The sequence below is a fragment of the Neomonachus schauinslandi genome, chromosome 11 (genome assembly GCF_002201575.2).
Source record: "Neomonachus schauinslandi chromosome 11, ASM220157v2, whole genome shotgun sequence".
NCBI classification, from domain to species: Eukaryota; Metazoa; Chordata; class Mammalia; order Carnivora; family Phocidae; genus Neomonachus; species Neomonachus schauinslandi.
Window position 1 is genome coordinate 56,140,597 of NC_058413.1, and position 70,212 is coordinate 56,210,808.

A 70,212-nucleotide genomic window follows, 5' to 3' on the forward strand; every position below is an offset into this window, starting at 1 on the left:
ACCTGGCTCAGCGCGGCCGCTGCTCCTCTCCTGCGCAGCCCCGGCACATCTTGCGCAAACCTGCCCCCCCCACGGCCCCACCCCGCGCCAGACCCCGGGGTCACGGCCCGCGGAGGCCCACGGCTGCTCCACTGCCCCACGGGAACCCGACCCGCGAGGGGGCGGCTCGGGCTCCAATTTAAATACCTCTCCCGCCGACCCGCCCCACCACGCCCCCCCCCCCTCGGCCAAGCTGCGGGGTCCTAGCGCCCGGCCGGCGCGCCCCCGCGTGACTCGGTTTCTCCGGAACGCGCGAGGGGTTGAAGCATCTTTCCGCGGGAACCCCGGCTGGGAAGGGGCGGGGTGGCAGGGGGCGGGATGAAAGGGCCGGGAGGGAGGGGGGTCGCTAAGGAAGCGCGGGGCGGGCGAGGCCGCCCGGACCGCCGCACGTGCAGCTCGTGGCCCCGCGGGGTCCGGAGGGGCGGGAGGGGGGCGGGGGGAGCTCTAGGAGCCCGCAGGTCCGCAGAGGAAATCCGGCCTGGCCCCGTTTTCCCGTTGCCGGCGCCGCCGCACTTAGGGTGAGCAAACAGGAGAGGTGACGGCGGGGCTGAGCGCGGAAGGAAATGACCCTTCTCTGGCCCTGGGGCGTCCACAGAGGGGGTTCCCCACACCGCGGCCATCCCCTCTGACGAGTCCAGGCAGGTCCCTTCCCCTCTCTGATTGTGCTCTCTCCTATCCGCGCTGCCCTTCCTCCTTCATCTCCCGGACCCTTAGGCAGTCCTGTGAAATGGTACCATCAAAGTCCCCAGTTTTCAGATGGAGAAAGTGAGGCTAGGGATGGGACAGCGAATATCAATAAAAACCAGTTGTCTGGGACTAGTAAGGTCCCCATTTATATTTAGGGAAACTGAGTCTCAGAAAGGTTACACGGCACATCCAAAGTCGCACAGCCTGTAAGAGCGGGTATTTGAGCCCAGTCTGTCCACAAAGCTAAGTCCAGGCCGATCTGGATGCTCTTTTCAGGCACCATCTTGCTTAGGTAGGTTTAAAGTGTCGAGGGAAAGTAGTATGGTGGTATTCTTGTCTTTTGCATTAGAGTTGAGGCACATCTTCCCCCAAAGCCACCCCCTCTCCCAGATGCCTTGGCCCTCCCAAATCACAGGTACTCTGCCCTGCTAGGTGTTGATCCGAGGGTGGGGGTACCTGGGATAGAAAGGTCATGGCCATCCTCTGGGCCCTGGTTCCAAGGATAGAATGTTTCCCTTCCCAGCCCTGACAGTGACACGGGGTGCCCCATTTTACAGATGGGAAAGTGACCCCCCAAAGCCTCATGGTAAATCAGGGTAAAGCTGGGCTTAGAAGCTGGGATCCCTGAATCCCTAGGTGGCTGCCATCTTTACTTCCTCCCATCTGGCTCACGTTGGGGACAGGCCTGCACAGGTGGGGACAGTCCAGAGAGGATAAAGTGTGATAGCAAGGGGCCCAGGGCCTAACCTAGCCTCAGCGGAGGAGATCAGGGAAGTCTTCCCTAAGGAGGGGCCTGAACTGCAATGAAGGTGTGGGTAGGAAAGGGTGCAGAATAGGGAAGGATGTCCAAACCTCCCTCGTCCCTCTCAGCCACTGGAGGCCTCAGATTTATGCTCATGGAGGTCCCAGCTGGTCACCCCAACCCTCTCTCTGGACCCTAGAGCTCTTCTGGTCGAATAGAACCTCTGTTTCCCTGCCTCTAAAGTGAAGAAGATAGCAGCTACTTCTTGAGGTTGGTGGAAGCCAGCAGAGTACAGGGAAGCCAGCCTGGGGCCTGGACCCAGCGGATGTTAGGTAACTTGTTGCTGTTTTTATTGGTGATACCTCTGCTGTAGCCTGCTGGCTTCCTTGTCCAGATCCTTGTGCAAGGGGCCAGATGTCCAGAAAGTGCTGCACAGCGTCTCTGCAGCATGGGCAGAGCACGGCTGCGCCAGAGGCAGGCATCTCCCGCGGTCTCCCGTGCGACCTGCTCCCGCCACATCCAGGCCCAGGCCGGCTGAGGGCCGGCTCATCTTTCCCTGAGCTGCTGCCAAGCAGAATCACTGGGCTGGCACAGAGCTTTGGCTGGTCTGGGGGTAGGGCAGGGCTGGAGCTGTGACGGGCTGGGGGACAGCGGTCTGCCTCCCACATACCCCCAAAGGCTGTGGTTGTGGTTAGTTAGTTCATGGAGTTCCACCTCACTCGGTGTCCGGATGGGGCTCCCCAAGATTTGGAGATAGATGGGCAACCAAGTGTGGCTACCTGCTGTGGGTGCCCCTGGGGACGGGGGACTAAAAGCCAAGAACACCACGTGCTCAGCACCCCTTCCTTCGTCCTTTCACTTCTTCAGCACTCATGTTGCTGTGTGACTTTTGGCAAGTTGCTTAATCTTTCTGACCTCAGTTGGAGGATCTGCAAAATGAGGCTAATAATATCATCTGACGTCGTGGCTTGCTGTAAAGAATCAAATGCAACCGTGTGTGTAAGGTACCTGGGCAGAGGCCTGGCCTGTGGTACTTGCTCAGTAAACATGACCTCCCTTCCCTGATGGGCCCCAGAAACCTGAGGAATAGAAGCATCCGGGACCTACCCTTGTGGAGCTCCCAGACCAGATGGGAGGCAGATGAGAACATAGGATGATTGAGTCCAGAGGCCTCGAAGGCCGAGTCCAGGAGTCTGAGCTTGATCTGAAGGAGGGGGAGAGGTTGGAACTGAGCAGGGTCAGGGTTGCCTGGCAGCCATGTGGAGGGGGGGGGCGGTGGCTTTCTTTAAAAGGCCACCAAGGCCAGCTTGCCATCCAGTGTTGATTAGTCCCAGCTCGCGCACCTCCAGGAATAGGGAGTTCCATCAATGGGCAGCTCCGTCTGGACTGTGTTGGTATTTTTGTGAAAATGCTTCCATTCCCTCATCCCTCTGTCAGTGAAGATAGTAGATGCGTCTTTTCCTGTGTCCTTAGGACTACCACCTTTAACTGAGAAGACCCTCTCAGGCACCAAGTTGGGCTCAAGGCTCCCTGGGAGGGCTTTACCTCAGGCCAAGATGAAACCCAAAAGTCTCAAGTAAGAGTGAGTGGCCCCTGAGACCACACAGGATGGCCCAGGAAGGCAGTGATGTGCACATCCTGTGTGACCTTGGGCAAGTCTCTAAACCCCTGGGCCTTGCTGTCCCCATGTAACTGTAAAACTGAAGTGGAAAGGACCATGGCACCTTGGGCCCTCAACTTGGTTTCCACTGCTCTTTGCTGAACCCCCACTGTGGGCCAGTCTTTCATCTCATGTGGCAAATCAGGATAAAAACAACCACAAAGAGCCTTTCAGTTAGGTGTCTTTATTATCAATTACTGACTAGGCAACAGGTTCAGCGAGGTTAAGTAACTGGCCTGAGTCACACAGCTTTGGAGTCAGGAATTGAACCCCGGTCTCTGTACTCCCAGGCCAGATCTCAGTGCAAGGACATGGCCGTCCTCACTCCCTGCCCCTGCCTAGCGCCTCTGTGGGCCCCTGGGAGTCAGGAAGTCCCTTATCAGCCCCTCCTGGGGCCCTGCCTTCTGGGGCAGAACCCTGGGTTCCCCAGTTCTTTTACCGCCAACCCCCCCTTTGCTTCCTAGGGCAACTGGGTTCAGACCGTGCCAGCTGTGGGCCAAGTCCTGGAGTCACGGTAGGAGAGGAAAGCAAATGTTGCTGGATGTCAGCTGTAGGGAGTTTGTGAGCCAAAAGCCCACGTTGGGTGCTTGGGAAATAAGCACTTATAAAGGGGCAAGAGGTGTGTCCCTTGCTCTGAGAAATAGCTGATGTGTTAAATGGGAGTAATGAGGGCTTGCAAGACCAGGCCCGGGGCTATGTACTACACTGGAACTGTCTCCTCCTCACGGCCATCCGATGAGGTGGGGACTGTTGTTGCCCCCTCTCACAAAAGAAAGACCGAGACTCAGAGGGATGGAGTGACTTGCCCATAGTCACATGACAGAAAAGGGCACAGCAACCATTTCCATCTGAGTCCTCAGACTCCAAGGCCCTCACGCATGGCCAGGGACTAGCTTGGTAAGTTTTCTGTTCTCAGTGGGGGCCCGAGCACTACGAGAGACCAATGCAGGGGAAGGCGAGGCCCTGTGTACCCCTCCTCAGCCACACAGGAGGCTCCGGGCTCTGAGCCTGGTCATCGAGAACTGGTTCTGAGGAGTCTGCAGGCTCCGGGAGGCCCCAGGGGAGAGGGGGGATGGTAGATGAGAAAAGTCGAGACTGGGCGAAACACGCAGGCAGGATCAGAAGCGTCTCCAGAGCTTGACTGGGCTGCGCCGTGGACCATGAAACCACAGGTCTCTGCAGCACCCAGGCTGCTGGGAACTTGAAGGTTTGCCCCTTTGAGCCACATAACTTTCTCTTCCATTTTAACCATTTGAAGGTTGAACCCCATGTAACCTTTGCTGATCCAGAGTTATTGGTAGGGCTTGGGTTATAGTCGTAAGGAGTCACGTCAAGAGCGAAGCCCAGGGGGACACAGCAGGCACATGAGTGCCCCTGAGGACAGCGTGAAGTAGAGGCCGGGCGGCCGAGCTGGCCCGCCTCGAGCACGTCATTCTCTCCTGATAGTCTCAGTTTCTCATCTGTGTACTTGGGACCGTCATTCTGCCACCTCACCGTTGAGGTGTTGAGATGATACTGTGGAAAGCCGAGTGGAGTACGGGTTGTTGGGTCAGTATCATTATTGATGTCGTCTTGCTCACCTGAGAGGCTGTGACTCTCCGGTTGACTGAAGGGACCTGTTGTTGACAGATAAAGCACCCAGTGATAGGAGACCATGACTGGGAGCGGCTGAGGTAGAGGGACCCAAGTGCTATAGGTGCAGTGGGCCCAGGGCTGAGGTGGGCCCTGGGCTCCTCAGACAAGGCCCGGCTCCCGTGAGGGGAAGGGCTGTGGCCCAGGGAAGGCATCCCATGGTGGGCGTACCCTGCATCCAGGGTTTCCCTGGAGGTCCCTTCCGAAAGTCAGGTTCCCCGCTGTGCTGAGCTCCCAGCAGGCTCTGGGCTCCTGTCTTCCCCTGGGAACGGGGTCAAAGCCCCAAGCTTCCAGAAACTGGCTCGCACGTACTCAGGTGACCCCCACAGATAAAGATCACCTCCTGAAGTTTCAGAGAATCCTGCTCGCCCCTTCTACTTCCACTCCAAGAAAAGAGCAGACGCAAGGCCCCAAGAGGGTGCTGAGGCGGTGATTCCCCTCCCCCACCCTACTTTCTTTGACTTGCCCCACATGAGGTACTCCGGGGTTCACAGCACAAGCTCTTCAGAGGCCTCGCCTAGCTCCTCTCAAATTGTGCAGACGATCAGAATCCCGGAGGGCTTGATAAAACAGACTGCCGGGTACCCTTGAGGCTCTGGTTCAGTAGGTCCCAGGTGGGGCCCAGAAGCTTCAGCTCGTGCAAACCCCCGGTGGCGCTGGTGCTGCCCGTCGGCAGGCCGCTTGTGGAGAAGCGCCGCACCTGTGAGGGTGAGGGGCGGCCTTCATCCTCTGTGAGACGGAGGTGACCACAGCCCCTCCTCACGGAGCTGCCCAGATGAAGGCAGGGAATGGGAAGCTATGGCTACCAGGATTATGAGTCTTTCTCACCATGAGTGAAATTCTGAGACCAGCGTGAGGTGTCTGTATACTTTCCAGCTGGGAAGGGGATGGGCTGGCCCAGGCAGCTTTCGTGTTGTAACCCGTTTTATCCTACAACACCCAGTGAGGTAAATATTATTGTATTATTAGTATTGTTGTTGTTATTATTACCGTCATTTCCTCCATTTTATATAGATGATATACGAGGAAACCCAGAGAGGTTAAGTGATTAACTCAAGCTTGCACAGCCAGTACGGATGAGTCCAAGCAGCAGGGCTCCATCCCCGACCCATTTAACACTCTAACGTGTTGTCATTGGTTGGAACATTAATTAGCCAAAAGAGCACTTGTTCTAAACCTCTTTAAATTTACCACAGTGCCCCTTGTGTGTAACGTTGTATTTTCTGCCCTCTTGGGTGGGAGGAGGAGTGTCCTGAGGAGGGCAAAGCCGAGGGAGAGAAGCAGCCCAGATAGCAGAGGGCGCCCACACCGGTGTGCTGCCCACTGCTGTGTGACTTTGGGCCGGTGGCCTCACCTCTCTGAACACATTCCGTCTCTGTGAAGTGGAGCAGTGATGGACAACTAGGGCTGTTTGAAGAGTGAGCTCCTTTGTGTCAGTGCCTGCCTGCCCGTGGCATTCATCCAGTCGATGGCACTGCTTATGATTTCTGGCTGGTTATTGTTTGCTTTTTTTTTTTCTTTGGCAGCAGTTCTATCTTCTTCATGCTGGTTTCGTTCGGGGAAGGAGTGAAGTGATTTGTGAAGTTTGCCCTGGCTGTGCTTGGAAGGTGTGGGGAGGGGGCCTGTCTAACGTGTATCTGTGGCTGCCCCCAGGGGCAATGAGAGTGGGCAGCGTTCCCACTCTGCAGGGGGACAGGTGGGGCCTCTGGAGCATGGGCCAGGGGGCGGAGGGCTGGGCACAGCCAGCTCTTACTGGGACCATCTTCTTTGGCACAGGCCACTGTGACCCCTTCCTGTCCTACCACACTGCCTTCCTCATGACCAGAAGGCCTTTCTAGAATACCTCAAGTACTGGACTTGGAGGGAAATCTGAGGCTGGAGGGGGGCAGTACTAGCTCATGTCACACAACCCAGAGATGGCAGAGAGGAAGCCAGAACTCTGGCCCTCTCTGCAGTGTTGGGCTGTCCCGCCTCCCCCTGTGACATCCCCTCACACCCACAGGCTCCCCCCATAGACACAGTGCACCTGCAAAAGCATACGCCCCGCCCCCCCCCCACGGCCTTCGTATATCCCCTCACAGACCATACAGGACACACAGGGCCCCAGCTCATGAAAACAACACGCGTCACCCTTACACAAACATTACCCACAGGTACACACTGCCCACAGACGTTGCAAACATTCCAGAGAGACACCCTCGAAAGTCACATGGTCACAACACACAGATACACACCCCCTCACAATTCAGCTCTCGTGTTAACACTACACAGGCAGCACGCATCCCAAACATACGCCTTGAGCATACATGATGAGCACACAGTATATATATATCTCCTCTGCAAACACCAGTCACAAACGTACCACATACGTTGCCCACAAACACACTCCTATCCCATATACACGGCAAAGACTTAAAATCCCCAGGCTCCCAGACCCAGCGCACATGTGCACATGCGTATGGGAACTAGGCTGTGAGCTCACATTGCTTGTGACTCCGATTTTCTCCAAAGTGGGTCACACGCGAGTCAAGTGGCCGATTTCCTGGGGTGTGAAAGGGAAGAAGGGAAAGGACACAGCTTGACAGACAGCCGTGGCCTCCCAGGGAGCCTGTGCTTCATCCCAGTGGGGTGCTGGGAGCTCAGGAGTCTGGGAGCTTAGAAGCCGGGCTGGGGCTGCAGGAGGCAGAGGGCTGGATCCTGTCTCCTAAGCATTGGCTGCCTGGCCCTGTCCCCAAAAAGCCAGCCCCTCTCACTAGGTCTGGAAGCTTGGGAATGGGTATTCAGCCTTACAGACTGCTGTTCTCTGGCCTCTTCTGGGCTGTGTGACTTCTGCCTGCTTGCTCTCCTTCTCCTCTGTATGCTGGCAGCAGGAGACCTGGGTTTGAGGCCTGATCCAGACCCCCGAAACCGCCCTCCCCGCTGCTCGCATCAGGGCCCACCGGGCGTCCTGGGGGCCGGGCTCTGCTTCCCTCTGGCAGAGGCCATCTCTCAGGAGACCTGGGCAGCCCCTCTCCCTGCAGCCTCTCCCCTCAGCGTGGACACTCCCCTATCTCCCAAACCCCTCCCAGGCTGACCCACGTCCCCTCCAGCTACTGCCCCGTCCTTTTGTCTCCAGGCGAGACCTGCCCTTGCTGTATCCATTCCCCCTTTGCCCCCCCCACATGTCTCCCTTCTTCCTCCACTTGTCTCCAGCCTCCTCAGTCCAACCAGCTCATCGCCAGCTCCCTTGGTCCCTTGGTCACTTGGCTGCTTCACAGCTGCCCACTCCCTCCTTCCCGAATCGCCCTCTACCCTTGGCAGCCACCCTGTGACGCCCTGTCCTGGCTCCAATGTCACCTCTCTAGCACCTCCTCCCGGACCCTTCTCTGGCCCCTCCTCTTCTTCCTCCTCCTCCTCCTCCATCCGCTCTTTAAATGTGGAAGCTCCTGGGTCTCCCTCTGCCTTCGGCCTGGCTTGTTTCTCTCCTCGCCCTCCCTCCAGGAGACCTTCCTGCCCCGGGGTCTCCCTTTCCTGTTCATCCATCCAGCCATTCATCCTCCACGTGGCGGCCAGATGGAGTCTCTCCAAAACACAGATTTGACCAGGTCACTCCCAGCTTAAAACACTTTGATGGCCCTGGGGGTCCAAGCCCATGTCACATTTCCCATTTTCCTGTCTCTTTCACTACTCACAGGGACCAGATTCCGTATCACGCACCCACATACATCCTCCAGAGGCTCCTTTCCTGCTGTCGCCCAACTGTGCTCAGTGATCTCTGCCACACTCCCGCTCTCCCTGCCCCCCACTCTCTCCTGATCTTCCCACTGCCACCTCCCCCTTCTGTCTCTGTGCCACTCTATGTTTAGAGTCGCCAGAGAACCACCCTCCCTAGGGTTGCCTGCCTTGAAGACATCTTGCCCAGTGCCTGGAAGGCCCCGCAAAGGCTTCTGGATGGCCAGAGTCCATTGGTGCCCTCGCTATTTCGTTCTCCCGCCGCCCCACTACACCGCAGACACAGACTTTGACCTCTGTCCGCAACACACTCCGATGTCTGCCCACTCAGCATCTCCATCTGCCATCCGGACACCTGGCTGCTGGTCTTGGCTTCACCCGGGGCCCAGCCTCACCTTCCTGCTCCTCTGGACCTCACCCCAGAGCTCACCCCATTTCCTTTGGCTGGTCCCACCCTGTCACTGGCGGTTGAGGCCATCACTGTGGCCGCGTCAGCTTTTTCCATGTAGTGTGTAGCCGTGGCCAACAGGGCAGGTAGGATGGCGCACGCAGTGGGGGCTTTGGAGTCGAGGTCTGGCTCTGCCGTTGGCTTCCTGGGTAACCTTGGACTGAGTCTCAAGAGCTTCATCAAAAATAAGGGGAGAATAATGTCTACGTGGCATGATCGTGGTGAGGCTTAAAGCCCAGGTATTCCGTCCATATCGGTTCCTTCTTTTCAGTGGGATGAAGACCCTCCTATGGGCTCCCCACAGGCAGGTGAGCCTGATTCGGCCCTTTAAAAGGCTCCTAGGGGGGCGCCTGGGTGGCTCAGTTGGTTAAGCGACTGCCTTCGGCTCGGGTCATGATCCTGGAGTCCCAGGATCGAGTCCCGCATCGGGCTCCCTGCTCGGCAGGGAGTCTGCTTCTCCCTCTGACCCTCCCCCATCTCATGTGCTCTCTCTCATTCTCTCTCTCTCAAAAAAATAAATAAAATCTTTAAAATAAATAAATAAATAAATAAGTAAAAGGCTCCTAGGCCTTTGATCAATTTTATAATTGCTCTTCGGGTAGCTACCAATGAAGCAGGATGCGGAGGCTGGGTGCTGGTTGCTTTGGAACCCTAGGGTGCTTGGGAGGCAAGGGGGGCATGGGGGAAAGGAGGGGCGGTGGCTCTGAGAGGGAGGGGGCTGGAGGGAGACCTGAGGGGCTGGGAGGGGTCCACGAAGCCCAACTGTATGACGCAGTGATGTGATCGCTTCTCTGGCTCCTGGGAGATCTCCAGCAAACTCTCCACTTCTCACGATGCACTGGGAAGTTGGGTCTTGTTTTAGGGCTAAGTCAAAGTGCTGCTTGTGGGCTCCAAGTGGACACAGAGGGAAAACACAGACTGCCCCCACAGCCTATCTTTCCCCATCAGGGCCATGCACCTGATGCAAATTGGGAGATGGGCCAAGTGGATATTGTGATGTTCCTCAAGCTAGGATTTGGGATTTGGACACCACGGTCACCTAGCCTCCAGGCCACTGAGTCCAGATATTAGGAGGTTATTAAAACTACTAATAAGAATGCCTCATAATAGCAATCCTCTAGGTTGAAACTGAGGGTCTGAGCAATTTGAGAGGACAAGGTGGGGCTAGGCAAGGAAAGGGCTGGGCGCCAGAGGAGTCAGTGGGAAGGATCCATTGGCAGGAGCTCCCTGGTGAAGAGCTCTGGCCATCAGCAGTGGGAACATGCTATGTAGGAAGGTGACACGGCAAGGTCCATGCTGCAGGTAGACCGGGAATGGCGTGGGCCAATAGGGAATGGAGGCAGGAGAGTGGCCCTGAGGTCGATGCCATCACCGAGTACCTCAATAGTGGGGTCTGGACAAAGGCAGAGGCCGGTGTAGTGGGTGGGACAGACTTGGGATTGATGGTGGGGATGGGGGTTGGGGAGAGAGTCATGGGAACGACAGGGGAGGGAGGGTGATCACTCCTGCTTCTGACCAGGTGACCAGGCAGAGCACAGTCAGGTGATCTGTGCCTTACTGGGGTGATGCCCAGCAGGCAGCCAGATGTTGGGCCTGGAGCCCAGAAGGAGATCTAAGTCAGCAATGGAAGAGAACTGCCAACAAGAGCTTCATTCTCCTGCCCACGCATGGGGACCACTACACCTGCCTCCCAGGGGAAGGTATGGGGGCCATGTGAACGTCAGCTAGGTGTTATTCAATAGGAGTGCAAATGTCTGGAGACTGGACAAAACTCTGATTAAGCCAACTTGGACCAGGCTTTTTAGATGGGGAAAGGACACTGAGACCTGCTGTCCTCTCACTGTTCCTCACTCATCAGAGAGAGCCCCCAGCAGGACTCCTCTGTGAGGTGGGGCCCCACCTCCTTTTCTGGCTGGACAGTCAGCCCCTGGAGCCTGGGGCTGGGGAGGGGCAGGGAATCCTGGGGTGGCCCGAGGGGCTCCTGCTTCTCTCTGGAACAGCTTGCCTGCCCCCTAGTGGACTTTTGAAGAGTCTCAAGGACACCCTGAAACTGGAAAGGGACCTTGAAGATTCAGTCCACCCTGTCCACATCCCAGTAGGGAGACTGAAGCTCCCAGCAGGAATGGCTTATGCGAGTGCAGGGCTGGAGCTGGGACGAGAGGGGCATGGCTGACCCTCCGGAAAGAGCCCAGGCTTTGACGTCCCGCAGCCCCAGGTGAACACAGTGGCCGTGGGGATGATGACACCCCCTGCCTAGGGCTACAAGACCAGCTCTCTGACACAACACACACACCGCATGTTCAGTAACGTGTGGCCCTTTCGTCCTGCTCTACGTCACTTCACCCCCCTAGAAGAGCGTAGACTCAGTTCAAACAGTCTTTGAGCAAACCTGGATCTTCGTGCAGGTGGATTTCCTCAAAGTGAGGTTCACCTGCCACCATAGCGGCCTCCTCTACCTCCCCTGCCCTATTATAGTTCTTCTCCTACTGGGGTCACAGAAAGAGGGCTTAGACACAGCCCTGCCATTAGGAAGCCCCCAGTCTGCAGGGACAGGGAGGGACAGGGGGGCTGGGGGACTGGGGGCCAGAGGAGGTGCCCCTCCTGCAGTATGCAGGGGTGAAGCAAGGATTTCAGGGAAGGCTTCCTGGAGGAGGCAGCAGGGGAACAGAGGTATGGAGGGTGAGGAGGAGTTGCCCAGAAGGGGTGGGAAGCAAGGGGCTAGGGAAGACTACCCACGCTAGTGCAGGGGTGGAGGTGAGAGCATCTATAGCCGCCGGAGGGGTGGTGGTGAGGAGAGACAGGGCAGCCAAGGGAAGCCATGGGCTGACACACTGCCCATACCTGGCGTGCAGGGTCCCAGCTAAGCATTTGACTAAGCAAGCCCAACACAGAGAAGAGCAGAGAAGAAACTAGGCAGGAGAGTTCAGGAACTGGCATTGCAGAGGGGAGACTGTTCGCTGGAAGACTCTGGGCTAGCTAGTTCTTTAGTCTGTTAGTTCATCCATTCAGTTTCCCACTGCACACCTCCTCCTGGGCATTGGGCTAAAGGAATGAACTAGATACAGCTCCTGCCATCCAGTGAGGGTCAGGCATGCAATTACTGATTCCATATAGGGGGCGGTTTGAGAAAGGGTTTCAGGAAGAGGTAGTTTCTAGGTGGGCTTTGAATGATGTTTGGGAGTCCGCCAAATCTGGAAAAAGGGATAAAGATGTGTAGGTAGAGAAACGGCAAGACTAAGATGTGGCATCATTCGGGGCTTGGGGGAGAGCAGTCTGTCATGGCCAGAACATTGAGTGGAAGGGGGCAGATGGGGTGAAGCCAGCTTGAGTAGAAGAAGGCCAGCCTAGAGCATTTGGCTTTCCCAGGGAGTCCGTCCTAAACTGTGCCTGCCTGAAGAACCATACACCAAATGCTTCCAGATCACCAGGCCCAGCAACGACCTTCTGTCTGCCATCATGAGTACTCCACTCCTTAGAGGTGCCAAGAATGTTCTGTTGCTGGAAACCAACCAAGGGACAGGAGGATGGCACCAGGCTAATGGCAAAGGTGGAGGACTTCACAGGGACCAGCTAGCACTGACTCACCATGAAAGTCATGACTTGGGGCCCCATCTCTGGGGTTCTACCAGGGCAGATGCAAGGAAGCCCCATGCAAATGCCAAGCTGGCTCCTCATGAGAGGAGTGTGAGCTCCTCAAAGCCTCAGCCTCAGCAGGAAGGTTCTGTCCTCACCCGCCATTCACAGAAAAGCTGGGTGCCCCCTGCGGCTGCCCCCTCTCGAGGTTTCCAGGGACCACTGCTATTTCTCTGCGCCTTTGTCACACTGTGTAACCACCTCCTATCAGAAGACAGAGGCATGGACAATCACTTCACCCCTCTGAGCCTCTGTCTCCTCATCCAGAAAATGGGCAATTAACTTCTGTCTTGGTGAGTGTTGTGGTTGAGACAATGTACATGGAAGCTCCAGGCACAGGGCTGGTAGTGGTACGTGCGCAACAGGTAAGCCTTAATGTCTCCCAGCATGGAGGAAACGAGCCCAGCCCCGGGGCAGAGGCACAATCCAGGAGTAAGGCGGGCGCTGGCCTTTGTCCTCAGCAATGGCGTCCCCAGCTGATGAGGGAAGGTTGGGGAAAGGCGAGTACCCCCGGGCGGGCACTGCATCTATTCATACGCAGTGTGTCAGCCTTGGAGACCGAGTTGCCTCCTGGAGTCCCCAGGTTCTGCCCTGGAGGGTCTGAGAGGGACCTCTGAGAACAGAGCTGCCTCAGCCCTTCTCAACATGGGCAGCTCAGAGGGTGGCCGGAAGGACAAGGCCTGCTCTCCCCGCACCACCATTCCGGAGGGCCCGAGAGCAAGGAGACCCATGGCTGGATCCAGGCACAGTCTGACACCAACCCACACACAGACACGGCGTGCACTTGGACACACACCCTCAATGCACGAATATATGGAGATCTGGTGCTGCTCCCAGACGCACACGCACGTGGACGCATGACATACACAGCTGAAGCAGTACATGTGCAGACCCCCGAGGCCCACAGATGTACAAATGCACACGTGTGTCTGCATAAATGCACATCTGCGTGCCCTGACAACACGCACACGTTCACAGATGAGCACACGCGTGCAGACGCGGCACTCGCCTGCTCGGCGCCCTTTCACCCCCGACATCCACATAATGTACACAGAGCCACGCAGGGCTGTTCACACATGGGTGCGCCCCAGGTGACGGCGTGTGTTCACAGCTATTGCCACCTTTGACCCAACGGCAGCCCCGTAAGGCAGGCAGGGCAGGGGCCTGGTCCCTGCTGTACGGTGAGGAGCCCAGAGCACCGAGAGCCTGGGGTCTGGGATGCCACTGGAAAGCTGGCTCTTGCTTGGACTTCTGGTCTCCTGGGTCTGCCCACCACCCTGGTCTCCATTTCCTCCATGGGTGCTCACCGAGACTCACTGTGCACAAAGCCTCACGCCCAGAGGAACCTCGAAGTCACCCACATCCCTTCTACAGATGAGGAGAGAAAATCCACAAGCAGAACAGAGTTCAGTGGAGGAACCAGGGCCACGCTGCTGTCCCCGCCACCCCCTTGGCTACACCACAGTCACAGATGTGGGCACACGCAAAGCCGTGGCGTGTCCCACTCCCGGGCGCGTGCGGCTCCTTGCTCCTCAACACCTCTGCAGGTAGGGTCCCCCTCTCAGCCTCGTGTGCTGTGTCCCCAGAGCTCTCTCACAAGGCAGCTGAGGGCGACCGGCCCCGTTCTGCATTTCCAGAAACTCGGGAGTAAAAGGGTTAGGCCCAAAGTCATGCAAGGTCAGGAACGGCAGTGGCGTCCCCCAAAGCTGAGTCTAGCACTTTCCACCACACAGCTGTTCGTGGCTCCGTACACACATCATCCGTGAGCCTCTCCCATTTCCTCTCTCATGTTCCAGTGCAGGCGCGCGTACATACACACACGCACGCACGCACACGCACGCATGCATACACACACGCACACACACGCACGCATACGCACACGCACACACAGACACGCACGCATACACACGCACGCACGCACGCATACACGTGCACACACGCACGCATGCACACACACGCAGCCTAGCTTCTGCGAGCGCACCCCCCACCGGAACATTTTTCCAACGACCCCCAGCTCCATGTAGTGCCAGCTCTGTTTCCCAAGGGGTCTTTTGAAGAAGGACAAGTTTGTTTAGGGCTGAACCTGCCCCCTGGCCCCTGGCCCTCTGCCCTTAGTCAGGGAAATGAATTCCACCTGCTTCTGTCTGCCTGCTCTGAAACCAGCCCGGGGGCTTTGGTGAGCACTCTTTGATGTCAGAAGCCAATCTAATGAGTGGGTTGTGGATTTGTTTGCTTTCTTTTTTTTTTTTGGTAAGACAGAAGTCTCACTTTCCTAAGAACTAAGGAATTATCACTCCACTGCCCTTCCTTCTCCTGAGATTCTGGGAGCCCGCGACCTGGACTCCCCGCACGGTGCTCACAGATACCCAGAAGGTGAGGCTGGTTAGGGAAGGAGGCAGCATACTTAGAGTGTTTCAGGAACAGGGCTTACATGGGCTTCGTCAACACCCATTTTAGAAATGACAAACAGTCTCGGAGACGTGAGGTGATGTCAGGAGGTAGTCCCTCTATGTCGGGGGCCCTCGTCTGCCTGGCTCTAGCTCCTGGTCCCCATCGTGCTTTTCCCTTTGACAGCTGTGCCACCTGCCTCTGGGCCCAGGCACTTCAGCTATACAGTGGGAACAGTGTTCTGGATGTGAGGAATAATAAGCTCTATGATAACAAGCTCTCAGAGTCCAAACGATTTGTCAGGAACAAAGCACTGCGTGAAAGGGAGGGAATATTTCTATTTTTATTGTTTTTGTGTCAAGCGGCAAGTTTACCCACAGGATTCATACTGGAATGCATCAATTAATATCGCTCTAGGGCACTTAGTAATGAGTATCCCGTTGGCTGCCAGGTTGCTCAGCAAGGGAATTCTTTGTGGGGACTGGAGCAAGGAGAGGGTTTGGGAATATCTAGGCACGAGACTTTCGGGGCTGGCACAGGCCCCTGCTCCCCTCGGTCCCCCTTCTCAGGGCCCAGCGAAGGCCCTCCCCGAGCTCCCAGGCCTGGCCAAGCTCTGGCGCGCTTTGGCAAATGCCACCCTGATTTCTTGGTTGATGAGGTCCTGCCAGGGATCCCTAGGGGCAAAGGAGAAACAAGAATAATAAGACCATCACCCAGAAGAACAGGGGTGGGCATTTTGAGCCCCCAAATGCTTGCAAAGAGCCCCTCTGCTTCTTGGGCTTCTCCTGCTCCCCGCAGCAAACCCACCATGGGCATCCTCAGACCAGGCTCAGAGAGGGGAAGTGTGGTAGACTCGTGTGCATGCGGGGCTTCGTGTCCAGCAGCCTCCCAGGAGGTGGGGAGCTGGCCCCATCCCCTGCTCCAGATGGTTGCTAGGACGCCAGAATGCCGTGGGTTGAGGGGCTCTGTGACTCTTGGGGTACCAGGCATATCTGGCATAGGGACCTTGGACCCCCACCCTGCACACACTTTCATTTTCTTACTTGCTTCCCTTATGTGCCTGGAGGAGGGTAGGTTAGGGTTATGACCTTTGCGTGGAGAAGAGAGCAAGGATCTGGGTGACAGCCAGGGCCTCACATCAACCTGGCAGGGGACACTTTTGAGCCTGGTTGGCAGGGATAGAGGGAAGACAAGGGACCATTCTGCAGAGTGTTTCTGTGACATGAGAAGGAAGGCACTTCTGCGGGCCCTTCTGTTGTGGCTACACCAAGACATGGGAGGGGGCCTTGTGTCCCCTTCCCCTGATCTTCACCAGCTTCCCCAAACACCCCCAAATAGATAAAGATAAATAACTTCTACAGGTATGGCAAATACAGCAAGTGAGGATAAAAGCATCTTTAGAAAACTTGACTTTAAAAAAAAATTCATGTTAGAGCATATAGTTCAAGTAAAAATTTGGTAACTGCCTTACAGACAACTCCAAGCCAAGTCCCCCTAAGCCCTTCCTGCAGAGATTCCGTGTGTGTGTGTGTGCGTATGTGTGTGTGTCTGTTGGTCTGTCTGTGATCTCATCTCCAAGCACGAAGAGGGCATGTGGTGGCGTTTCCATGTGTGCGTGTATCTGATGCCTACGACAGATGTAATGTGGGTGTGCACACGTGTAGGCACACTTACGTTTGTGGGTCCTGTGTGTCTCCGTGCTAGGTCTGAGCCTATTCTCCCCCGCCTGCCCGAAGGCCTGGGACACTCCCAAGTCAGGTGGAACTCCCTGGGACTCATCTTAGCTCCCTTCCCTCCCTGAGCCAAGAAGATGAAAACGTTTCTAGCACTTTCTAAAGTTTCCATCGGGGAGTGGAAAAGTCATCAGCTGACGAGCTCAGGATGACAAATGGTTGCCAGACCTGCTATTCCCGCTCCTAGATTGGGGTGGGCCAGGGCCTGATGGGAGCCAGCGGGAGCTTCAGAGCTCCCCTTCCCTGGGCTCCTGGCACTGAAAGCCCTGCGGTGCATCCGCCGCAGGCCAGATCTCCTGGTGCTTATGTAAGCAGGGGAAAGTTCCATAAAGGAATCAAAAAGAAGTGTCAGGAAGCGGCAAGTGCTATGGGGGTGCAATACTGGGAGATGGGAAGGAGGTGGCAGCAGGGTTTCCTTTAGCGCATGACAGCTGAACTGCCTGCCTGCTGAACGAGCGGTGTCAGAGCTGAGGACTGCAGGATAGCAAGGGAATGGGCCAGGGCACTGGGATAGCAGGTGCAAAGGCCCTGAATTAGAAAGACGTTCAGGGTGTATTAAGGTAACAGCAAGGAGGTCCCGAGCAGGTGGTGTGCAGTGGAAGGTGGCCAGAGAGCCCAGGCCAGGGGCAGGCCCAGGCCCAGAGAAGCGGGCCTCCAGGGTAGCAGGAAAGAGGTTGGTCTTGAGGCTCAGAGCAGTAGAGAGACCCAGAGGGTATTAACCGGGGGACTTTCCTTTGGATCCTGTTCATGTTGTACTTAAGACCTTGCTCGAGGGGCGCCTGGGTGGCTCAGTCGTTAACCGTCTGCCTTCGGCTCAGGTCATGCTCCCAGGGTCCTGGGATCGAGCCCCACATCGGGCTCCCTGCTCAGCGGGAAGCCTGCTTCTCCCTCTCCCACTCCCCCTGCTTGTGTTCCCTCTCTCGCTGTGTCTCTCTCTGTCAAATAAATACATAAAATCTTTAAAGAAAAAAAAAAAAAAGACGTCACTCAGGCTGCCAGGTGGTGGGTGGAGAGGCACAGTGGATGGGGGAGTGGTGAGCCGCCCCTGCCCCGAGCAGGAGACAGGTGCTCAGGTGGAGCCCTCGGGTGGGGGTGTGGTGGAGGCAGAGCCCCGGGGACTCCAGGACGGCGTCCTCCACCTTTCAGATGGAGGATTGCAAGGCCACCCACGAGGAGAGAGCTCTGGAGGTGGGCCAGGCTGCCAGGTGGGGCTCCCAAAAAGATCTGTTGAGGGACAGCGAGCGCTCCACAGCCCAGAGCTCCGGAGGAGGGGTCAGGCTGAGGCCCTTGATAGATGTCAGCAGCGTCTGGGTGGGAAGGGAACCCCCGCATTTCGGGGTCTGGGAGAGGCACGGGGCTGGCTGGCGGGGAGCCTGAGGAGGGTGAGTTGGAGAGGAAGGAGCCCAGCTGGGAGGCCTGGGGCATATTTCTGGGAAGAGGGAGGGCAAAGGGGAAATGCTGCCGAGCTGTGGGTCAGGTTGAGAACATAAAACTGGCCCGCAGATCTAGTGACATGGATGGAGGTCACCGGTGACCTTCACAGAGTCTTCTGGGTGCGTGGGGGTGAAAGTCAGACTGCGGGGGCTGGGCAGGGAGTGGTGGGTGAGGAAGTGAGGTCACCATCAGCAGACAGGCCTTCTGAGAAGTGCGGCTCCCGGCGGGGGCGGGACCTGGAAGGCTGTAGGGCGGAGGAGGCCTGCTCTGTAAGACCCAAGAGAGGCGGGCTGGAGCAGAGCACCTTGATGGACAAGGAAAGGACACGAAGGGCCACAGCTGTTCTCCTGCGGATGGGTGAGCCAGGGTGCCGTGGCACACCGTGTTCCTCACCCCACGCTGCTGCCCAGCAAACTGTCCACACAGACACTGTCTGCGAAGTGGAAGGACCCTGGGCTGCGTGGAGGCCTTTCTGTGAGCAGAAGCTGCTTCTGCACCCACGAGGCTGGGGTGGCCTTATAAAAAGGGTGCCCCTGTGTGTCCTGCACCCTGGTGGGCACACCAGTGTGGGCCCACCCGCCCCCACCCGCCCCCACCCGCCCCCACCCCTGCCCTGCTGTGCTGGACCCTGCTCTGTGTCAAGGGGAGGACACTCGAGATGGCCTTGGGGCACTCTGACAGCAGGGGCAGAGGAAACGGCCTCCATGAGCAGCTCCCTGCCCGTAGCCCCGGCCCCGCCAGCCAGGCCCCTTGGGCTGCTTCAGTGCTGGGCATCCCACACACTTCTTGTCTTTGAGAGGTGGGGGCAGTCTTGGGTGCAGGGCCGTCCTGGAAGAGTGGAGGGGAGCCAGTCGGAAGTTCTGATGACAGAAAACCCTAGTGGGGCTCAGCCCCCACATCTGCAGTGGGCCCGTGGGCCCCAGGACCTTCTCATTTCTAGGAAACTGTCATTTTCAGCCATTGGCAGCACCCGGCCGCCCTGCCCTGGGCCCTCTGTGGATTGGCTCCTGCCCGAGAAGAACACGTCGCAGTAAAACAGCTCCCCCGCCACCCCGCCCTTACTGCCCTCAGGGAAGGACACAGGGTCACACAGGACGGAGGACAAAGGGAAGAGCCTAAGTGCCAGGCAGGCACAAGCTCTCTGAGGATCTGCCTCATTTGGCCCCTGACATGTGCGTGTCCTTTGATCTATAAATTCCTCATTTGCAGAAAGAGTCTGAACCGGGACAAACACCCAGTCACTTTTTACCAGCGCGTCACCGGGACCCGGCTCAGAGTGGGCAGACTGCGCGTGCGCAGCACCAGGAGCCAGGTGGAGCTCCCCGCGGCGCAGCCCCGTGTTGCGATCCGGATGCTGTCGCGAGGGATGTGTGTTTCCGAAGTGCTCTGACCCGAATGGAGAGCACAGATCAGAATGAGAGACCAGCCAGGCAGCGTGACCGCATCCACAACCAACGCGTCAGCAACAGGCTGTCTCTCAACAGTGGGAAGAGGTGACTATTTAATCGCTAAAGAATTGTGTATTTTCCAAGTTTTCCACATTGGGCAGGTGATAATCTTATAATCAGAAAAAGAACAAACCAAACTTCAAACAAAAAAGGCTGAGCTTTGGGGGAAATTCCTCTTACTCACCCAGGTTTGATGTCCAGAGGTGTGGGGAGGGACCCACGGAAGCCTGCCTTCCCCACCAGCCAGTAGGTCTCCTCTACACCCTTCCCCTGGAGGAGAGAGGAAAGGGGATTGAGCACAGCTTCTCAGGCAGAGAGCAAGGCGGGAGGAAAGGGCACAGTTCCGAACAGCTCCGTGCAGAGCAGCCTGGAGCCGGGAGCCAGACTGTTTGGGTCCAAATCCTGGCTCCATCACTGGTTAGCTGTGTGACTTTGGCCAACTTACTTCACCTCTCTGTTCCTCAGTACCTCATGAGTTGCTGTGAGGATTACATGCATTAATATTTATCTCTTAGAGATGTAACTGAATAATAAATCGTGAATTCTATGACCAGCAGATCTGGAATGCTAAGATCCCAAGATGCTATGATCTGTGATTTTCCCAAACTGTCGAAGGACCCCATTGCCTGAGATGGGGGTACGGCTGCCTGGAACTTAGGAGTAGAGGGGGCATTAGGGTCACTGGGGCCAGGGCTGGCTGGCCTATGGATTTGGCCACAGATGGGTATTGCCCCGTGGAGCCCCCAGGCCATCCTGAAGAACTGTGGTTGGTGTGCTGGCCCCGCTCCCCTCTCTGCATTCCCCTCTGGCATCAGAATCCTCTGTTCCTCAGGACATCTCATGCCTACTCCCCCAAACAAGACTTATTCTGGCTCACTCTCCCATAACCTCCATAGTAAAGGTTTCCACATATGCCAGTGCTCACAGGCTGTGTGACTGTGGACAAGTTGCTGCTCCTCTCTGAGCTGTACCCTCCTGCTCTGACATTTCACAGTGTAATGAGGTGAGTTCCACCAAGCACACAATTTCTAGGGCCTGGTCATAGTTCTGGGCCTTTAAATGTCTGGGCTGCTCCGGTCTTAACCACCAGGCCTGTCTGTACCTGAGGAATGGGGGGGAATGAGAGGAAGTGCGATAGGAAGAAAAGTCACTCACTCACGGGAACACTGAACCATTACCTTTATTGAATGTTAACATTTCAAAAAAGAATGCAGAGGTGCTCATGGGCAGGTATCACCCAGTGTCACCCCTGCAGCAGCAGAAGGAGGTCGTGGGAGCGGTGGGTGCACAGAGAAGGTATGGTAGCTACCACTGGGGAAAGGGAAGATGGGTGTTCACAGGGGCGCCTGGGGGGCTCAGTCGTTAAGGGTCTGCCTTCGGCTCGGGTCATGCTCCCGGGGTCCTGGGATCGAGCCCCGCATGGGGCTCCCTGCTCAGCGGGAAGCCTGCTTCTCCCTCTCCCACTCGCCCTGCTTGTGCTCCCTCTCTCGCTGTGTCTCTGTCAAATAAATAAATAAAATCTTAAAAAAAAAAAAAAAGATGGGTGTTCCTGGGTCAGGGCAGGCTTCTGTGAGAGGTGAGACCTGCTCTAGGGTTCTGAGGGATGAGTAGGAACCCGACAATGTTATGAGAAAGCACAGGCTTTAGAGACATCAGATCTGGGATACAAGCTAATGTGACTTTGAATGAATCACTTTGCCTAATTTCATTTCCTCAACTATAAAATGGGGACATTGAGCCTTCTTTCATGATTGCTGTGGCAATAAATATGTTAATGTTGGGCACCAGCCTACTGCCCGGGTATGTTATCAGTAGAAGTAACTTCTCGACCCTGGCCCTTCTTCCTATGAGGAGTCAATGAGGGAGTGGTTCCCAGGAAGAAGTGTTATTTTTAGAATTTGGGGAATGATGAGGACAGGTGATCAGGTCCATCCTCGACTACAGACAGAGTATTTCCTTCTCTATCAGTCAAATGAGTAAGAATCTCTCCAGCTGCCCACAGAAATTGGATTTGGGGCGGGGGGGCATTTTTCCATCAGTTCCAGGAAAGAAACTTCCCCTACCTTTAGCTCTGTCTGGCCTCTGATGTCGATTCTGTAGCCTTCATCCAGGCTGAGCAGTGTCTGGACTGTGCTTCTGCTGACATGAATTCTGTATGCTGACAAGAAATGTAGCAATCAAGTCACCACCTGGTGGCAGCATACCTGGTGTTTAGTAATATCATTAAGACCTGTAACAGCCCCAGTGCCAGCCAGTAATGCACACAATTCTGATTCCTACAACACCCTCACCTGACCTTCCTGTCCCTCTGGTAGACTTGGTCACTAAAATAGAGGCCTCAAGGAAAAGCAGATTCCATAGATTGAGTGTTCAGAGGAACTCAAGATGAAGTCAGAACACGTAGGAACATAATTTTCATTTATAGGGAAGTCTATGAAGGCTGAGTCAGAGCAGATAAGCTGTTATTTTTCTTTTAAGAGCAAGACTCCCCACTAGGGCCAGCACATCTAGTCATGCAGGATATGTACCAAACAACATTAGGGAGCACACGACTTCCATAGCCAGAAGCAGAGGTCCTAGGACTCCAACTTTTACACCTGCTCTAACCAAGCCATCAGAGTGGCCTCTGCTGCCAGCAAGGGCCTAAAATGGCATTAAAAACTTGAGAGGGGTCTCCTCGTCATAAAGATGTGGAAACCAAGGCCTAGAGGAAGAGTATTTTGCTCGAGGACACCAAGCAAGCCAGTGGCAGACAGGGCTAGGACCCAGGCCTCCTGCCTCTCAAGTCATTGTCTTCTCCCATGAGATCATCACAAAAGCCCCATGGAAAGTTAGAAGAACCAGTGACATACATTATCTCCATGTAGTTGTTTTACTGACAACTAAGGTACACTGCCACCAGGTGGTGGTTTGGTTACTAAGCACTGTTTCAACTAGCCAGCTTGCCGGGGTCATTGAGAGTCCTCACCCAGGCAAGATAGAAATATAAGACACTCACGCAGCCCTGTGGACTCCATCCGGGATGCAGTGTTAACAGTATCGCCGAAGAGGCAGTACCTGGGCATGGTGAGACCGACGACCCCTGCCACGCAGGGCCCTGAAACTCAGATGTGCCCAGTGAGTTCCAGGGGGTCCTGGACCCAAGAGAGGTTCCCATGGCAGTCTTGCCCTTTCCCATGCCGCCCCCACCCCTGCTGTCTCTACCCCACCTCCTGGGCTCCAGCTGGGGGTGAAGATGAAGCTATATGGAGTCTCCAACAGTACCCAGAGAAGAGATGATATCTGTGCCAGGCTCTGGGCCGGGGGTAGGGGGACACAGATAAATCAGAGCCAGTTTTTGCTCTTGGGGAGCTCCCAGCCTCGTGGTGGGGGGGCATGTAAGCTGTGATCAATGTTGTCAGATGGAAGCATCAGAGCTGTGCCAGCCCAGAGATGGGGGTCTGACCCAGCCCAGAGGACTTTCTGGAGGAGGTGGTGCATGAGCTGTGTCTTGGAGGATGAAAGAATGAGTGGGCAGGGAATGGCAGGAGCCCAGAGGCAGCGAGCCCACCTGTCTGTGGGAAGCAGCAAGCAGCTGAGCGTGGTTGGAGTGGCAAGGGGGGAAGTGATGGGAGATGAGGTTGGATGGAATAGCAAGGGCCTGGGAGGTTGTGGGGGGGGCCAGGAATTTGGATTTTATCCTACAGGGGAAACCATGGAGGGAGGAAGGGGTGGGGCCCTGAGAAGCATGTATTAGAGACCCCTCGGTCTCTCCTAGACCCATCCCAGCAACATTTCTTTGTTGGCATAACCACAGAAGGTCTCTGTCCTGCCTCTTCCATCAGACTATCAGCTCCCCGGCACAGCCTCAGACGATTCTGACAGAGGCTGAGACAAAACATGTGCGTGTATGTATATATATGAATGAAACTGAGCATCACAGATTCTTTGACTTATAACATCTCAGAACCTTCAAATAATAGAAAAAGAGGAATGTCAAATTTTCTATCGTAGAGCTTTAGAATCTCAGAATGCCAGAAGCACACCATTGGGGTTGCCCCAGCCCAAGTCGGTCTGGCCCGTCGCCCCCATGGCCCCCAGTTTGTACCTGAGTGCAGGCCAGCACGGATGTAAATGGGCACGTCGGGCGCATGCTTCATCCGGAAGCCCCTCAGAGAGCTGAGGATGTCCAGGGCCACGTCGGCCATCTCAGCCGCGTGCCGGCTCCCGTTGCGCCGGGGCAGCCCCGAGGCCACCATGTAGGCATCCCCGATGGTCTCCACCTAGAAGCCACAGCCTTCACACTCCGTGCAGGAGCACGCCCTCGCTGGACCGCCCCAGCTCCCACACAAGGCCCTTCTGGGGAGCCCTGAGCCGCCCCTCAAGTCTCTGGCCCACAGTGCCGTCCCTATCGGGTCTCCCGCCCCAGGTGCGCTAGCGACAGTTTGATCTGCACACTTCAGATCGCCTTGGTCTGAAGTGGAGCGGACCGTGCCTATCTGGTCTCTTCCCGCCCCAGGCCGTGACCTGGCAGCAAGACCTGGGCACCCCGTCTGCACAACGCCACAGTGACAGATCAGGCCTTCATCTGGAGAGGAGCACGTGCATATTGGATATGCATATATACCCCCTGGGGGGGGGGGCATTTGTAAGTAAGTACACCTAGTATGCCTTCCAAGGTGTACTAGACAAAATGTAGGTTTGGGAATCATATAAACGTGGGTTCAATCCCTGGCTCTGCCATTTACCTTGGGCAGACCACTTCACTTCTGCGAGCCTCAGTTTCCTCTTAGGTGGACTGCACATTAAAGATAAAGTATTGAAAGAACTAGGCTTTGGTTATCAGAAGGGAGGTGGCTGGGGGGGGTGGGTGAAACAGGTGATGGGGGTTAAGGAGGGCACTTGTGATGAGCACCGGGTGTTGTACGGAAGTGTTGACTTACTAAATTCTACACCTGAAGCTAATATTACACTGTATGTTACCTAAAAAAAAGTTTTTTAAAAGACTTTATTTAGGGGCGCCTGGGTGGCTCAGTGGTTAAGCGTCTGCTTTCGGCTCAGGTCATGGTCCCGGGGTCCTGGGATCGAGCCCCGCATCGGGCTCCCTGCTCCGCGGGAAGCCTGCTTCTCCCTCTCCCACTCCCCCTGCTTGTGTTCCCTCTCTCTCTGTGTCTCTCTCTGTTGAATAAATAAATAAAATCTTTAAAAAAAAAAAAAGACTTTATTTACTTATCTGAGAGAGAGCATGAGCAGGGGTGGGGCAGAGGGAGAAGCAGACTCCCCGCTCAGCAGGGAGCCCGATGCGGGGCTCGATCCCAGGACCCCGGGACCATGACCTGAGCCGAAGGCAGACGCTTAATGCCTAAGCTACCCAGGCACCCCCCCAAAATTTTTTTTAAAGGAACTAGGCTCATTATAGTCGCTCAATGGATGGAGACTTCTGTCACCACCACCATCAGCAGCATCATCATTTCCTTGGCTGATGGTGTCGGAGATGAAAAAATCCCAGAATCTCAGAACTCAGAGGGACTTTAAAGGCCTCCCATCTGCCTCCTCAGTGGCTGGCCTGGCCTGCTTGCATCTGTTAATAGGAAAGTCCCCCCTTCTAGAGGTGGCTGCTTCTTCCTCTAGGTAACTCTGGTTTGGACCCAGATGTGTACTGTGGCTTTCTCTGCCACCGGCCAGGCCAGCCAAGGTGAAGAAGGTGACGCTACCTCACCACCCCCCCAAGTCTTTCCCTCTCCAGGCTCAAGAGCCCAGTTCCTGCGCTGCATCTCCGGCAGCCAGCAAATACCTCCTGGACTTGGGGAGCAGAGCTGTCCTTCTGGCGCCGCACATCTGCTCTCCCTCAGCACCCGGTGGGCAATAATAATTATAATAATAATACATCCCCTGCCCAAAGGGGGCATTGTAATTCAATAAACCTCTCCCACATTTGCTGTGGACTGTGCCCTACTCCCTATGCCCCCCAAACCTCTCCCCCACCCAGGCTATCTATCTCTACCCCAGCACCAGGCAGTGATCTGCCCTAATCATGCCACATTCTGTTTAGATAATTTGCTCCCAGTGGGCTGGCAGTCAGGAACTCCCATGACTTACAGAATTTCCTGACTAATTCCTAGCCGTTGCTCCTGGTGCCCTGTGCTTCCGCCAACGGGAACCTTTCTGCCATCCGCAGAGACACTCAGTGCTTGCTTGATGGCCTGGCCCCTCTGCCTCAAATGCTCTCTCTCGGTCCCTGTCTGCTGAGATTCAAGCCCTCCATCAGCCCAGCTCCCACTTCATCGAGTCCATAAAATCTTCCAGGTCACCAGATGCTTCCCTCCTCGGGGCTGTGAGCTCCCCCTCCTTCTCCATCACCTGCTCTTGTCCACCCAGCGCTGGTGGGCTGGCGGTGAATGTGGCAGGGGTCAGGGACATGGCTAGTCCCCTCTGTGTACATTTTCCACAGAGGAGAAAGACCTCCCACCCCCGTGCCCCAGGAGGGAAAAATAGGAGTGAGGCCCAGCTTTCCCTCTGCCCACCCACTTCTTCCCCACAGGAGGAAGAACCCGTGATCTGCCTGGCAAGGTTGGAAGGACTAAATGCTTAAGAACTTGGATAGCAGCTATTACATGCCAGACGCTGTTCTAAACCCTTCACAAATATCAATGCATTAGACCTTCGCAAGAATCCTACAACTCACAGGGGGACAGCGGGCCAGAGAATTAAGTCACTTGCCAACGTCACACAGTGCAGATCTGAACTTGGTCAGTCCAGCGCCAGAGCCCGTATGCTGTGCTGCCTCTTGATACACAAGGCTTGGTTCCGATCCCTCTCTGTTTTGGGGGGCGTGCCTGCTGTGTGGGGTTTCCCTCTGCTACTGCCCTGCACGTGGTCAGCACGTGGTCAGCATGTGCGTGTCGGCCCCGCCTCCCGGAGGCAGCCCCGGAGACCTACAGCGCGCTGGCCCCGCTTCTAGCCGCCAAGCGTACGGCTGCAATTCGGGGACAGTACGTCTGCTCTGGGGACCCAGCGCTGCCTTAGTTGGGTGACCCAAGGTCCAGACTGAGGAGGAGGAGCATGGTGGTTTCTCTAAGCTGTTACCCTGACCTGTAGCCCTCGATCTGCCTGCCACCTGAGCTGGGAGAGTTTGGTGTCATTAGTAATCACCCCTACAACTCCAGTGACAGAAAGGTGACCAGGCACAAGCCCCACTGTCTAGGAGCTTGGGTCCATAATCATGATCACTCAAAGACTCCTATGATCGTGGGCACTCAGCCGCAAGCAAGGGTATACACAGGTAGACACAGGTGTGGTCCTTTTGCAGATGGGAGAACACAGCCAGAGGAGAAGCGAGGGCAAAGGCTTCCACACTAGCAAACACAGATGTGCATTCCAGCTCCACCACTGACTTGCTGTGTGACCCTGGGCTAGTTACTCACCTCCCTGAGCCTGTGTTGCGTCTGAAGGGATAACGGCCTCTGCGGGCCATTGCCAAGGGTTCATGAAATCCCCTGTGATAGTCCCTAGGTTGGGCCAGTCCCCTGTAGAGGCTTACCTAGCGCTGGCCTCACCCCGGACCCCTGTCCCGTTCTGTGCTTTCAGCGGGAGGCGTCAGCACCTGCACATGGTGGTGCTCGGCAGCATTGGCCTCACGCTGGTGAATGAAGGGGCCATAGCATTTCCTCTCACATTGCTTGATTGGCGAAACCATGCTAAGCCATAGGCACTTTCCCCTCTGTTTTATAGATGGGAGCGTGAGACTCAGAGAGGTCAAGTGATTTGCTCAGGGTCCGCTTGGCAGCATGGCCAAGGCCAGTCTCACCTGCAGGGGCTGAGTGGCTGGGGTAAGTCCTCTCCGCCCCTGTAGCCCACATGGGCTCGGCGCTGGAGCTGCGTCCATAAAGTGCTCATTCAGTGTGCGCTGGCAGGGGATCACAAACCCCAGCGGAACCAGGAAATGATCGCCTGGCTGCCTCCCAACCCAGACCGGATTAAAGAGCAGTAACCAGATCCTGCTGGGGATGGAGGGGAAACCGAGGCGGATGGCGTGAGTGATGAGAGACACACTTGCACATCGTCAGCAACAGGCTGCCTGTTTCCCCACATCTGGAGGGGTGTGCAGGCCTTGTTTTATTTCATTTCATTCTGCCAGAAAGATGCAGACCTCTTGGCCAGGGTTCAGAGCAGATCAGAAAGCATGATTCAGAGCTGGGAGGGACACATGTGTGAGAAAAGATTAGCAGGAGAGGAAAAGACAAGGCCAGGGGTGACTCAGGGCACATCAAAGCTGTGGGGCTCAGCAAGACGAGATGAGAGATGAGGCATCTTTTCCTGGGGCCCACGGGGCTAGGGCGGCTCTGGAAGCAAGAGGGAAACTCAGCCAGCATGAGAGACAACACTCCGAACCAGGGGCCGGGGCAGGAGTGCAGGTTCTTGAGCAGGGAGCGGGAGGGAAGCTGCGTTCTTGGAATGTTGGTGGCTCGGGTCTCTGAGGCTCCGTGTGGGGCAGTGTGGTGTAGTGGACAGAGCCGGGCAGTGGTGGTAGGCATTGCAGATTCCTGGCTCTACCACGTACTGGCTGTGTGACCTTGGGCAAGTCACTTTCCTCTCTTTGGGCTTCAGCGAGCTCCTCAGTCAGTATCTATTTCCAGAGGACCTACAATGCGCTGGACATTGCCAAGCACTGGGGACAGAGTGATTTGGGTTCAACCATAAAGTGTGGCTGTGCTATCCGGAGGTAGTTATGAGAGCACCGCACAGGAGCTCCTGACCATGTCTGGGAGGGGAAGGAGGCTAACCTGAGACCAGAGGATGAGTAGGAGGGAGCCAGGTGAGGAGGAGGGAGAGCAGTGTCCCAGGAGGAGGCAATCACGTGTGCAGAGGCCTAGTGGCTCCGAGAGCAAAGCACGTGTGAGGGGTGCAGAGGTCTGCGTGGAGTGGCCAGTGATACCATTGGGGAGGTAGGTGGGGCCAGTTCCTGGAGGGTCTTGTAGGCCACTATGAACCTGTGGCTTTCTCCTGAGGATGTCCATGTCATGAGGATGGTGAGCCCCCCGAAGGAGGGGGGGGTCTTGGGATCAGAATGCCCCAGTTCAAATCTCAGCTCCACATCCCATCCCATTGGAAATACGTAATTAGATAAGCCCCTAATTATCCATTTCCTCTTCTATACATTAGGGGCACTACTACCTACCTCACAGATTGTTAGGATGGTTAAATGGAATAGTACATATAAAGCACTTAGACTAGTGTCCAGTATACAGTAAGCACTCAATAAGTACTGGCAGTTATTGTTGTTGGGATACTGTACATAGCGCTATCAGCAGACTGTCTCTGAAACTTCCTGCCCAGGCCTCCTGTCCGTCCTGGCTTCCACCCCAGGGCCTGGCCCTCCCCTGTCCCTGCCTCCCTGGAGGGCTGTGGCTGGAAGGGGACTGTGGGTCGCAAAAGAAGGCTAAGGCCAGTGGAGTCTGAGTATGGCGGTTTCTGGGGAGCTCCCTCCCCATCCCACCCCCACTGTGTCTGAAGCAACCCAAGACCTCCAGCAACTGGATGAGAATAAGGGACAGGATTGGGGTGGGGTCCCCACAGCAGGCAGGGAGGGATAGGACGCTTGTCACTTTTACAATCTCAGTTTACACAGCACTCCTTCGAGAGGGATAGGATCCGCCCATCATCTATGAACCCCCCAGGGCTGGGGTCATCATTCCTGTTTTATAGGTGAGGAAACAGAAGTCCGGAGAGAGGAAGCCATTTGCCCGAAGGTACACGGATGCTGGTGGTCAAGCTGGGACTCAAACCCAGGATGGAGAGATGCACAGGGACTAGATCGGGGAACGTCTTGCCAGCTCTGCCCCTGCTCCTCTCTCCAGTGTCCCCCAGCCACCACCCCCTCCACCACTGGCCCACTTCATGTCCAGCCATTTCAACACATTCAGTACTCCTCATCTCACTAGGCCCATCCTCTTAAGGCTCAAGCTTTGGCACATTATTCCCCCATGGCTTGCCTGGAGCAACCATACCCAGACTAGACAGCACTAGGAAGACAGCACCTCCTCCAGGAAGACTTTCTTGCTTTTTACTCGACACATCTATCCCTAGCTTGATTGGGGGCCCACTCAGCCTCCTCTGCCTGCCCTGATCATCACTTTGACTCTTTCATCTACAGCACTGAGAGCTCCCGGAGGGGAGGCACAGGAGATGACTCGTCTGTTGGCCCTTGCCCAGCACAGGTGGAGTTTATTTTCTCCCCCTCGAATCTGGGTTGGCCTTTTTTGTCAAGTAAACTCTATGCCCATTGTGGGGCTCGAACTCATGACCCTGAGATCAAGAATTATATGCTCTACCGACTGAGCCAGCCAGGTGCCCCTGGTTTGGCTTTTTGACTTGCTCGACCACTAGAATATGTCAGACATGGCCACATGCCCAATCCCAGCTCAGACCTCCAGAGGATTCTGTGTTTCTGCCTTCTCTCTCAGAACCCTGCCACACCATGGGAATGATACCAACCAGCCTGCTTGAGGTTGACAGACCATGTGGGCTAGAGCTGTCCCATTCAAGGTTCCAGAGATGTGAGAGAGCCCAGCCAAGATCAGCAGAACTTTATATCTCACCCACAACTGCCCACAGATATATGAGTGGTCCAGCTGAGTCCAGAGAACTTTCTAGCTGACCTATAGGTTTGTGAGCAATAACAAATGCTTATAATTTTACACTACTGGGTTTCGGTATTATTTGTTACACAGCAATAGCTAACTGATAAAAACACACAGATAAATGACCGGAAATGAATGTATGACACAAACACAGCAGTAAAGGAAGGAAGGATGCAATACCGGCCTCCTGGTCTCCTCACCTTGTACACATCGTGGCTTCCCAGAACAGCATCGAACAGTGTGTAGAGGTCATTGAGCAAGCCTACCACCTCAATGGGCTCACTCAGGGCTGAGATGATGGTGAAACCCACAATGTCACTGAAGTATATGGTGACCTGGTCAAAGTACTCTGGCTCCACAGCTGCCCCCATTTTCAGAGCTTCAGCCACAGACCTGAAGGAATGGGAAGGACCAGAGTCACAAAGTGGGAGGACCCCCTTCCCACAGTTTGGAGGTGAGGGAGGGATCTCGGGAGGAAATTCCTGGGTTGAGCATCAGGGGATCTGGGTCAGGTCTGCTTGTGTGCTGGCTGCCCTCCAGCAAATACCTGTCCCTCTCTGGACTTTACTTCCTCTGAAGTCAGATGGGGGACACTGCACCTTCTCCTTGCTCTCAAGGGAGCGAGGTAGCAGAATTAATACTTAAAAGCCCAGCATAGTGCCTGGTACATATAAGGGCTCTGTGAAAATATGTTAGATAAATAAACAATGAATAAATTGAATGAATTCATGGAGCCCAGATTTACTGAGCACTTACTCTGTCCCAGGTCCTAGGCTCAGAGCCACTGAGACTAGAGGCACAATGAAGTCCTAAGGGGCCACTCACAGAGGGAGCATCTGAGAGAGCAGCCTCTCTGTCTTCTGCCTCTCCAGCTCCAGTTCCTCAGTCCGCTCCTGGATCAGGTCCTCCAGGTTCTGGGAATACTTTTCCAGCATCCACAGCATAGAGTCAGCAACACTGGTCTTCTTGCCTTGATTGATGCTTTTGAACTGAAAATGGAACAAAAATCTCAATTCATCCATGAAGGTCAGCACACTCACTCTCAGGTTGCAAATCTCAGCCACAGGAATGAAGCAGACATAGTCCCTGCCTGGAGGAGCTCCACTGGTGGGGAGCAGATATGGAACAGACAAGGGATGGCGGCTCCAACAAGAGAAAGCACAGACAGCTGGGAGGAAAAGTGAGTTAGTTCTCTATGAGGCAGGTAGTCAGGGAGATGACTTTACAAAGGCGCCTATGCCCAGCATAGCATTACCACTGCTCTGGTTCTCACAACAACACTGTAGAAGAGACATTCTTTGTTCTTCTTAAAGATGGATGGATGGATGGATGGATGGGTAGATGGGTAGATATGATGGATGGAAGGATGGATGGGTGGATGAACAGATGGGTAGATAGAAAAGATGTATGTAGATTATTTATGTATATAATCGTTTCTACCTCTCCACTTCTCTCCTTGTTCAAAAAAACTTTTTTACAAAAGAAAATAATACATAGGTAAGGATACTGGGACCAAAGAAGAATAAATGCATGCTATTTTGGTCCAGCAAAATGCATGCTAGAAGTTGGTCACAATTTTGAATATGAGCTTCCTAGCAACAAAGCAAAGAAGGAAATAGAGATTACACAATCCACAGAGTCCATGAGACAGTGGAGCCTTAAGGTGGTTGTTCAAAAGAAACACAATTACTGCTCTTTGCTGCACAGAGAGAAATAACTCACATAGGTCTTCATAAGAGGACATTCATGTGTGGTCATAAATCATACGTTCCATGAAAAACTTACAGGAAATATGGCAGTGTGTTCCCTAAGGAGGTTTACTAGAACCTTCCCCAATCTGGTTTGCAGCTTTCCAAAGTGCAGTCCGTGGGAGACGCAAATTAATGATGGTCAAAGTGAAGGAGTCCACTCCTGTCTAAATCCAGCAGCTTAGCATTTGTATGCGTGTGTGTGCGTGTGTGCGTGTGCGTGCGTGTGTGTGTGTGTAGGTGTGCATATCCAGCCTCCATCAATACCAAACATCTGTAAGGTGGGGAGCGGCAGCAGCCCCTAATGCCCACCTACTTTGTATTGCCCGTTAAAAGCAGAGGCGCAAGCTTTAAAGGTCAGTCGGGGTGGCACGGCAGCTGCTGACCTTGAGACACCAAGGACACAATGCTGACGGGCAGCTCACCTCTGCAAGGAAGGCCCCCATTATACAAATGAAAAAGCAAAGGATATGAGAGGTAAAATACTTGCCAAGGACCTCATAAAGGTGGAACTGACTTTCAAACTGAGATCTTTCCTCTGTTAATTTTATCAGCAGCCACCCCACTGAATTATTTTAAAATTTGGGATGTGTTTTCCATTGTTTCCCTCGGGTTGCCCAGGAACACAATCATAGGATTTGCAAATAGCAATCATTTTCTTCTTCCTTTCTAATATTCATCTTTTTGTTTAATTGCATTAGCTGGTACTCCCAGAACAATGTCAAGTGAACATGAACCCAAGCCCTTGGACTTCGAGGTCAGCGTTCTTTCTCTAATGCCTCGCTCACTCTCTCAGAGAACCATCGTGTTTTTAACTTCATTCTCTCACTTGATGGTCACTCCAGTATGGCAAGTGGGGCCAGATCTTCGTCTTTCTGGGCAACTTTTAGGGAGGTTGAAGCTCAACAGAGCAATCAACTTGCCCAAGGTCAAGGAGGTGAACTGAAGTATAGATGTGAAGGCAGGCATTCTGGCCCTTGGCCCCCACAGTGTGATGCAGTTCCCACCCTCATGCTGTCTCTCACGTGCCCGTGCCTGCCTTCTCTGCCCCAGAGCCTTGGGCAGGATCTTTCCTCACAGTCACCCGACACTGGCCACCGCAGTCTCTGATCCCTGGATAGATCCCAGGCTCGTGTTTGAAGAATTGGCTGCTGGTCCTAGCTCTGCAACCCGCCCTCACCGTGGCCACTGAGAGCTCATTTCCTCTGAGACCCAGATTTCTGTGGGATGGGGACACTGCCCCTGAGGCCAGAGCTGAGGTGGGGAGAGGGTGTGGGAAGTCAGGGGATGTGGGGAGGGTTCTCGGAGGACACCTGTGCATTTCTCCTGTCTGTCTTCCTGGATCTCGCTCCCTCATCACCTGTCTGGACGCCCCTCTCGCTCGCTGAGCCTCTCCTTGGCAACGTGCCACCGTGGCTGGGGAGTGGAGGGTAGGAGGGGAGGCACGAAGCTGTCACCTCAGGCTTGATGGGTTGGTCCCGTGGGAGCTATTAGCCAGCTCAGTCAGGCCCACACACTCCACCTCCGCCCTGCAAACTCGTACGGGCTTGCCTCACCCCTCCTGCTGCAGTTCCCAAGGCAGGCCGGGGGCGGGGATGCACCCGTGCCCCTCACAAATTCCACTCACGGACAAGGGGCACCAGGGCTGCCTCCACGGCCACAAAGGGCCTCTGCTGTGGTGCCGGGGGCCCCAGGGAGGGTCGCGGTTTCCAGCACCAGCTCTGCAGACAGACAAACCCGAGTTTGGATTCCAGCCCCACCTTGCACTCCCTGAGTTACCTTGGGGGAGCCCCTCACCTCTCTGTGCCTCAGTTTCTCTCCTAGGAAGCCAAGATAATACAGGTACTTCTTTGGAGGGCTATTATAAGGATTAAATGAAGTGAGCATAACACTTAGCATGGGGCGTGGCACTTAGGAAGGCACTCAACAAACATCCCTGGAACCCAGGGTTCTGAGAACGTTTTCCTCAGAGGCTGGACCTTAGGCCCAGCCCTCCAGAATGGTGGTGCTGGGGGCGCCTGGGTGGCTCAGTCTGTTAAGCGTCTGCCTTCAGCTCAGGTCATGGTCCCGGGGTCCTGGGATCGAGCCCCGCATCGGGCTCCCTGCTCAGCGGGAAGCCTGCTTCTCCCTCTCCCACTCCCCCTGCTTGTGTTCCCTCTCTCGCTGTGTCTCTCTCTGTCAAATAAATAAAACCTTAAAAAAAAAAAAGAATGGCGGTGCTGACCTGCACACCCTTACTACATAGGACTTCTTGGCCCCAGCGGTAATGTCTGTCTCCCACTGGGCAAAGTGAGGTGAACTGATGAGCCATTTCGTGTGAGCACTGGCCTGGGGAGCACTGACCTGGGTGTAGATCTGGTCTAGGCTGGGTCTGTCCTCCGGAGCCTCCTCCCAGCATTGCTCCATCAGCTGGATACACTCTGGTGGCCCATGGTCAGCAGACACCAGGGGCCGGCACAAGGGAGGGGGTGATACCACCTTCCTGATGATTTCTGCAATAAACACCATGTGCATGATGGGCTCGTGGTCCCCAGCAAGGCTCATGGGAAGGGGTTGGCCTCGGGTCCTGAGAGAGAAGGCAGGGGAGGCCTTTGGGGGTGCAGGGATTGGGCCCTGAGGGTATTCCTTGGATCCCCTGCTCTGTACCCCAAGGCATGCTGGCCAGTGGACCCAGGATTGCCCAGGATGTGACCAGAGAAAGGGTCTCACGCTAGGAGCTGGAAGAGCAGGTTTTGAATTCTGGATCTGCTACGACGTCTCCAGGAGATGGTAGACAAGACAGAGATCTCTCTAAGCCTCAGTCTTCCCATCTGTGAAATGAGCTTAATAAACTGCCTTCTTAAGAGGGGTGCAGAGGAAAGAGAGAACCTAGCAGGCTCTCCCCCACCCCCAAGGCCAGCTGCTGCTGCTGGCCAGCAATGCTCACCGATGTGCTTGAGACCTTGACGCTGTGGCTCTTTCCACCAGCCCTGTCACCTGGAGACTTTCTGGTGCCAGTTCCCGGGGTAAAAAACAAGACTGTCTGCTTTCATTATCATCATCATTATTATTTTCCCAAGACAGCCCCTGCCATGATCTTCCCATCCCCACTCCCTGTAATAAAGACCACCAGACTAAGTCGAGGTCCAACAGATCAGTGTTCTAGCTCTGGCTCTGCCACTTGCCATCACTCTGTGCCTCAGTTTCCCCATCTAACAACTGCTCAAAAAAGCTCCACCTCGGGAAGCTACTGGGGACACTGGGGGAGCTGAGAGATTCACAAGGGCACTGGGAGGAAGTGGGGCTGAGATCAGGAGGGGACTTCTAGATCCCCCACTGACGTTCTAAGTTATGTCACTTCTCTGAGCCTCAGTTTACTCATGTATAAAAAGGGCATAAAATAGTACAGACTTCCTAGGGCTGAAGGGTACAGCTGGTTACTCCCTGAGGAGGACTAGGATCCTCCTCTTTTGGCCGAGGAGGTGGGGGCCCTTAATGGCACTGAGAAGAAGCTTCGTTCTGGATTGCAATCCCCTCCCCGCTCCTTGTTGGCCCCCTGGTTGGGGACAGGGCATGAGTCCCTGTCTCATTTTACAGATAGGGAAACTGAGGGTCCTGGGAGTGAAGTAGCTCACGCACAGCTACAGGGCTGGTAAGAAGAAAACTCTAGATCTGAGCCTGATCTCCTCCTGCATGATTTTCTTTGCCCAGAGGCCTCCAGCCTGCAGGCATCAGACCCTGAGGGCCTCTGGGTAAAGGGTCTGGAAAGCTGTATGCAGATGGAATCAATAATACATCACACACGCACGTACAACTCTTTTTCAAAAAGTATTCGGATGGTGTTGGGATGAATAAAATACAAATCCATTTCAAAGTGTTGCTGATTTCAGAGCAGATTCTGTCTTTGGGTATTGTCTCGGTGAGCGGATATTAAAAATCAAATAGTAGCATGTGACATTAAAGTGGAGTCCTCGTACGTGAACATGCTGAAAGCCACCAGCCCAGGCCAGGCCGGGTCTCGCATTCCCTCACCACGCCAGGCGCGCTGCCCACACCCAGTCCGCACCACATCACCGTGACTGAGGGGCCATGTCCGTGGCTGCGGGAGGGGGCTGCCCATCCAGCTCTGTGGGAATGTGCTCCACGGATGGATGGCTCCAGGAGATTTGAGGGCAAGAGCACGGACCCACTGCTTCCCGCTGAGAAGTCCCTTCCCTTCTCTGAGCCTCAATCAATTATCCCAAAAGAATGCCCTTACCCCCTCACAAGGTTGTCCAGTGGAATAATGCAGTTATTATTCTGGAAGCTGCAGGTGCCCCCCAGCCCCCCACGCACACACAGAGACACACACACACACACACACACAAGATCTTGAAAAGATATTATTTCTGAGAGCAAGGAGGGTCTGCTTCCAAGTTGGGAAGTCAGGAGAGAATGTGGGGTCCCCCATCAGCACATCCCTAAAACCACTCAGGCAAATTATTTATAGAGTGCCCACCAGGGGCCAGGCACTTTGTGTAAAGAATTTCACTGAATCCTCACAACCACTCTGGGAGGCAGGTATGTTCTTCTAGCTGTCCCCCTGCTGCCTATGTCCAGTCCAGACCATGTTTGGTCCCCATTTTACAGATGAGGAAACTGAGGCTCAGACCCTGAAAGGGATTTCAGACTTAGGTCAGTGTCCCCCAGTACCTGTGCTCTTTGCGTTTCCTCCCTGAGACCAGGGAGGGCACCCCCCGCCCAAGAAGGAACAGGCCCTGGACTGACAGCCCAATCCAATGGTGACCATCCAAGGATTCCAGGCCTGGTCCCTTCCCCTAAAACCTCATGAAGTCCAGGCCCGTGTGCAGCCTGGCTTGCACACTCCGTCTGGCCGGTCTCCCCTCTCCTGGCGGGCAAATGTGGGGGGCCAGGCCGCTGAGGAGTGTTAAACAAATGGCCTGACAAAGGCCCCTCTCCTTCCCACTCCTCCACCTCATAAATCTGGGGCCTGGAATGCTCATTACTCACTGAGCAGTGCTTTGGTGGAGAAAGGAAGTGAGCCAGGCCTCCCTTGAATGAGATTATCCACTGGGGGTGGGAGGGGATGGAGGGCTCAGCTTCGTCGCTGCCCTGCACTGTGGCTGAGATGCCAGGCTGTCTGTGGGGACAGGTCCCCGGGACTGGACACAGGCAGCAGGGGGACAGCTAGAAGAACAACACAGAGGGGGAGGAAATGTTTCTGAAGTTGGGCCCTGGCACCGGGGTCAAAGAAAATGTCTAAGACCAGGTGATGATGAGGAAGGTATGAGTGAGGATCCTGCACACCTTGAAGGAGATGAGATGCTTTTGAAGGAGCCCCACCTGGACAGAGAAGCAAGTCCCCAAATACTGAGCGGCTTAGCCACATCCGACATGGGCCAGATGTCTGGCCCATTTTTTATTTCATCCCCATTTGAAAGATGAGAAAACTGAGCCTCAGAGAGGGGGAAGTGATTTGTGTAAAGTCGTGTAGTAAGTTAGTGACACAGCTGGGGAAAACTGAGGTCTGCATGAGCACAGAGTCGACACTAAGCAAGGGGGCTGGTTAGGGCATGAGCACCCACAGACACCGCAATGACCCTGGAAGAGGCAGAAGGGTGTGGAGGTTTTCTCCCAGAAACCAATGTCTTTAGCCCCAGAGCTGGTCAGCTGCCATTTTGGCAGAGCTGCTGAAGGCTGCCTGGCTTAAGCCAAAGAAACTCAATTCTCACAGTCAAACCAGGCCAAGTGTGTCTGTGTGGTTATTCCCAGGCCTGGATTTCCTGATGGCCACAGGGCTCCCCAACTACATGGGGACTCCAGCCAGGGGAAGCCCGAGGAAGGAGGACAGGGATGCTGTACCTTCTGCGGAGAGCCCCGAGGAGCTGTAGGGTGGGCCTCGCGTCAGCACCTCCTGCAGGACAATGCCGATGCTGAAGATGTCTGCTTTGAGGGTCCCCCGCCCAGGCGCCCCCGGCATCCGCAGCAGCTCCGGAGCCGTCCATAGCAGCTCTGCAGTCACAGGGCAGGGCCACACCGTCCTCACCCACTGACCCCCAAGCTGGGCCGAGATGGGCGGACGCTTCACACATGTGGTGTCCTTGCCCAGGAGGATGTAGGTGCTTCTGTTCTCCCCCATTCACAGGCAAGGGGCTGGAGGCAGCTCAAGGTCACACCACGGGAGGTGCTGAAGGATTGGACATCTCCCCCCTCCCCCTGCCTCATAAGCATCCAATTGAAACAGAGGCCTCAGAACCTACTGGTAGCCCCTGCCTACCCCTGAGCTGACCTTCTGGAGCTGGCCGGGGGCGAGGAGCCCGCTGAACATTCAGGAGCTCCGCATAACCGTGGTCAGTGACCTTGAGAACAAAGCGTCCATCCACCACACAGTTTCGGGACTTGAGGCGGCCATGAGGGAAATGCTGATGGTGCAGATACCGCATGCCCTGGAGTGGACATAATGGTGGTCCATAAGGCCTGTGATGAATGAAAGGGGCCCCTGGTCCTCTCAGAATCCCACAGACCCTAAAAACCCTTCCTGCCTCCTCTCACCTTTTCCCACACTGTTCAAGTTTTTCTTAGACAAAGTGGAAAGAGACCAGGTCTTGGAAATCTGAGCATCTCTTGTCTCCCTGCCCTCCCCATGGCCCCCGTAGCTTCAGACCCAGGGAGGGTTCTCACACGGATCAAATCCAGCAGCAGAGAGGCCTTGAAGGTCCAGTCCAGCCGCAGAGCCTCATTCTGCAGCAGGTCCTCCAGGCTGCCCCGGGCACAGTGCTCCAGCACCAAAGCACTGACCCCAGGGGCTACAAAGACGCCCAGGCAGGCAGCAACATTCTCATGCCTCAGCTCCCGCATCTGTTGGGGCAATGGGCACAGTAGCAGCCCCCAGGGGCTTGTCGAAGGCTGGACCAGGTACAACCCACATCTGGGCCTCCAGTATTTAGCACCCAGCACAGGGCAGAGCACAGAGAGACACCAGAAATATTGGATGGATGGATAGATAAGATGGATATGTGGATGGATGGATGGATGCATGCATGGATGGGTGAATAGATAAGTGGATGGATGGATAGATGGTTGGATGGATGATGGATAGATGGATGGATGGATGATGGATGGATAGATGATGGATGATGGATGGATGGATGGATGCATGTATGGATGGATGGGTGAATAAATGGATGGTTAGATGGATGGATAGATGGATGATGGATAAATGGATGCATGGATGCATGGATACATGGATGGATGGATAGAAAATGGATGGTTGGATGGTTGGATGGATGGATAGATGGACAGATGATGGACGGATGAATAAGTAGGTGAAAAACTGAGTGGAAATGTCATGGGTAAATAAGTAAGTTGTAGCCAACTCCACGGTATAGGCATCTAAGCCTGTTTCCCCAACCTAAGTGGCACCATGTACCTGTAAACTGTACATTCTCTCCCCCCAAGACTCAAGGACTGATGAGGAGAGGCAGAAGACCAGAAGGGATCAGCCTCAAGAAGAAAACAGCCTCCCTGATGGCTGCCCAGCAGGTCAGAGAGCTCCAACCCAACCAGCAATGCTAACATTTGTCCAAGCAAGAGAGATGGGTTTGGTGTGGACCTCCTCACAAAAACAGTTCAAGGGTCAACTAAGTGGGGGAGACCTGAATATAAGTCACAATCATATTAATATATCTGTTGAGTTGAGAATGGCCTCAATCCTTTGACCCTCCTGATATCAAGCGGCGGGACATCTGTCCTTTCCCTTTGAGCGAGTTCTGTGATGGCTGTGACCAACAGAACATGGTAGAAGTGGTCTTGTGCATTTTGGGTCTGGTTCTTAGGACACTGGCAGCTTCTATTTTCTGTCTCTTGGAGCCCTCTCTGTTGGGGCCTTGAATGGCTGTAAGAAGTCCCTCTACCCAGAGTCATCACACTGGAGAGACCACGTGGAGAGGCCCTTAGACTACACAGAGTGGAAAGTCAGGTCTGGCTGAGCCCACTCTTCCAAATGCCCTGCCACGCGTGTAAGTGACCAAGTGTGTAAGTAAAGCCATTGTAGGCCCTCTAGACCTGAGGTCAGCAAACTCTCTGCAAAAGTCCAGTTCGTAAATATTTTATGCTTTGCAGGCCATACAGTCTCTGTCACAAATACCTCGGCCATCTGAGGGCAAAAGCTGACATAGGCAATATGTAAAGGAATGCGCATGAGTTCCAGTAAAGCTTTTTCTATAAAAACAGGCCTGTGGGCCATAGTTTGCCAACCTCTGACAGCCCATTTAAAGCCTAATACCATTGAGTGACCCCCAACCAATGCCAAATAGAACCAAGGACTTGCTCAGCTGAGCCCTGCCCAAATTTCCTACCCACACAAGTATATCATAAAAATGATTGTTGTTTGAAACCACTACATTTCGTTACACGGTCACAGATAACCAGAACATAGTGAAGGTTCTGAAAAGCCCGATGGCTAACTCAAGCAATTTCCAAACTTATTTGACCACATCTAGGACTCTTTCTTTTAAGAAACATCTATTCACTCTGGTTGCAAGATGCCCACCAGGACATGCCTACCCTCGCCTCCAGTCACTTAATCTTTCCAAACTTGATTTCAGGTGGTGGTCATGTGGGAAATAATTATAATAAAATTCACCATTTATCAAAGGCACACTGCTGAGCAGGGACAGTTCTAGGTTATTTCATATGTCCTCTCCAATCCTCATCCTTCCCCAGGAGTGGACTTCATTAGTTCCATTTTACAGGAAAGCTAAGCGTTTCACGGAGGCAGAACTCTCCTTAGGACCCTCCTGACTCAAATCCTGTGCTCTGTCCTCCAGCCCACAGTGCCTCTCAGGATGGTGGCAACCTCAGGAGTGAAGGGGCTCATGTGGTTAGTGATGAACAAGTGACTGGAAGCTCCCTGAAGGAAGGAGCCCTGTCCCTCTTCTCCACAGCTGTACCCCCAAACCCAGAACATGGCCTGGCACATAGGTGGTGCTCAGTACACAGTGAATAAATGGGTGGACGGGTGGAGGGTTGGAGGGCACGGGATGGCATCCTTCGAGGGTGTTGATGATACTGATGGAAGGGACTGTGCCCCTGGTGGTTGTGGTGTTGGCCATGTTGGGGTGGTGACGTGACTTCAGGGATGCTGGCGTGTGAAGATGGCAGTGATGGTGTATAATAGTGGTTGGGGGGTCGGCCATGGGGCAGAGACTGTGACTATAGGAAGGACTCCTTCCGGAGGCTAGAAGCTTCTATGTTGAGTGGGGCCCACTCCATACCACTAGGGGTCTCCCGGCAGCACCCGCTCCACAGCCCGCCCCCCACCCCCTCTGCAGCCCTACCTTTCTCAGGAGGCTGAGACAGCTGGGCCGCAGCTCAGGGGCAGCTTCAAACCTCTTCAGCCACACCCACTCTCCCTGTTAAGGAAGAACGAGTTTACCGCCTCTGGTCCCCAGCTGTGTGGCCTTGGGTAAATCCCTCGGTGTTTCTTGGCCTCAGCTTCTTCCCCATAAATGTATCCTTTCTGTGCACTCTGAGCCAGGCAGAGCCTAGCCAGCGGAAACCAAAGTTAGACTTTCCCTTTGGTGGGGCGAAGCCAGGGGCCCGGCTTTGGCTGACAGACCTGCGTTCAGTCCTAATTCCGCCACTGTCTAGCTCTGTGACCTTGCGTAAGTGACTTTGGTCCTCTGAGCCTCGTGTTCCAGCTCCAGAAAGTGAAGATGAGACCCCCACCCACAACGCAAGGCTAACAACTAGTGCATATAAAGCATGTGAGCTCCCAGTCTCAAGGTCAGCTTTACTCTGCAGGCCTCAGGCACCCACGACACCCCAAAGCCTGGGAAGTGACTGGGGCTGGGGAGGGCGGTCTGTGACCCAGGACCTGTAGGAGAGGGGAGGGTGGGTGAGAAGGAAGCTTCAGGATGCCGCTCTGTCCTCACCCCGGCCTGGCCCAGAGCTAGCTGCATTCTCAGCCCTTTGCCCCCTGTCACTGATGGGTTTCTGGCTCCTCAGCCGCACCCACGGCCCGTCAGTTAACTCAGAGGAGCAGACAAAACACGCTGTGTGCATCATTAAAGCCTCCTTTCAGCATAAAAGAGAAAAGATGGGATTCCCCTGGAGAGAAGGTGGAAAAGAAGGAGCATGAGCCTCATGTCGCCTCCTGTACAGTTAGCCCGGCTCGTCAACCGTGAGTCACAGAGCATGAGAATGGGAGCATCAGTGAATTGTCGAATTTGGGAACACAGCACCTGAGAAACCACAGCAACTTTAGAATCCTGCTGGTCTAATCTCTGACTTTGCAGCCTCCCTATCAGCTGGTGGCGAGGCTCTGCCCAGAGGCTGTCTCGGGCTGGGTGCCAGCCCACACCTCTGAGCCTCAGGGACCTGGGATCTCACTGTCCCTTGCCGAAACAGGTGGGACAGTGACCTAGGCTAGAAGCCCTGGGATGGTCCCATGCTGGGAGTGCTCAGACCCAAGTGGCCAGGAACCGGTTGTTTCTCAAGGTCCGATCACGAACCATGCTGAACTGGGAGCTGGGAGTCCTGCTTCCCACTCTTACCATGCCACTGATTTGCTGTGGGACCCAGGAAAGTCACCGGTCCTCTTCAAGCCTCAGTTTCCCATCCTGTAACAGGAGTAGGGCATACCAACGACCAAGAGGCCATGGGCTCCCTCGGCTTCTCCCAAACTGACTGCAGCTCCTCAGGCCTGGACATGGGGTGACAGAGGCCCTCACCTGGTACAGGGCCACATTGGTGGGCTCCTGGGGGGCCGGCAGGCTCCTGGCTGACCCCTGGGCCACCGACCTCAGTCTCCCGCCGTCCACCGGACTCCTTGATTCGCTCACGCTGTCCATGTGCAGCCTCTGGAGGGAGCAGTCGTGGTCAAGAGCCTGGCCAGGCTTCAATCAGTGGCTTGCCCAGCCAACCCGGTGCCTGCCCCACCTACACATCTGCTTGGGGGCTGATGGATGAAGGTGAGCTCCTGGGCTGTCAGCAGGATCCGGTGGGGGCCCCGCACCAGCCGCAGCTGTTGGATGCCCAATCTGGAGGCAGGAGAAAGTGCAGGGCAGAGGGATGGCGCACATGTCACTCCCACCTTGATCTGGTCCCTGGACCTGCGCTGACCCCGGAGCCCTCTTCCTGTCTCCCCAGCAGTACCAGCTGGGCTGGGAGGGCACCGCTGAGCACTTCCTCCTACAGAGACCCTCGGCCCCAGCTCAGGGCTTGCCATCTGGCCTGATATGCCTGCTGGCCCCTAGCCTGCGAGTTCCCAAATTACCTGGAGGCTTTCTGAGGTGATCAGAGCCTGGGGTGAGGGCTGGGCATGGAGGGCTACCCCTCCCAGGTATGGCTGAGGCTCAGGGAACACAGAGGACTTCAGACCCAGGAAGAATTGTTCTCAACGCTGAAGGGCCCAGGGAGTCATCCTGGTCCATGTTCATAACCTGAAGCTCAGCGAGGGACAGACCTGTGTAAGGTCCCAGGCTTCTTCCCCAACTTCCAAATGGACCTTTTCGGGAGGCACCCCAACCTCGACAGGGCCCTGACCGAGGCTCTAGGGCGGACAGGAGTGCTGGGCAGTCCTTGAGGTGCTGGGATGGAGAATAGGAAAATCTCCTGCAGGTGGCCAGGTGTGCCTATGGAAGAGAGGCCCTGTAGGGTGGGGGGCACCGAGGGGCAGAATTCAGCTCCAGTGCAGACAGAGTCTCACCTGATGAGGCAAGTGAGGGCCCCGCCGGCCAGCACCAGGAGACAGGCCAGGGCAAAAGCAAGGAGGCTGCCCGGGGGCTGTGTATCTGTGGGCGGAGCAGGACGGATGTGAGTCTTAATAGTAACAACAGCACAAGGCGGGCAGCCCCCTTCCCCCAGCTCCTGCACCTCGTCCTTGGCCTTCCTCTGGGAAATGGGAACAGAAGCCCCTACCCAGACCCTCCCCAGGGATGAGGCTCAGAACGGCCTCCAAGTGGGAAAGTCCTATCTGTGGACTGGTCATCACACACAGATACTGATTCCTAGTGTTTCTGTCTGGGTTCTTGGGCTCCCTGTCCCCAGGTCCCCATGGACCCTGCTCAGGTCCCATTATAGTCCTGATCATACTATGGTCTTCTGTCTCCTGGCATAGCAGGTCCCTTCCCACTAGACAGAGTAGCTTGATAGCAGGGCCTGTGTTTTATTCATCTCACTGTGCCTGGCACCCAACATAGGGCCTGGATGTGGCAGGTGCTGAATAAAATTTTGTATCCCTCTCAATTGCTGTCCTACTTTTTACATCCTCCTTAGGATGGGCCACTTACTGTTTTGGCAGCCAGTCTCATTGTCCTTCACTCTGTTAGGAGAGCCCTCCTTACACTGATTCCAAATCTCCAGCCCTCACCTCAGAAGTTGGCTATAAAGAGGCTGCTAAGGATCACTGGGCAAGGTTGGGAGGGCTACTTGGTTTGGGCAACACCAGCATCTGCTTAAGGCGGGCAAGAAGGCTAAATGCCCAGCCCTGTTCTGGAGAAAGGACATTGACCTCTGCTGCCACAGGAAGGGGGCCATCCCTTCCTCCTTCCTTGCCTCCTCCTGTCCTCTTGTTGGAGGACCAGCACTGCTGTCTGCCCTCTGCTGAGGCCCCCAATCTGAGTTAAGTCCATCATAATAATAGCAGCAAATACCTTGCAATCCTCTTATACTATCGTACTGCATGAAGCACCTATTCTGAGGCTATTGTGTATTTCACTTCGGTTATTCTGCACAATGATCTCTGGAAGTAGCTATGGTCATGATCACAATTTGGCAGAAGAGGAAAGAGAGAAGTAACAGTCTGAGTGCCAGAGACTGGGTTCAAACCCAAGCAGTTTTGCTCTGGCCTCTGGGCTCCTCACCACCGCACCATCCTAACACTCTCCCAGGCTCCAAGGGGCTAAGCTCTGAGGCTTAATCTGGAGACGACGAGGGAGCAAGCATACAGCCCGCGCAGAAAAGCATTCCGGGCCTAGAGGGCAGCGAGTGTCAAGGTTCTGAAGCAGGATCGGCCAGGTGTGATCGAGGGAGGGCCGGGCAGAGCGGGAGGAAGACGGACCAGGATGCTGAGGGGCCAGGGTGCTGTGATGTCTGAGGCCAGGACTCTGGCGTGACTCCGGGTGAGGCCACGGCTCTGCAGGTTCTGCTGGGGGCGTGCCCGATCTGATCACGGTTCCAAAGTATCCTCCAACCTATCAGGTTGTGCAAGGACAAGGGGGAAGCAGGGTAGCAATCCAGTGAGCGATGATGAGGGCCTGGCTCAGGGAGGGTGCAGTGAGTAATGGGAACAGCTCTGCTTCTGTGCAAATTCTAAAAATGGAGCCCTCATGGCATGCTGACCGACCAGATGTGGGGTGTGAGGAGACAGAGGGTTCCTGCGCCTCTGGGAGGTTGGGGGGCCATTACCTGCAATGGGGAAGATGATGGGAAGCAGGCTGGGGGGCAAACCAGGAGTTCAGGGTCAGACAACATCAAGTCTGAGATGCCCACCAGACCTGCAGGTAGCATCTTACTGGACATGTCCAGTAGGAGGTGGGGCAGATGCAGAGTGTGGGAGCCAACAGGCTGGAGACGTCAATCTGGGGGCCACAAGCATGGATGAGACGCCAAGGGAGTGAGTGCAGAGAGAACACAGAAAGGCTCAAAGCGCCGAGGCCACAGGAGTTGGTAACAGGTCAGCACTGCAGGAGAACAGAAAGGTGCCGGAGAAGGAGCAGGGGAGGCTGGAGAGCGACGGGGCGGCAGGGAGGAGCAAGTGGAGCTGACCGCTCCCTGGCCGAGCAAGGCACAGACTGACTGCTAGCGCTGGGCCTCAGCCCCATGGAGGCCACAGGGGCCTCGATATGGCTGCTCCTGTTACGAGAGTGGTGGGTCCGTGGAGAGGGTGCAAGAGAAGAGGGGAAGTGACATTTAATCCCCTTAGCATGGACACCATTTCAAGGAATCTTGCTCCCAAAGGGAGTCAAGGAATACGGCGGAGGCTGAAAGGAGAGGTGAATGAATGAATCTCTAATGTTAACATTTCAAGACAGAGATAATCAGAGAAAACAAAGAACGTGGCACATCCTCTTGCCAGCAAGACCCCTGAGACTCAGGCGGCAGGGAAGCCAGCCGTGGACAGGACAAGTCCAGCCAGTCCTGGGGTTCCTAAGTGCCCCCTGGGGGAGTGGTTTTCACTGAGAACCTGTGACCGCACAGCCCCTTCCCATCTCCTCAAAGTACAAGCTCTGCTCCTGGGCTCTGCCTTGCCCCTCGTACAAGGACAAGCCATTGAGGGTGCTAGGTCTTTGTTCCTATTTATACATGAGAGATGGAGTCCCAGAGAGGGTATGCAACTTGCCCAAGGTCACACAGCTAGTCAGCAGCAGCATTGGGCACATTTGCCCCAAAGCCCCTGCTGTCTGGTCTCTCAATCCATAATGTCTGATCAGTTGTAGTGGAGATAATCATGACTATCCTGGGCTAGAGTGTGAGTTGCCATTTTCGGATCCCTGAGAGAAGACACATCTTGTGGCCAGGACTGCTACTCAAGCTCCCACCACCTCTTGGTGTCCCGTCTCAGAGCCCTGTCCCAGAGCACCTGCCCTACCCTGTCCCCCGTTAGCTGGTGAGCTTCATCATGGGTGCTGGCTGTGAGCAGGAGTCTTATCTGCCATTGCATCCTCAATTCTCAGCTCGAGCTTAGGACACAGCGGATGCCCAATAAATGTTTGCTGACTGATGTGTTGAGTGAATGAATTGAAACCTGCTAGACAGTGAAGTCTGTGAGCCAGGGCTGATGGAGGAGGATCTCCTGTGGGCTCCGTCAGCCCCTGGCTACCCCATTCATCGCTCTGATCGCACTGTGTTGTATTGTTTTCAGCTGTCCCTGTCTCTGCCACTAGACAGAGGCCCCTGGAAAGCAGGCCCTGGGGCTGGTCTTCAAGGACATCAGCTCTATGAGGGCAGGGACATCATTTCATTCACTCCTATATCCCTGGGGCTGTGCACAGTGCCTGGCATGTGGGAGGTCCTCCAGCAGCATTTGTGGAAGACGAGGGGCAAAGAAACAATTGGGGGAAGGTAGCTTCCTGAGCTACCTGCTAGTCTAGGGAACAGGTGACACTGGTCCTCCCCAGCGTGGGACACACACCCTATGAACATAAAGCAATTCACCCAGGTGCTGTGGGGAGCATGGAAGAGGGGTCCCAGGCCTGACAGGCAAGGTGGGGGGCACTCCAGGAAGAGGAAAATGCATTAGATGGATGGACAGCTAGATGGATGGATGGATGGATGGATGGATGGATGGATGGATGATGAATTACCTTTTATGCACAGCATATTGGGGTCAAACCAGCAGCTGGAGTCACGTGCCGGAGGGGCCCCTCCTGGAAAGTGTATGGCCCTGTCCAGGGGCTGCACTCGCCACGTGCCTGTGTCCAGAATGTGGGTGGGGACCAGCAGCCTTCCCTGACCATCTGTGTCCAAAATCACATACTGAGCCAGCCTCCTGCCCTTCTCATCCGTCCGGATCCTCTGGCTAAAGCCAGCCACGTTCAGAGCCCCTGTATGGTCCCCCAAGTGGGCCCCTGAGAGCCCAGCACCATGGCTTTGAGAGCGGTTCAGGGCATGGGCCAGCAGGACAACAGCATCATAGATGGTCCCAAAGAGCGGGGACACCTGTGGAAGAGAAGGTCCCTCAACCCCTTAACCCCATGGCACTGACTCCCAGACATCTCTGAGCCCTGCCAGCTGCAATCATGTGGATTATCACCCCCACCCTGCCCTCAACGCAGCCCTCTCTGTGGTCCCACCTTGACCTCAGTCCCCACTCAGTGGTGTCACAGTCTCCGTGGCCACCCCCAACTCCGATGCCTCACAGGCACCTCAAACCTGCCTGATATGTCTGAAACTGAACTCCTTTCTTCAAGGCTTCTGTCTAGTTCTGTTGCCCAAACCCCACTCCTCCCGCACTTTGGGAAATGGAACCACCACCTGGTGTCTCAAGTCCAGGTTTGATTCCCGACTCCTCTCTTTCTCTCTTCCCATTCGTCATTGAATCTTTTTGGTTTTATTTCAGAACTTATTCACAACCCAATTGACTCCTCACCCCCTCTGCTCCTGCCACCTGGGTCCAGGCCCCCTCACTGCTTACCCGGCCCACACAGGAGCCTCCTAAAGCCTCCTTGCTTCATCGGGTCTCTTCAGGCCACTCAGGCAACCAAAGCGATTTTATTTATTTGACAGAGAGAGACACAGCGAGAGAGGGAACACAAGCAGGGGGAGTGAGAGAGGGAGAAGCAGGCTTTCCGCGGAGCAGGGAGCCCGATGTGGGGCTCAATCCCAGGACCCTGAGATCATGACCCGAGCCAAAGGCAGACGCTTAACGACTGAGCCACCCAGGTGCCCCAAAGCAATTTTTTAAAAAAACATAAATCAAGGGGTGCCTGAGTAGTGCAGGCGTTAGGTGGCCAACTCTTGGTTTCAGCTCCGGTCTCAGGGTCAAGGGATCGAGCCCAGGGTTGGGCTGTGCGCTCAGCACGGAGTCTGCTTCAGATCCTCTCTCCCTCTCCCTCTGCCCCTCCACTTATTCTCTCTCTCTGTGGGTCTCTAAAATAAATCTTTTTAAAAAATGACTCAAATTATTCCTTACTTAAAACCTGCTGATCATTTCCCATTTCACATATAAGTTGAAACTCCTTACCCTGGCATAAAATGCCTCACATGGCCTGGCCCAAAGCTCATCTCAGACCCCTGTTGCCACGTTTCATGACAGTCCAGCCTCTCTACGCCCTCTGCCTGTTCCTCTAGCCTCCAAAGCTCACTGTGCCTCCAGGCCTTACACCTAACGCTGCCCCTGCCTGGTCGCTCCTCACCCAGATCTGCACCCTGGCTGCCTCCTTCCCATTCAGGACTCAGCTCAAGAGCCACCTCTTCGCAGTGGGCCCCCCTGCCTGTCCTAACTCCTGTTGCCCATTTCTCCATCCCGGCCACTCTCTGTCACTTTATCCTATTTCATTTTCTTGGCGACATTATCACTATTTGAATTTGGTTATATGGTTGTTTGGATATTATCTGTCTCACCCTAATGGAAGTTCCCTGAAGGCCAGGTCTGTCTTATCCATTGCTGTGTCCCTGAGGCCTGGCCCAATGGCACAGCAGAGAGACCCAATGCACATTTGTCAGATGAATGCCTCGTTATAAAACCTTCCATCAGCATCTGCATCCCTGTCATCACCTCCAGACACGGTCGCCTTCTTGTCACCAAGAAACAGACATCCCAAGGGGGACTCAAGCGGCTGAGTCCTGTACGCCAACACTGAGCCTGCACCCGCACCCCCCGCCCCGCTGGCCCCCCTCAGATTCACAGCAGTGACTCCAGAAAACCTTCCCATTCTCCCACACCCCAGCATCTCTCCTGCTGCTCTGCACAATTTGCTAGGCAGATGCAGAGGGAGAATGTTTGTGAGAGAAAGAGCAGCTGGGCCAGAAATGAAAATTGCAAGCGCTGAGCTGGAGATAGAAAAATAGAAGCAAAAAGTCACAAGAGAGGGAGAATTGACGAAGCGGGCCAAGAGCGATCAATAGGCACCCACACACAAGCAAGCACGTGCACACACACAGACGAGAGAGAGAGAGGGAGAGAGAACTACAGATGGAGAGAGTATCCCTAGGGACTAGGCAGGGACACTTTGTCCAATAAGGGACAGGTCATGTGCCCACAGTGGAGCTGGGGCTGGCCGGCCGGGTGGGTAGCTGGCCAAGGCCAGGAAGGCCTAGAGTATGTGGGGGGGCGCACGTAACCTGCCTGCCTCACAGGGCCCGGACGGACCCACCTGCTCCGGCTCCAGCTGGGCGGCCACCTCTCCACTGGCCCTGGCGGCTGCAGAGGCCTTGTCCACGGGGCCGGACTCCAGGCTGATGGTGAGGACGGCGTCGTAGACCTCCTGCAGGGGTCCGCTGTCGCTGAGAGCCAGGTAGGAGTGGTTGCGGTAGGGCAAGGCGAAGAGCATGGTATCGTAGGGCAGGAAGACCAGCCTCCCGTCTGCCAGGCCCTGGGCCCACGCTTGGCTCAGCAGGGCGGTCTGCTCCGGGCCCCCCAGGAGTGCCGAGTGCATGCAAAGCACCACAACTGGGGGGTGGGGGGGAGAAGTGGCAGGCTTGCCTCTGCTGGCCTTCCCTGACGCCCAGGATCTGTGGCCCGGGAGAGCTGCTCCTAACTCTCAGGTCAGCTCCCCTACCGTGAACTCATTCCTCTGCCTTCGCGCGAGAGATAGGCCCTTGGTGATAAGGCAGCCAATTTCCTCCCCAGGCCCCCAGGACAGAAGAGAGCCCCTGCCCAAGGCAAGGGTCTCACACATCTATCCAAGGTAGGGGTCCCCTGTATCTTTCCTCTTCTCCACCTGGGTCTCTGACCAGGGCTACAACCTCAGCCAACGAAGGGTCTCCACTCAGGTTCCTGCTGCAATCCCTTTCTCTAGCAAATCCAGGAAAACAGAGCCACCCAGGAAGCCTGGGGGGTCTCCTTGCTGGCGCCTGAGGCCCCCTGGTCATGTAGAAGTCAGAGCCTGGAGCCCTGGGCTCTGCTGAGCCCCTGGGTAGCCATGCTGTGTAAGCCGTGGGCCACAGGCCTCTTGCTCCCTGTGCCGGCGTAGAGGGGACGACCTTCAGAGACTCACACACCAGGACTGGGAAGAAAGAGAACCAGGGCTTCCTTTGCCCCATCTCTTCTGCACTGTTGGCTCTGGCTTCTAATCAAAAGAACCCTTTGTTTGATAAGTTGGGGGCGCTGTTCTGCAGTTGGCCACGGGGAAAGCTGATAACCACAACCTGGGAGGAAGTGTGGACTGGGATGGGGCGGGGGGGGGGTGGTTATTAGCCTCATGTCACCATGTCTAGTGAGGACACTAGAGCCCAGAGAGGTTTAGTGAGTTGCCTGAGGTCACACTGCTGGTAAGAGTTGGGGCCAGGAGTGTGACTCCGGCAATCTGACCCCAAAGAATATGCCCTGAACCACTCAGCGCCTGGCTCCTAAAAGCCGGCAATTTGGTTGGAACTCAATACTCTGCAACAGGGGTGGAGAAGGAGTCTGATGAGGTGTCCCCTACCCCTTGCCGCCAAGCTCCGGCCACACAGAACTGAGCTGTCCATTGTCCCAGTCCCGTGGACGTGTTACTCCATTACCTTGCACTAGCTCGTCCCTCTGCCTGGAGCGCCTTCCTCCCCATTGCCGCCTGCAATCAGCTTCTCCTTCTCAGGCCTGCCTGGTGTCACCTCCTCTGGGAAGCCCTCCCCACCCCCAAGCGAAGCAGCTCCCGCCAGACCGGAGCTCCTCACAGCTGGGGCCTGGGCACCCTCTCCCCACCTCCTCCCCAGAGCCCAGCCAGGCTCGGGCCCAGGGCAGGGCTCAGTGGCTCTTGGCTGAATGAGGTGTTTACAAAGTGCTCAGCCACAAGCTGTTGCTGCTCATGACCCTGTGAGGTGGCTGTCATTATCCCCATTTCACCCACTGGAAAGCCGGGGCTCAGAGAAGGGATGTCCTGTTCCTAACGGGCAGCGGGCACCCCTGGGCCAGGTCTCGCTGTCCACCTGGCGCGAACTCTCGGCTGCACGAGCCCAGGGGCTGCCCACCCGCCCTCAGGCTCCGGCTGCAGTTCCCTCAGGTGGAGGGCGCGGCGGCGGCCGTCAGGAGTCTCAGACAGCACACTTTCCCCTGCTGCCCGCCACGCATTCTCATACTTGCCACCTTTGTCCCATTCTACTTTGTCTCTTCCACTCAGTTCTGTTCTTCTCTCTTTCTAGCCCATTCTTTCTTTTTTAGTACTGCTAGTCTCGATTCGCTAGTTTCTTGACCCCGATGGGCCACAAGCCACAGTTTGAAATAACCCCAGTCTAGATTAACTTTAAGGTCCCTTCTGTTCTCCAGGCGCCGCCCTTGCCCTACAGTCTCCCCACCGTGCGTCTCCCTAGCTGACTACTTCCTGAAAGACAGACACTTGCCACCTCCTCCAAGAAGCCTCAGACCCCCAGGGCCCAGCCCTAAACCTCATCAGATTCTCCAAGCCTCTGTTCCCTCGGATGGCCTTGACCTCTCTGTCATAACCACCTGCGTATATTCCTGTCTCTCCATCACATCATTGCCCCCGGAGACCCGCCCCTTGTCGGTCCTGTTCCCCCACGTGACCCAGCACTCGGCACAGCAGGGGCCTGATAAAGGCAAGAAGTGGCTGGCTCAGTTGGAGAGCATGCCCCTCTTGATCTCCGGGCTGTAAGTTCAAGCCCCACGTTGGGTGTAGAGATCACTTAAAAATAAAATCTTAAAAAAAAAAAAAAAGTGATTCTGACTCTAGCTGCCTTCCTGGGCTCAAGTACTGCTTCGCTCTCATTTCCTTCAGTGTGCCAGGCGGGAAGCAAGGAAGCTTTTGGCTCCCACTCCACAACCAACGCTTGAATCAGAGCTCAAAATCCGACTGCACTGCTTGCCAGTTACATACCTTCTCTGAGCTGCAAAGTGCAGAGCTCAACAGGACTAGCTCACAGGCTGCTGCGAGGTTAACTGCAAGGCTGTGGTCAAGGGCTCAGGCCAGTGTCTTCATGGCCATATGAAGTCCTGTGCCCACAGGAGGAAGGCACCCAGGTACACTTACTTTTCAGGCCGTCCACACTGCAGAGCTGCTCCAGGACCTCCGTGGCCCCCTGCTCTCCGGGTCCTAGAGAGGTCACCAGCCCCACAGGCAGCCCATGCGTCCTGAGAGTCATGGCCACCTGCCGGGCTGTGGCCACCCAGATGTCCTGCTGGGAGGACACGATGGCCACGCGTGCCCAGCCAAAGTGTCTCATGATAGACAGCAGCACGTGGGCAGCCGAAGGCAAGGTGGGCACTAGCTCACCTCCCCCTTCTGGAGCTCCACATGCCCAAGAGAAGAGGGTCTTGCCCCAGCCTTGAGCCAGCAGCGCTGCTGCTTGGCAGTAACCGGGGTTGACAGGGCCCACAAAAGCAGCTGTGGTGTTCTTGTGGGCCAGGAACGTGGCCAGGGCATGAGGGGTGTCACAGCCTGTGGAGAGGACCACGGAAACCAGCCTTGAACCCAGCACCAGTGAGGGGTCCTTGTTGGCTTGGTCCACAGCCAGTTGGGCAGCCACACTGGGGAGGGCCTGGGCAAAGATGGGGTCACAGTCCCAGGGACCCAGCACCCCTAAGATGAAGGTCCCTGCCCCCAGGGCCAGATCAGGGAAGGAGCCAACCCACAGGAGGGCACCCCAAAGCACCACAGAGAGAAGAGGAGGGAAAAAGGCTGTCCTCGGATGACTGACAGTGGCCCCCCATGGGCCCCGGGAGGGCAGGCACATCTTCTCGTGTGGCAGCACCCAGCACCAACCTTCAGGGTACAAGCCTCCCTGTAAGTCCTGGGAAAGGGAGACAAGAATAAAATTTGCGCTCTAACACTTTCTGCCATTACTCCCTGCGTGATTTTGAAGCAGGCGGCACCACTCCCAAGAACCTCAGCCTCCTCATTGATAAAATGAGGGATTTGGACCCATCATGTCTGAAGACTCCCCCCCCATTTTAGGGTCCTAACATCCTCCCCAAGGCCGACTCACAGCCTGGTGATGCCCATGCACGATCCTGGGCTGAAGCTCAGTCACTCATTGTGGGCTCCAGAGTCAGAGCTATCCAGCCCTGTCTCACTGCTTCCCCGCCTTGTTGCCCTAGACCCATCTCTGAGGTTCTGACCCTCACTTCCCTCTTCTATAGAAATGTGGGAAACAAAGCTTACCTTATGCAGGGGCTGTGACCATTAAGTGGGCATGACATGAAGCACTTAGCGCAGTCCCTGGTACTTAGGTGTTCCATAAATCCTGCTTTTCTCAACCTATTATTTGTTTCCTGCACTCATCCCAGTTGGGCCAGTTCTCCTGGTGCCCCTCTGAGACTCCTCTGCCCATCCCCTCAAGCCCAGCACCGTCCTCCAGCACTTGACTCTGCTGGACTCCAGGGCGTATAGCGCAAGCATGTTTGTAGCAAGTGGGTTTACAATACACGTGCACAGTCCTCTCTCTAATCCGCTCAGCCCTGTTCAGACAAAGGTCATTCTATCTCCACGGTACAGATGAGGAAACTAAGGGAGACTGAATGGAGTTGGCAGAGAGCCAGGATGAGGACAAGTCTCTCTAACTCATCCTCCACCCCACACAGGACCTCCTTGACAAGGACATTTGGACTAGAGCACCCCCCACTCCATCCCACTGTCCCAGGACTTTGATGTCCACCTTGCAACCCTGCCACTTCTGCTTGGCCTCTGCCTACAGCCTGGTCATGGCCCATTCCCCAGGCACAGCCCTCGGCCAAGTCTTCCCACCCCCTTAGTGCAGCGAGCAGCCTTCCACTCTGGGTGCCCCATATGGATAAAATCCAATCTCACCCTTAAGAAACTGCCAGGCCGGTAGGGAGGTAGGTTCCAGCCAAGAGAAGAGCTGGCCGACCACAAGTGCAGGCAGTAAGCAGGACCAGTAAGGAGGTGCTGTGAGCTTAGGGAGGGCTTCCCAGGGGAGGCAAGCTGGAAGCAGCCTACGCTTGGAAGTGTAGGTCAGGAGAGTAAAGGGATACCTTCTCAATGCCAACAGCAATGGTCTGTGCAGAGGAAGTCCTTAGAAATTATGTTCAGGGGCGCCTGGGTGGTGCAGTCGGTTAAACGTCCGACTCTGTTTCAGCTCCGGTCGTGATCCAAGGGTTGTGAGATCGAGCCCTGTGTGAGCATGGAGCCTGCTTGAGAGTCTCTCTCCCTCTCCCTCTGCCCCTCCCACTCGCTCTCTCTCTCTCTCTTTCTCTCTCAAATAAATCTTAAAAAAAAAAAGAAATTATGTTCAGTGCAGAGGGGTAAGAAGGTCCTTGGAATCACAAAGCGGAATAAATCCTGATTTTATCACTCACTTGTCCCTAACCCTGGATGAGATGCTTAACGTCTCTGGCCTCCATTTTCTCACCTGTAAAGTGGAGATGACAGTAGTTATCTGGCAGATATTGTGGCAAAAACTAAAATGCATAGAGTATCTACACTGGGGCAATCATTATGGTAGGGAGGTAAGTAAGTAGTAAGTAGTACTTGCCGAATGGGAGTAAGAGGGTACTTACTCGGAAGAGTTAGCATCATCACCAGCACTGTCACCACCACAATCATCACCATCTTGGGATCTCTGGGGAGCGGCCAGGCTACTGTGGTGTAGAAAGAGCTGGACAGGGAGGTGGAGGCCTGAGTTTCAGCCGCAGCCCTGCCCCCACCCCCCTTGAGGGCTCAGCCTCCCGATCTGGGAGAGTAGCCAGTCGGCAGTGCTGGCCACCCCTGCGATGCCACCCTTCTCCCCGCTCCGGGCTCAGGGACTTGGGGAGGGCTGCTCTCCTGCCAGCCTCCGAGGAGCGCCCTGGGCCCTCCCTCCTCCTCTGTCATGATGCGCCAAGTGGTCTCCTAGCATCCCCACCCCTCGGGATGAACCCCTCTGGAGCAGCTGGGCTTGTTCTGGGCTCCCGGAGAGCTAATTGTTTCCAGTTGGAAACGTAAGCCTACTCGCTTGATATGAATGACAACCGCCTCCCCCCTTATTTGTACTTTCTAAAGCACCTGTGATCCACGACTTTGCCTTGTCCTCTCCGAGGCCCCCAAGAAGAGACCTTTTACCCTCTTCTTCAGAGGAGGAAACCACTCTGGTGGAACAGCCATGTGATGTCCGAGCTCTCGCCAAAAGTTAGAGCTGAGTTGGAATTGGAGCTTGGCTTCCTACTTCCCAACCAAAGACAATAATCCCCATTTTATCAAACACCTAGAACATCACAGCTGAAGGATCCTTGAAGAGCTAAACATCTAAAACAACCCCTCTGTGTAAAGATGGAGAAACTGAGGCACAGAAGGCATATGGATTTCCTTCAGTCTCACAAAGCAGCAGCAAGCTGCCCTGGCCCCATGGTCCCACTGGCCACACTGAGCGTCCCAGGAATCCTGCAGCTGATGGCATGCAGGGACTCAGAGAACTCAGGCGTGGAGCTACTTTTAACTCCAGCTCTGCTCCCGACTTGTGGAACAGAGCCCACACCCCTTTCTGTGCCTTGGTTTTCCCATCTGTACAGGGAGGGCTTAGTTTAGATGTAGGTACCCAAAGATCCTTCAGCTCTAGTGCTCTAGTTGTCAGTAAAAATCAGGAAATGATCTGTTTTTGTCTCTGAAGCTGGCCACGTCCCATGTGTCAGCCCTTCCCCCAAGAGTGTGTGAGCTGTCAGTGCTCTCACCTCCAGCACAATGGGTTAATTCAACACCCTTCTGGGGAAAACCATTTGTATTTTTAGACTCTAGGAGATGGATGCCAATGATTAGGCACATATTGCTTGGCTCATAGAGCCAAGCCCATGGAATTAATCAACTCATAGTATCCAAACCCAAAAAGATAGAGATGCCTTTGGCTGCATTAAAAGACAAACGAACAAAATAAAAAAGGTAATAGGAACCCAAGGAAGGAGGACGGAGGATTCCTGTTAGAGCCAGGGCCCCTTCAGCTCCTGTAGCCAAGGGTCACCCTGCTGACACCCCCCCCCCAACCTGGCCCTTCTTGCCTTCCTTCAGGGCAGCTCCCCGAGGACCCACCTACCATGCTGTGCTATGCTGTGCCATTGGGGCTGACTCACTGTCTCTTTGAGGATCCTAAGGTTGCTGCACCAGGGTCTCAGATGTCAACCTCTTCAAGTAGGTTCTGGCCTGGGGAGCCCCCATTCCCACCACAGCCCCCATGGTTAACACTCCAGCGCCAGCTGCCTGTCAGCTTCCCAGCCCTCTTGCCCAAGGAGTGCCTCATTTATGGCTCATTTCCTCCCTGTACCCCTCAGGGGCACGAAGAAGCCACTTGGAAAATTTGATCTATTCAAGCCCTAGGGCTCTGGGGAGCCAAGCAGAGAAAGGAAGGGGAGAATGAAGGACAAAGGAACTGAGGGAGGGAGGGAGGGAGGATGTCTTCAGCACTTCGGACAGCTCCAGGCCTGGCTTGTACTCCCTGGAGGAAAGAAAGATAGGCTAATGCTAAAGTAACCAGCATTACTGAGCATCCAGTATGTGCCAAGCCCTGTGCTGGGCAGTATTTATACAACCCAGTGAGACAGGTATTACTGTTATTCCCATTTAATAGATAAGGAAAATACTACCCAGAGAGGTTAGGTAATTTGACCAAGGGCACAGAGCTAGTAAGTGGCAGGGCCAACTACACATCCAAGCTTCTGCTCATCACAACACATTGATTCTTTGGGATTATAATGGTGATTTTTCTGTCTTCATTTTTGGGGTGGACCCTTCTATGGAAATAGATACCACAGTCCAGTGGATTTTCAACTTTTCCTTTTCCACCTGTTCTCTCCTACTTAGGCAAAATTGACCTTTACTAAGTACACAAAATATTTACCATGTGCTAGTGATCCCAACTCATTTAATTCTTACAACAACCTTGTAAAGTGGGTGTTGTATTTTGCTTTGTTCACATCACTTAATTCATACTAACAATATTTACTGAGCACCTACTATGTTTCAGGAACTGTTCACTTAAGATACACCAACAAACAAAAAAACCAAAGTTTTTTTTCCCCTAACAGAACTAACTTTCTAACAGGAGTAGGGCATAAACACACAATACACGTGATAAATAGATTTATTTTTTATTTTACAAAGTGATAGGTGGTATAAAAAAAGAAAAAGTAAAGAAGGGTAATAATGTTGTATTATAATTCAGTATAAGTATTTTCGATATTGCTACACAATCTTCATATTTATCTCAATGGTCAAGGAGCACACTGGGTGGATGTGTCATAAGTTAGTAATTATCTTTTTGTTGGATATTTTTAGCCCTAATCTTGTTCTGGAAGGATTTTAGGGTCCTTGTTGATGTGCCAGACTCATGCCTGTTTGCTCTCAGATCCATTCACTGACCTCCCCAAACCTGACTGGACTCCTGATAGGGAGGTTAGAGAGGGCCCTCTGTCCCACAGAGAGCTGACCTTGAAAACTTCATTCCCAGCATCCCTTGCCCCTGGTTTCTGGCTGGATCTAGCCAAAAGGAGACACTCACAGGAGACTGGAGGCAAGGAGAAAGAGAGAAGCCAGAGATCCCCCACCCCCACCCCCGCATGTGGAAGGTATCCCAGTGACGGCTATGTCTCTCTGGTTCTGGCCTCTTCAAACAACCCTCTGGATGTGGCTCCAATTTCTGGGCTCAGGTACTACCACCTCCTTCCCCCCTTTTCCCTTCCCCAGTAGGGGTGGTAGAGATTTCCTACTGTTGCCAATGTCTGAACTGCTTCATATCCTAACATCTTTGTAATCACTCTCCCACTATTGATATACTGATGAGGACTGTGTTTTCCAGAATATATCATGACTCATATACTCTATATCTGAGTTGTTTGCAATTTCTCACCATTATGAATAATTCTTTAATAGATATCATGCCTTTATCATCTTTTGAATTTTTTCTTTATGATAAACCTTCAGGAATAGCCATACTAGATCAAAGAATAGGAACATTTTTAAGGTACTCGTTACATATTGCTTCATATTATAATGTATTAATGTCAAGGTATTCTTTAGGTAATTGGAGACGTTTGAATATGGACTGAGCAGTAGCTGATACATGGTTATTCTTAAGATTTTTAGGTGCACTAATGGCAAGGTGGTTATGTAAAGAAATTTGCCATTTGTTTTCAACTATGCATATTTGAATTATGTAGAGGGAAATGACATGATGTCTGGGGTTTTGAAATTATCATACAAAAGGGAGAGAGATAAATGAAGTATGAAAATATCTTAATTTTTGAATGTAGGCTGTGGTTGTACTTGGGTTAATTATAACTATTCTTCCTACTTTTGCTTGTGTTTGAGAACTTGCATAACGAGAAAGTAGTGTTAATACCAATTAACAATGTAGGTATACAAATTTCACCAAATCTCCTTCAACATTCAGTATAATAATTTTTTTTAAGATTTATTTATTTATTTAAGAGAGAGCATGCACGAGGGCTAGTGTGGGGTGGGGGGAGGTGCAGAAGGAGAGGGAGAGAGAATCTCAAGCAGATTCCCCTCTGAGTGCAGAGCCCGACTCAGGGCTTGATCCCACAACCCTGAGATCATGACCTGAGCTGGAATCAAGAGTCAGATGCTTAACTGACTGAGCCACCCAGGCATCCCCAATTTTTTCAATTTAACCAGCATTTTAAAAAATCATGCATTGTATTAGTTTTTTATGTTGTATGACAAATTACCACATATCTTAGTGACTTAAAACAGCACATGTGTATTATCTCAGTTTCTGTGGATCATAGGTGTGGGTGCAGCTTAGTGAGACTTCAGCTTAGGGTCTCACAGGCCACAGTCAGGACATTGGTCAAAGCTGAGTTCTCATCTGGAGGCTCAGCTAGGGAAGGATCTGCTTCCAAACTCCCTCAGGTTGTTGTCTGTAGGATTCATGAGAACTTGCTTCTTCAAAGCCAGCAACAGAGAGAATCTTCTAGCAAGATAGTCTTAGAAAACATAACGTAATCTAATGCAACATAATCATCAGAGTAGCATCATACCATATTCTTCACCATATTCTATTGGATCGAAGCAAGTCACAGGTTCCACCCACACTCAGAGGGAGGGGTTATACAAGGGCACAAATGCCAGGAGGCAGGAGTTGTGGAGGCCACCTTAGAATCTATCCACCACAGGCATATTATAGTGGAAGAAACTGACAGCCTGGAGGAGTTCATTCCACAGCAAACTGGGTCAAGGCTAGAACCAGAATCCAAGCCTCCCTATGAAAATCAACATCACCTTCTTTATGACTTTGCTAAAGGGAGAGGAGAGCCATCTTCTTTTCTTCCCCCCATACTCCACCCCTAACTTCTATCATCTCTCTCTCACTCTCTGCAATACCCCAGGCAGGACCCTGTTCTCTAGTCTAAAATCTTCTCTTAGGAAGGTCACATAAAGATCATTCTTGCACTAACGGACCAATGGTAGATATAAACATACTAGGATTTCCAGCCCGGGGTATCTGCTGGACTGATACAAGACAACAGGGCAACAAGATGATTTGCTCCAAGAGAATGAAGGTTGACTCTTAGACACTTGGGCCATGAACAATCACTGGGGACAGTTTTTGAATGGAAGGAAGAATCAGTTATTATCTCAGAGTGGGTAAACTCATCCTGGCACAGTAACCAGGAGGGAACTCTGAGGTCTACAGACCTCGGTTAAAATCCTCAACCCATCATTCTCTCTCCGAGTAACCCTGGGCAAGTCACTTAGCCTCTCTGGGCTTCAGTTTCCTTACCTATAAACACAGTGATACTATTATAATATCTATCTCACAGGGGAGCTGTGAATGAGTGTTAAAGCATTCAGTAAATTATGGACACTAATGACAATAATCACTATCATCACCATTACCAAACACTTACTAGATGCAGATACAGATCACATGATTCTAAAAAGAAAGTGCTCAGTGCCCTTGAGTCATACAGGAAAGGGGGATGTTTAAAGAAAGAAAAGTTTATACCAGTCAGGATCCCAGCTAGAAGCAGAGGCACATGCAAGGTAGGATAATTCAAGGAGGATTTATTTACCAAGGAACTGTTAGCAAAAGGATATAGAATCTAGTGCTATCACCTGTGGTTAGCAGTAGCAGAGCTGCTACCATTCCTGGCCCCAAAGGGGGGTCGGGCACCGTTACTAGACCCTAGGAGGATAAAGTCATGAGAGAAGGCTGCCTTGATGGAGGCAATGACCTCTGGTTGAGGGATACAGCCAGCTCGAGTCAACCCTGCAGGGAAGCAGCAATGGAAACAAATCTCTTGACCTCGCTCCTTTTGATCTCCCAGGTCTCTCCTTGGTCGAAACCAGCAGGCATGGAGGTTTGATGGTGAAGCCAGCCTCCCAGGTCAGAGTAAGGGAGGGGGAGAGATCACCTGGCAGGCAAAGGGAAAGTGTGTGGTACAGTCTCTACCTGGTGTAGTGATCCAAACCCTCATTCCCGAATGAACTGAGTCCTCAGTGGCCTGCTCTTTACTGGGTTGCCCTATTCACTATTGACCAGAACCCAGTGGCAAGAGAGGACTAACTGGCTCCCCAGTTAATGTCCTGGGTGCTGGTCACAGTCCTCCCTGCCCCATTGTAAGACAACAATGACATTTTCTCATAGCAGTTGGGACCCATCATTTGACTCATATAGTCGTGAATTCCGTTCTCTGCCTGTTGATTCAGGGTCATGAGGATCCCAAAATGGTCAAGGGACAGTTTCAGCTTCCAATTCCTAAGATGAATTACTGCGTCCTCCGGTGAAACTGTTCCTCTCCTAGGAACTAGGTGCTCCAAACTGCCAAGTCCAAGATCAGGCATAGGTGGCAGCAAACATTCTTCCAGTGAGTTTGTGGGTTAAGAGTGAGAGATACCACTGCTCTTTATTTTTTGGTTTCCAACCTGTGCATTCTGTCCATAGGAAGATAGCACACTTGGTCACTAGTATAAAGCATATATTGCATCCTGTAAGTACAAGCTAGTGTCTCCAGCTCATTCTATAACTGAGTGTCAGCAGACCATTCCACAATTATATCAGGCCAGATGCTTCTGGATGATGGGAGATGAAGCTCAACCAGTGAGCCCACTGCTGCAGCTTGTTTGCAGTCAGATGCTCCCCTAGTCGGATCACTGTTGTAGAAGACACCATGGTAAATCCAGGAATAATGGTTCTGGCAAAAGCACAGTGGGCAGGGAAAGCAAATCTATACACAGTTACAGCCCTATCTCTGTGAGTAGGAAAAAGTGTTGCCTCCTCTGTGAGGGGAGAGGTCTGATATAACAGGTAGCTGGCTGATCCTCCGAGGGAAATGGTGCCAGTTTGTGTGTTTGGCATCGCCTCTGCTATTGGCAGGTTGGGCACTGAGCTGGGGCAGTGGTCAGATGAGGCACGGAAGTCCGTGTTATGGAACCCACACACAGCCTCCATTCTGGCTGTCGGGGCCACTTTGTATGGCCATTGAACGAGCACTTGGGGCAGCCGGGAAGAAGCTGACTGATAGCCACAGCTCATCTTGTCCACTGAAGTACTGAGGGCTTCCTCTGTCATAGATGCCCTCTGGTGGGGCATTCATGTGGGATGTGTATCTTCACACCCTGTGACGATACTGAGATCCATCCACATACCTCATTGACACCAATTTTCCAATTTCATTTATACTAAGACCTTGGTCATCCAGATGACCAATTATCAAATATCCATGAGTCAAAGTGAATTAGGTCCTCAGGCCATCTCTCCTGCACAAAATTTTTTTTTAAGATTTTATTTATTTATTTATTTGACAGAGAGAGAGATAGCGAGAGCAGGAACACAAGCAGGGGGAGTGGGAGAGGGAGAAGCAGGCTTCCCGCCGAGCAGGGAGCCCGATGTGGGACTCGATCCCAGGACCCTGGGATCATGACCTGAGCTGAAGGCAGATGCTTAACGACTGAGCCACCCAGGCGCCCCCTTCTGCACAAAACAGACAATGAGAGGGACCCCCTGAATTTCTGCCCACTGGGAAGATTTCCCTTCATCACTTGGGTCTAATACAGCTGCCATCCACAGCGTATCATAGTATCTATCCATGAACCAGGTGCACTTTTTTCTCCTCCACTAACTGATGATAAGGAATTCCTAATAAGGTCATGGGTACGGGTTGAAGGAGAAGTGGCAAAAAGCAGGGGTAGGTACCATGGGAGTTTGAACCATCTCCTTGGTCTCCCATTTGCCACCTCCGTTTTATTAAGGAATGCTTCTGTGCATATCAATATTATTGTTCAGGGGATCAGATAACACCCAGTTCACTTGTCAGCTCTGGTGGCGCGGTCACTGGGTGTTTGCAGTGTGTTTCAGTCTCTACCGGGGCCAGGAGCAAGTCATAAATTCCTTCCTAAATGGATAGAAGTTGTCCACAAGAAAGAATATGGCTTGGGGCGCCTGGGTGGCCCAGTCATTAAGCATCTGCCTTCGGCTCAGGTCATGATCCCAGGGTCCTGGGATGAGCCCCGCATCGGGCTCCCTGCTCCGCGGGAAGCCTGCTTCTCCCTCTCCCACTCCCCCTGCTTGTGTTCCCTCTCTCGCTGTCTCTCTCTCTCTCTGTCAAAATAAATAAATAAAATCTTTTAAAAAAGGAAAAGAAAGATTATGGCCTTACTATATACCACCACCACCGCACTCCCCGCCGTGAATGCATCCCTTATGCTTTAGTGAGGGGAGTATACTCCAGCTTCTCCTAAGGCTGTGAGCAGGTTGCATATAATAGATCCATTGCAACACATTTACTTTCCTGAGACTTCAGACTCTTTCCTACACAGAATTCCAAGGAAGTTCTGACATGTCAACCTCATCTCATGAGGCCATCATGTGTTTAAATTTCACTTAGGCAAACTAACAGATGATTAAAACCACTCTTAGGGACGCCTGGGTGGCTCCATCGGTTAAGCGTCTGCCTTCTGCTCAGGTCATGATCCCAGGGAGCTGGGATCGAGTCCCGCATGGGGCTCCCTGCTCAGCGGGAGGCCTGCTTCTCCCTCTCCCTCTGCCTGCCGCTCCCCCTGCTTGTGCTCTTTCTCTCTCTGATAAAAAATAAATAAATAAATAAATAAATAAATAAATAAATAATAAATAAATAAAACCCTTCTAGGTGATCAAATGAAAAAATTAAACCCCAAATACCAGGCTAGGGCATCTGTCAGTGAATTTGGCCCAGTCAAGTCTTACAATTCTTCCCCTTGGTCTAACATCCTTGGAATCCACTCCCACAGGCTCCTGCCAATATAGATTGACAAAGTCTTCTAAGAATTTCACTGTATAGACAATCTTCTTGCGCTGTAGGCTTTGTATTTCTCCTCCATGCCACACTCCAGTTATGGGCTTGGAGGCCATTAAGAATGATAAGCATATATTCTGAGGAGCGTAGGGATCCGCTTCTGGAAGGACTGCTCCTGGTTGGACCGCTGGAAGTCTTTTATGCAGAGAAGGGGGTACATTTGGACAGGTATGGAGGGGCTGCCTCTGCCGGCAAAGGAGGTTCAGGGGAATTTGCAGGTGGAAGTTCTCAACCCCAGCCATGTCTCCCCAGTGCCCTCTCCTTCCTTGTTAGTCCCTCACTTAATGCGAGGCGCCTGCGCTGGGGATGCGGTGACTCTGCAGCTTTTACCACCAGAACCTGGGTTCGGTCCTGCTACCCCCGCCCCAGCCCCAGGGCATAAGGGAATCCTTCAAGCTCTCGTGGGAGCCTTCTGCTGTTTACGCATCTTCTCAATTCTGTGGTCATAGTTTTTCATTTATTTCCTCTATATTTTCTCTTGGGCTGTAGGAAGAAGCCAGGTGCCTCCGCTGTCTTTATAAAGAGTATTGTTGCCACAGGGCCATGTGCCACAGCCACCTGATACACCGACCGGCCTTCCAAATGCACGACATCCCGTGCGACTACTAATGATCACCTGAGTCATGGCGCTTCTACCGGATGCCGTGAGTTGCCTCCTGTTTGCCTCAGCAAGGAGATTATCCCCGCATTGCTCAAATACAAGACCGACTCAATTCCCGAATCCTGTTTGAAGGGTCTGCTTCCTAAAGCAGCTCCTGGTGCTCAGTCAGGGTCCCAGCAGGAAACTGAAGGCACACTCAAATTAGGGTAATTCTAGGAGGGCTCCTTCACAAGAGCCTATTATCAAGGTGGAGATGGGGGTACTGTAAAGAATATTGTAAAAGCTCGAGGCTAATGGTAGCAGAACTGTTGCTTTCCCAGGCCCAAAGAAACAGGAGGAGAGAGCTTTCCGGAGCCCAGAAGACAGCGGGCTGCCTTGAAATGCGGAAATGCACACCCAGACTGCAGCATCCCTGCAGGGAGGAATCCAGGGAGTGAGAGGCCCCGATGATGTTGTCCATACAGGCCAGCCCCCTGGAGCTCAAAGGGGTGGTTAAAGGTAAAGTGCTGATCTGGGTGGGCAAATGGAAGATGCTGGTACAGCCACTTTACCCCCGAGAGTCAGGAACCCATAGCTTTAGTCCATCCAGGTCTTGCAGAAGGGGAGGTTTGCCCAGGAGCAGATCACAGGAGTGCACCTAGGGAGAAAGGGGCAACACTGGCAAATGTGCAGAGACCAGAGAGTGCCAGGTACATCCAGATGTTGGCTGTGTGCCTAGAAAGAGGGTCTGGGGCAAGACACACAGCTCATGGGCAGGCCTGGCTCAAACCTGGACCCAAATCTCCACCCATCTGGAAGACTCCCTATTTCTGGAGTCCATCTTCCTGCACTGGGCATCCAGAGACCTCAGAAAACTCTTCTCTCAGTGGTCTATCCAGGGCTGATGGCTCCAGCTAGGACCCCACACATTCTACCCTGCTGCCCACCCAGGATCCACAGCCTTCCTGCCCTGCTCTCACCAGGGTTCATCTGACCAACTAAGTCTTTAATCAATTTGTCCTGAGTGCCCGGCCCTGCAATCAGACCTGGCCTCCGTGCCTAATGGGGCCATGGGCTGGTGTCTGCCTCCTGAGAGAAAGTCCTGGGGCAAAAGGTCTGACAGAAGAGAGTGCAAGATGCACACAGAGCCCAGCGGAGGGGACCAACTGCCTGGGCAGAGGCAAGGAAGGCTCTGGGAGGAGGTGTCACCCGACGAGTTCTCAGGAGTCCGAACCAGTTTTCCACGTGGATAGGAGAGGAAGGTAGCTGAGCCAGTGGGACCAGCAGAGACATGTGTCTGGAAGTAAGGGAGCGTGGAGAACACCGGGCTTCCTGCGGCTGGGGACACGGCAAGGGACGAGGCTGGAGGGACTAAATGAAAAAGGGCCTCAAGTACTAGGCTCAGTTTAGATTTTACCCTAAGACAAGGGCAGGTGTGGGGGGAGGCACATAGGGTGCATTTTCAAGACCTTCCTATTGAAAGTACATTTGCACTTTCAAGACCTTACTATCGTTGTCCCCATTTTACAGATGAGGAAACTGACACTCAGGGAAGGTACATAACTTGCACAAAGTGACCTGGCTTGTGCAAGACGCATCCATACATTCTATGAGCATATTATCTCTGAATTCTTGGGGAGACCAGCAGAGTGTGGTCCAGTTATCTAATGCTGGGAAACATCCTCAAACTTAGCCCTACCTACCCACAACAACAATCCCATCCTCAAACTCAGCCCAACCCTGCCACAACAACAGCCATTTCTTTTGCCCGTGAATCTGCAATTTGGTCAGAGGCTGGCAGGGAAGGTTTGTCTCTGTGCCAGGGAGCATCAGCTGGGCGCTTGCCGGAGGCAAGTCCTAGGGGTGGGGGCATGTCTGGGAGCAGGAGGCTGTTCCTGGGAGGGCTGGTCAGGTCTCCGCTGGTCTCCCAGGTCCTGGTGGAGATGGAGTCACAAGCAGAGGGCAGTTGCCTGGCATCAGGGTTGAGACCAGGAGGTGGCTCTTCCTCTCCATCTTAGAGGGCTCTCTACAGGGGTCTTAGAGTCCACACCATCTGTCCTCCAGAAAAATGGCAGCCCTTAGCTGAGGAAGGAGCTTTACGTGGCCTCAGTTCCACCTCTCGGGCAGTATCTCTACCCATGCTTGCACACCTCCACTGGAGACACTCACTGCCCCTGGACCAGCTGCCCTGCTCGGGGCTGCTTGCTGTTAAGGCTTCTGTCCTGCCTCCCTCTGGCCTCGACACCCGGGTCCCTGTCCTACACTCTGCCCACAGAACAAGCCTGCCCCTCGTCACCTTCGTCAGCCCCAGATAGTCAAGAAGCATCACAAACATAAAGTACCAATAAATACTCAAAAGTCAGGATAATCACAATAGTGAACACACAGTGCATATTATGTTTAGGGCTGTTCTAAGTGCTTGGCATGTAATAATTTGTTTAATCTTGACACTCCTAGGATAGACCTCCTCTGTCTTGTTCATTTCTGGGTCCCCAACACCCTGTCCAGCACTTACTAGCTAGAGCATATGTTGAATTATTGCCCCTATTCGGTGATGAGAAGACCAAAGCACAGCGAAGTTATTACTTGCTGCAGATCACACAGCTTAATCTTAAGGGGCGATGCTGGGATTTCAATTTATCGCTCTAGCTCCAGACTCCGTGGGTGCCCTCAACTCCCATGGGTGCCGCCTGTTTTTTTAACATCATGTCAACCATTCCCCTACCTTTTCTCTTCCCAGCAAATCATCCCCAAATCCTTTCCTGTTCCGCATAGAGGCAGTGATGATGACGTGACATGAATCGTCACTTATGTGGCATGTGATATGCTCCCGTCTCCTTGAAGCCTTGTTGTAGCCTCTATAGTGTGAGGTTTGGAGGAGCAGGGGCCGTCCCGGGTCTGCTCAGTGCTGTCTCCCCAGAGCCAGGCCTGGCACATAGCATATGCATAATAAATAGAAGTTGTGTGAGATAATTTTACAGATGAGGGACTGAGGTTCGTAGAGCTTAAGAAGCTTGCCTGAGGTGGCAGGGGTGCCTGGGTGGTTCAGTCGGTTGAGCGTCCGACTCTTGGTTTCAGCTCAGGTCGTGATCTCAGGGTGGGGAGACTGAGACCCACGTCCGGCTCCACGCTCAGCAGGGAGTCTGCTTGAGATCCTCTCTCTCCCTCTCCGTCAGCCCCTGCTCGCTTGCTCTCTCTCATAAGTAAATAAATATTTAAAAAAAGAAGCTTGCCTGAGGTGGCAGAATTAGTAAGTGACAGAGCCCTGCTTTGAAATCAGTCTCTGTCCCTAAAGACTATTTCTCCTGCACCATGCTGCCTCTCTGGGGCTCAGTTTCCTCATCAGTTAAATGGGGTGGGATCCTAAACCTCCTCAGGGTTGTTGCAGAGACAAAGGGTACAATGGGTGTGCAGGTGCTCTGCACACGGCATGGGGCTTCCCGGTTTCCTTCTCTTCATCACTGAGGCCCGTGCAAGGCCAGGTGTAGAGCAGGAGCTGGGGGGCTTCGGGGGGCCCCAGAGAGTGAGGGTGATGCTACAGGACATCAGAAAAACTGGTATGGACAGATGGATGGGTCAGCACCTGGGTGGGTGAATGGAAGGCTGGACAGATGGATGGATGAAGAAATAAGTGTTCTTTTGAAGAAGACTTAATGCGGCAATGTGGACTCGGGCTAGTATTTTAGCCTTTATCCAGCAGAGGGCACCAAGGCTCCAATCATTGGCCTGGAGGAGCATGGCTTGGCCCTGCAGGAGGGCCCTGCAGCAGGCAGGGAGCCTGGCTGGTAGCTTGCCGGCAGCCCTGGCAGATAAAAGGAACGGAGACATAGGGAACCACACCAGAGTCCGTGGGGTGAAGAACAAGGAGTAAAGAGCACAGGCTAGAGACAGACCCAGGAGTCCATCTCCACTAATGGGGACCTTGGGGGGTACTTCACACCCAGCGTTGTTCCCTTTTGTAAAATGGGAAAATTAGTGTCCTTTTAGGCTCGTCATGAGGATTAGATGAGATACTCTAGGGAGTGCGCATTGTCGGTTCAGAGAGGTTGGTCTGACCTACCCGAGGCCACCCAGCAAGTACAAAGTGGTCTCTGAGGATCCTAAGGAGATGTCTAGGAGACCAGAGTTGTATTAGGGTAAAAGTGATTCTGTGGAATGGAGTGAGTTCTAGGTGAGTGTGGCACTTTTGGGGGAGGGAAGCTGCTCAGAGGCTGGAGGAGTTTCTTGGAGACTCTGAGTTAAGAGAACCCCCATCCTGCCACCCGGGCTGGATACCAAAGACCCACCCGACAGCCAGCCTAGAAGCTCCAGGTGCATCTCAGTAGCATGGGAAATTAAGATTTTAACGTGGAACTTGACTCACACGTCCTCTGGCAACGGGGTGTGAATTTGCCACCTTAACGGGTACTTCAAGGGTTTTTCCGTTGGCATGTATTTTTCTGTGTTGCTGTCACTCCTGAGCCCTGCCAGGGATTTATCGCAGGGACCAGGCCTGGCTTGAGCTGCCTCAGAATGAGCTTGATGACAGGCGACCCCCTGCAGAAGGCCAAGCCCTGTTCTGGATGGCTTCAAAAGCATAAACAGAAACCCGATGCCATGTTTCCTTGGAGGAGCAAGCGGCCTTGCCAGGCTGATGAAGTGTCGGGGCCAGCACACAATAGCAAGCGAGCTCCCAGTGGTAAGCTGGTCCCCTGGCCTGCACCGTGGCCCTGGTCCTGAGCAAGAATACTGTCCACACTGCCATGCTCCTATTTCTGAAAGTGGCTTGCACAGGATCAGCCTCCCTTTTGGGGAGAGGAACCAAAAGTGGAGCAGTGATGCTTTGTTTTGCCCTTTTTCTTCTAGAACCTGCCAAGGCGCTGCTGGCAATGTAGAGTTGGGTGGGACCTCGGCCAGCCTGGTCTAAACCTGCTCCTGCTGGGGCCCCCGAGACCGACTCAGGCTTCAGCAGCCCCCACTGCTGCTCGGCAGGGTGAGCCCACAGCCTCTGCTACCTGGAGGGTCTATCTCTTCCCTGACCCCAGGACTCCCTGTCCCCGGCTCAAGCAGGATCTTTGCATTCATTCTTTTTTTTTTTTAAGGTTCCTTTTTTTTTTTTTTTTTTTTTAAGTTTTTTTTTTTTTTTTGACAGAGAGAGACACAGTGAGAAAGGGAACACAAGCAGGGGGAGTGGGAGAGGGAGAAGCAGGCTTCCCGCTGAGCAGGGAGCCTGATGCAGGTCTCAATCTAGGACCCTGGGATCATGACCTGAGCCGAAGGCAGATGCTTAACGACTGAGCCACCCAGGCGCCCCTTTGCATTCATTCTTGATAAAGTTCCTCCGGGCTCATCCCATTCATGAATCCAGCTTGTTGGGATTCACCTCTTCATTCGTCTGGGACGTCGACATTTTCTGATGTCCCACTCTGGGCCAGCTCTGTCTTTGGGACCAGGAGACAGGGTGAGGAAGCCGGGCCCCTGTGAAAATCTCCTCTCAGGAGGGACGCAGAGGGTTGCCACCTAGTGGAGGGCAGAAGCCCAGAAGGAGGTGGGAAGGATGCTTTGGAAGGAATCCTGCCGACTGGTGAACCTCCCCGCCCCCGACTGCCGGCCTCATGTGCGTGCGGGTTGTGGAGCCTGCCCATGGCTGCTTCACCCCGATCTCCCGCACACTGACTGAGCAGGGCAGAAGCGACGGAGGGCAGGTTGGTGGAGCCCCGCCCACTGACAAAAATCCAGCAGCAAATGGTGAGGAGTAGATGGGAGAGCGGAGAAGCCCGAGAGCAACAGTGTGATGGGCAAGCGAGCCCCCCTTGTCCCGTGGGCCCCTGCCAGTGCCTGGGAGTGTGTGGGGCCGAGAGTCGGCAGTACCCAGA

At 54.0% G+C, this 70,212-nt stretch overlaps 2 protein-coding genes across 2 annotated transcripts in view; both read right to left on the bottom strand.

Moving 5' to 3' along the window:
* LRRC32 (leucine rich repeat containing 32) overlaps window positions 1–184 on the bottom strand; it is a 12,159-nt gene extending 11,975 nt beyond the window's left edge. The window contains exon 1 of the mRNA XM_021704705.1: window positions 3–184. The gene's annotated coding sequence lies outside the window, so the exon portion shown is untranslated. The remainder of the gene's footprint in view (window positions 1–2) is intronic.
* A 15,321-nt stretch (window positions 185–15,505) lies between these two features.
* On the bottom strand, window positions 15,506–55,069 carry LOC110593412 (guanylate cyclase D-like). Its single transcript, XM_021704684.1, has 19 exons — window positions 55,018–55,069; window positions 52,532–53,263; window positions 49,721–50,016; window positions 47,210–47,564; window positions 43,612–43,696; window positions 42,847–42,943; window positions 42,635–42,763; window positions 41,240–41,314; window positions 38,583–38,759; window positions 38,191–38,347; window positions 37,764–37,913; window positions 34,266–34,414; window positions 31,000–31,163; window positions 30,375–30,567; window positions 23,643–23,817; window positions 22,554–22,652; window positions 21,619–21,713; window positions 19,740–19,825; window positions 15,506–15,614 (listed from the first exon to the last, which is right to left on the bottom strand). The coding sequence occupies exons 1-19, from the start codon at window positions 55,067–55,069 to the stop codon at window positions 15,506–15,508; spliced, it is 3,375 nt and encodes a 1,124-aa protein (XP_021560359.1).
* Window positions 55,070–70,212: the final 15,143 nt, after the last annotated feature.

Excerpts from the sequence above, each read along its gene's own strand:
- LOC110593412 (XM_021704684.1), bottom strand. The coding sequence starts at position 55,069 with ATGGTGATGATTGTGGTGGTGACAGTGCTGGTGATGATGCTAACTCTT. Across the intron at positions 53,264-55,017 it reads GATGATGCTAACTCTTCCGA|GTTGGTGCTGGGTGCTGCCA; the intron begins GTAAGTACCCTC and ends TGTACCCTGAAG. Across the intron at positions 19,826-21,618 it reads GAGGCCAGACAGAGCTAAAG|GGGAAGGGTGTAGAGGAGAC; the intron begins GTAGGGGAAGTT and ends TCTCTCCTCCAG.